The sequence below is a fragment of the Aegilops tauschii genome, chromosome 6 (genome assembly GCF_002575655.3).
Source record: "Aegilops tauschii subsp. strangulata cultivar AL8/78 chromosome 6, Aet v6.0, whole genome shotgun sequence".
Classification (NCBI taxonomy): Eukaryota; Viridiplantae; Streptophyta; class Magnoliopsida; order Poales; family Poaceae; genus Aegilops; species Aegilops tauschii.
In genome coordinates, this window is record NC_053040.3 from 485,451,375 (window position 1) to 485,523,463 (window position 72,089).

The 72,089-nt window shown below is 45.7% G+C and overlaps 2 protein-coding genes and 1 long non-coding RNA gene across 5 annotated transcripts; 2 read left to right on the plus strand and 1 right to left on the minus strand.

The window, feature by feature from the left end:
- Positions 1–5,404: 5,404 nt before the first annotated feature.
- LOC141026325 (uncharacterized) lies at positions 5,405–9,280 on the minus strand. Its single transcript, XR_012188263.1, has 2 exons — positions 7,768–9,280; positions 5,405–6,403 (listed from the first exon to the last, which is right to left on the minus strand). It is a non-coding gene; the product is annotated as an uncharacterized lncRNA (long non-coding RNA).
- Positions 9,281–22,956: 13,676 nt separating this feature from the next.
- Positions 22,957–27,316, plus strand: LOC109733941 (uncharacterized). 3 transcript variants are annotated; one of them, XM_073502630.1, is made up of 4 exons: positions 22,957–23,023; positions 23,113–23,270; positions 23,397–25,459; positions 26,500–27,316. In XM_073502630.1, exon 3 carries the CDS (start codon positions 23,411–23,413, stop codon positions 25,457–25,459), a length of 2,049 nt encoding a protein of 682 aa, XP_073358731.1. In that variant the 5' UTR covers positions 22,957–23,023; positions 23,113–23,270; positions 23,397–23,410; the 3' UTR covers positions 26,500–27,316. The 3 variants fall into 3 exon arrangements, with proteins under 3 accessions (XP_073358731.1, XP_073358730.1, XP_073358732.1); XM_073502631.1 differs by having other exon boundaries at positions 22,986–23,270; positions 23,397–25,258; positions 25,381–25,459; positions 26,528–26,806; XM_073502629.1 differs by having other exon boundaries at positions 22,968–23,270; positions 26,528–26,806.
- Positions 27,317–64,313: 36,997 nt separating this feature from the next.
- Positions 64,314–67,949, plus strand: LOC109732089 (protein FAR1-RELATED SEQUENCE 5). Its single transcript, XM_020291281.4, has 6 exons — positions 64,314–64,691; positions 64,766–64,897; positions 64,991–65,101; positions 65,213–65,263; positions 65,341–65,412; positions 65,504–67,949. The coding sequence occupies exons 1-6, from the start codon at positions 64,665–64,667 to the stop codon at positions 67,646–67,648; spliced, it is 2,538 nt and encodes an 845-aa protein (XP_020146870.1). The 5' UTR covers positions 64,314–64,664; the 3' UTR covers positions 67,649–67,949.
- Positions 67,950–72,089: the final 4,140 nt, after the last annotated feature.

The window sequence follows — 72,089 nt, forward strand, 5'->3', positions numbered from 1 at the left end:
CTATCATCTTCATGGAGCATGATCTGGCAAAGGCACGAAATATGAAGCTTTTGTTATGCCTATTCGAGCAGTTGTCGGGTTTAAAGATAAATTTTCGTAAAAGTGAATTGTTTTGCTTTGGGAGGGCCAAAGACGAACAAGAAGCTTATAAACAACTGTTTGGATGTGAACTGGGCTCGCTACCCTTTTCATACTTGGGCATACCTATTCACCATCGTAAGCTCTCTAACAAAGAATAGAAGTGTATTGAAGATCGTTTCGAAAAGAAACTAGGTTGCTTGAAGGGCAAGCTTATGTCTTACGGTGGTCGATTAGTTCTCATCAATTTGGTGCTCATGAGTATGCCAATGTTTCTCTTGTCTTTCTTTGAGGTACCTGCACGAAAAAGACTGGATTTCTTCGATCGCGGTTTTTCTGGCAGAGTGATGAGTTCAAACAAAAATACAGACTTGCAAAGTGGGATATCATTTGCATGCCTAAAGACCAAGGCGGTCTTGCCATTGAAAATTTAGAGGTGAAGAACAGATACCTTCTCAGCAAGTGGCTGTACAAGCTATCTGTAGAGGCTGATGCCACATGGGCTTAGATTCTGCGTAACGAGTACCTTCATTCGAAAACATTAGCCCAGGTGATGGTCAGACCAACTGATTCACCATTTTGGAAGGGGTTGATGAGAGTGAAATCAGCTTTCTTCCATAGGACAAAATTTATTGTAAATAATGGTACTTTTACGAGATTCTGGGAGGATACCTGGCTAGGGGAGACGCCTTTAGCCACCCAATATCCTTTGCTCTATAATATTGTTCAGCGTAGAGAGGTTTATGTTGCAACAATATTTCAATCCAATCCTCTAAATATACAATTCAGATGGGCTTTAGTGGGAAACCGTTGGGAAACTTGGCTCCATCTAGTGACAAGATTGATGGATGTCAACCTGTTTCAACAGCCGGATCAGATACTTGGAAACTAACAAGGAATGGGATTTTCTCGGTAAAATCCATGTATCTGGATATTATAAATCCTGGCTCTATTCCTTGATCTGTGCATATTTGGAAAGTCAAAGTGCCTTTGAAAATCAAAGTGTTCATGTGGTTTGTCCACAAACAAGTTATTCCCACTAAGGACAATCTGGCCAAACGTAACTGGAATGGATCTCGAAGATGTAACTTCTGTGATCATGATGAGTCTGTAAAACACCTATTTATTGAATGCCCTATGGCCAAAATACTATGGCGATCTGTTCATATTGTGTTTAACATTACTCCTCCAAATAGCATACACACGTTATTTGGGGCGTGGTTAAATGGAGTTGACACAGAAATAGCGAAACATATCCGCGTAGGAGTATGTGCGTTATTATGGGCTATTTGGAACTGCAGGAACAATTTGGTTTTTAACGGAACAACAAATATTCATTTTTTGCAGGTAATCTTCCGGGCCACTACGTTGATCCGTACGTGGTCGCTACTCACTCCGACGGATGCCAGGGAGCATATGGTTACTGGGTCTACCCGTTGGGAGATGGTAGCGCGGGCTATCTTCAACTGGTTTGGATGGCGGTCATGTAATAGGATAGGTGTTTAGTATCCTGTCTATCTTTATTCCGCCGGTTGTGGCTATCCCTTTTGCCTTGTTTTTTTAGCTCTTTGAGAGCCCCTTTGAATTCTGAGATTTGGAGACTTTGTTGAACTATTTGCTTATTAATAAATGGGCCATATGCATCTTTTGGATGCAGAGGCCGGGGGATAACCTCCTTTTCAAAAAAAAAATTATATAAATGCTACTATTCGTGATTTTATTTTTGCAGGCTATTCGGGATTTTGTAGGTGCAGTTTCATTTTATTCTTCGCTCAGAACGCGGCATACCTCATTTTGTCCCGAAACTTTAAACGTGAATATTATGTTTAGACTATGTTTGTCGCAAAAAAGTTTCAATTTTTTATTTTTTAAACTATTTTTGATTTTTTTGCTTAAATGAATGTGCATAGAGCTATAGATGCATGCCCCAAAAATCCACACCGTACTTGTCAGCCCATATATTCTCACATTGCTCTTAATAATAAGGGACCTTCAATGTTTGAAAAGCATTTCCCATAATATTGACAAACCTACTAAAATCAAAACCCATGACCTCCTCTGTCTCCACTAAATTACATTCTCTGGTTTATGTAACTTTATTTGATATTTGTTTGTACAATTAATAACATTTTCTGTTGTACGAAGATAGGAGCCTTGCCTTTAAGTGCGAGAAGTGTCACTTCATGAAAAAGGGTATTGTTTTGGATACAGGATTTCAACTAGAGGTATGGAAGTTGGTAGACCAACCATAAACTATTGAGAAAATAAAAGTTATTAGAAGTGTCCTTGACCACGCTGGTTTTATATAACATTCATTAAAGATTTATCTAAAATTACTAGACGCTTAACACATTATTTACAAAAGGATGTTCCTTCCTTTTTTTTATGACAGTTGTGTAGAAGACTTTGACATTTTGAAGAATACTCTAACTACTGCTCCTATAACTCAATGCTGATGAGAATTTCCCTTTGAAAATTAGATGCCTCTTTCCGACAAAAAGAAAAGAAAAGAAAATTAGATGTCCCTAAGACCCAAATGGATTTCCACAGGATTATCTACTACATTTATTTTGAATTAGTGACACAGAAATGTATCCAATTAATGCAAAATAAGTGTTGGAAGATTTGGTAACTCTCTGGAAATGAAATAATACTAGTTTTTTCCTGACGAATAATTCTAGTTTTGTGCTGCTGACTTGTGAGGATCCTGCAAGAACTAAAAAAGTATCCTAGTAGTAAATTTATGTATTAACGTTGATGAGGTGATATATATTGCAGAGGATTGATGATTAAACAAGCAAAGGAAAAAAGGGACACGACATGTAAGGAAGCGGTGGAGATCTCTCTTTATTCATATGTGCTCCCGATCGATGTTCAAAGTAAAGTACACGACCATGTCTACTAAGAACGCCGATTGAACAACAGAAATGTGATGCTACTGGCTAAGTGGGCCAAATTTTTGTTCTCTGAGTTCTCTTTCTCCATGAGATTCTTCTTGACTCCGTGAAAGAACGCTGTATCACACCTTAGGGGCTCATCAGAGGCCTCCCGTAACTTTGGATATATGAGTCCAGCATCTCGTCCTGCTCGGAGATCATCGATGGCGCCCACCGTGAACTCACCCATACGTTGGTAATATTGGATGCAAGTGTTGAGCTCTTGTATTAGGTCGCTCATGATATGCACCGTGGATGTCACACTGTGCACAGTTTGTTTAGCGGCGGCGATGAGCAGCCTGCGCTTGTCCGTGGTGGAGGCACCGGCTGGATCGGCCGAGAGCACGTTGACACAATGGTCGTAGGACACATTAGGAGCCTTCGAGCACGTTGTGTTGATGAGAGATGAGGTGGTGCTGGCTACGAGGAAAAGGAAAGAGAATCATGTCACTGCAGTATGCAAGTCGAAATTTATGCACCGAAGCGGAGCGTTGAAAAGGAAAGAGAATCATGCATTAAATTTAAAGATCATCCAAATATATACTCGGTATTAAAATTAATGGTCTTGCTTCTAGGTGCTCTGTATATTTTGAATACATTTATGCTGTAAATAAAAGCTCATTTAATAAATAGTGGGTGGAGATGTGCCTAGAAAGAGTACAGATTGTGTTTAAGAATACAGATATTTTGAACGATATTTTGAAGAAAATATTGCGTTTAAGAATACAGATTGTACATATCAAAAAGATTTGGATTATAAATCAACATGCAGCATTACACGGCCAGCCTGTCCATTAATGATACATGAGCAGCAAGACAGGACCCAGGATATGCATTATTTGTTGATCTCAGAATGGGGTCACTGATGCTGACCTTCCCCGTCTCGTCTCAACCCGGCCGTGATGTCTGTATCTGGTTGTGCTGTTTTGTACTGGGGCATGGCCTGCAGCATACATCGCACAACAGCAATGCTAGGAGATCGGTCACGAGGCCAATGGCACGGCCACCGGCCCAGGGCAACACCAAAGTGCGTGCTGAACATGACGGGCATGAACACCAACAACACCGGGTGCTTGGGGCGCATGAACATAACGTGAATTGATCAATGTTATAGTTCCAAGTTATCCATGTAGTTGAATCAACCCGTGGTTGGATGGTTAGGTGGACACTGGTATTCCTAACCCACCATGGTTCAAGTTATGGAAAAAAAATTCCTATGCGACCTGGTCATATATACTTCTAATCTGGAGACCCACTCTGTTGAGTGACACCTGGCAGTACGGATCTCAAAGTAGCAAGGCAGCTTCTTCTCTGAAAGTCTGAATCCCAGTTGTGAAATTCCTACTGCCACTAGTGTTAGCACCATGCCGGCCACGGGTACAGCCACACACCTCGACGCCGGCGCGGATTTCCCCCTGTTCACAACACTTCAGATGCTTCCGTGACGCGGCCGGTCGCTGCCAGTATCCTCCATGCCGGCGCAACTCCGTTGCTCGCCAGGGCCTTCGGGATGCAGGAACAACTGAACCTGGAGGGAACGCAAGTGTTCATGGTGGTTCTGTAGAACAATACCATCTCCGGCATCCTCAAGAAAAAGCACAAACCAGCCAGCGACCGGTCTTGCTAATCTCCGGTGATAAACCAACGGGCAACTTTCAGCTTGTCGCCCATCTCCGGTGAGATTCGCAGGCCCAAGACGCTCACACACACCACCTACGCCAGTATAGAAAAAAAAAATCATGTCGCGTCTTGCCGGTGCCAGGGGAAGCTCGCCGCCATGCGAATTCTGATCGACATGGGGATTTCGTAGTGGGGAAGAAGACGCTTTTTGTTGTTGCTTTGACATTCGTAAATCCACGTGTCAGCTCATCAATGGGGTCAATTGAGATGAACCATACGACCATGTTGTATATGATTTTCTTACTAGTCCTGGTGCTTGCATTTATTTTTGGATTTATTTTAAGATTTTTGGCGATACGCGTTCAGTGGAAGGAGATGTTTTCGTCGACTACGAGGCGCCTTTGATGACTTCGTTAATCTCAAAAAATGATATGCCGGTTCAGTCTCTTGGAGGTGCTCATAAGGGTAGGGTGTGCATGTGTGTGTTCATAACAATGAGTGTATGCACGTATCTATGAGCGCCTGTGTCTGTACTATGCTAAAAAAAGTTATCCATGTAGCTAACGAACGTAGCGACGCCACGGTTACAAAGAAATACCTAAAAAGCTGGATGACACACCCTTATTCTATCTCTTTTTCCTTGCTGGTTTATTTGTGTAGCTAATCATGCTAGAAGTTAGGGCACACGCTTCCGTGATCTTGACACACCCATATGCAACCTGCGTTGCGGAGATCTAGCTGACCCAAAAAGAAAAGATGATACCTGGTCGTAAGCGCAACCCTAAGTATGACTGGTATATAGAGGAATCAACTTATTACAATTTCATGTGACAAAATAGGTGTTACTAATGAGTCGCAGAAGCTGGGTTCTCACGCGCGCAGTTACAAATACAATAGACACACCAGGGTTCGCTACAATTATCATTGACTCCATGAGGCCATAATTGAAGTTTGCACACAGACTGTTAAGGATTTTTCCTCTTGTTTCTTCTGCAAATCTTCTTCTTTGCCGTTACTTATTCGTAACTGTAAGCGGACCTTTAAGCGACTGATTAGGAGGATCCCCGAAGCTTTAGGATTATACTAGAACACTTTTCCGTAATCTGATGGAACATCAGGTAGACAATGTTAAGGGCAAGGATGAAAACGACAGTCGCTAGTTGTAAGGGGCTACGGTTGCTGTTCCACGTGCCGGTGATAAAGCTAGATCCCAGGCAAACAAAACAAATCACTACAAGGCATGCGAAAGGAATAGTCATGATCTTCTTGCTATTCCTGTTCCAGGCGAGCGACGCGATGATCATCATGGACGTGAAGAAGGCGCATGTGTTGAAGTACTGAAAGTAGAAGTACCTCCTGCGAAATTTGTCTCGCATAATTGGGGTACCAGCGACGTGCCCGTTGCTGTCGTCCGCCCAGAAACCACCGGGTGGAGTAATCCCTGCGGTGAAGGTGACGGTGGCAACAAGTGACGTCAGGAGCAATAACCATGAACGGAAATGATGCCCCCTCTTCTCATAAGACTCGCTCCCGTCGCCATTGGCCGGCATCAAACTCTGAACGCCGTCTACGGCTACTGCCACCAGCCGGCCGTCACTGGAGGGGACAAACAGCACCGGCATGCCATTGGCTCCTTTTATTACCTTCAACAACTCATCAATCGATGTTTGCGGACCACGGTCGATAGAGATCTCTCGATGTCGAGGGTGCGACGAATCTCCAGCTACACCGGCTCGTCCCAACATTGTCATTTCTTCCGACATATTTCTCTGCGATGAACATCAACTCCATTAACTGGTGAATCTGTCTTTCTTGTGTAAAACACATGGTTAGAATGATTTTTTCTCTTAGCCCGGATAGAGCTTAAGTGTGAGATGTAAATCAACTTTTCTATATATTCTTGTAAATAACCCTTAACGTCTTTTTAGGGGACCTTAACGTTGTTGCTACATTCTCATATCTTATTCAAATAAAATGGGCCTGCCCCTCCTCCTGTCAACAAAAGAAAATGCTCTCAAATTATGGTCTTCCAAACTAAGATGCTGGTAGTTGACATTTCAGTTTCCTCCTTGTGTAGTGGTAGTTATAGTACTATCCATTGACCCTCGTAAAAAAATAAAAACCCGATATAGTATACATAAGTCTCTGCAACAAGGTTCCATAGAATAATGGCAGGATTTTTTAGATATATTTTTTGGGGATGATATTTGCGGTACAATTGTGTCCAATCAACCAAACAAAGTTCGAAAACAACCACCGGAGCATACAAATTCGGTTTTGTACTATAAACTAGGAAAATGATAACAAGGATATATTGATGTCGAATTGTACCTAAACTCAAAACATGACATGTATAACCCTCTATGGCACTGATTTAGTCACTTTCTGTTTGCTTACACACTTTTGTAATGGCTTTTCAATGTCTTTATATATCTATAAAGTTGATTGGCTCAACCGCTCTAGATAAAAAAAATAGAACCATCAGAAGCAGTATGCAGAAAGAGAGAGAGGGAGGTTAACTGCATACCTTGGGCAAACTATAGAGAAATAGAATGGCCGATGGTTTGGCAAACTATAGTCGTACGGAGTGTACCACTGCCGTGTGGCTTCACCAAGGACCCCATATATTGAGGAATTTTTGCCTCTTGACTGTAGCTCTATAAATTCAGCTAATTGCCCGTGCGTTAGAACGCGGCATATATTCGAGTGCTTCAACACCAATTGTATATGACATATACCTTACACCCATCATATTTCTCTATAGGGGAAGGCAAGATTTGTTTTTGATTTAGTTGAAGTTTTGATAAGATCTTACTCCCTCCGTTCCTAAATATAAGTCTTTTTAGTGATTTCAAATGGACAACCACATACGGATGTATATAGACATATTTTAGAGTACAGATTCACTCATTTTGCTCCGTATGTAGTCACTTATTGAAATCTCTAGAAAGACCTATATTTAGGAACGGAGGGAGTATTTTATCTGTGTATGGATAGGGAAAGGCTAAAAAATGGTTTGATCTAGTTTAGGTTTCCAAATTTATTTTTGCATTAATGGCTGCAAGGGATGAACTAAGCGACACACGAACTCCCCTTTAATAGTACAGATGCAATTAAAAAGCCTCGTGCATACCTCTTGGACTGGTCACCCTGCTTTAGCCAACGTAACTTAATGGGGCTACTGCTGCAGCTTAACAAGAAAAGATTAGCGTCTTGGAGAATGTAGAACTAGAGAAGGCATTGCAGGCCATATATATAAAATAAACTCGCGCATTTAAAAAGGAAGTATCTTAGCAATAATTTGCATACCAAGGAAAAAATTAGGAGGGGTTGTTTAGACTTCTTACATTGACTTAGGGCATCTCCAATAGTTGTAACATAGTTGTTAGTAAAATTTGCCACATAGGACAATTGATGATGTGGTATAAAATAAATGAGAAGAGAAAGTAAGGTTGTATGTAAATTAACCAACAACCCTTGCAATCAAGCACATTTATTCTTCGACCTCTTATTGGATAGCTTAGTCACAATCTATTGGTGTAGTTGTATGATAATTTATTGGTTAATGACATTGAAATGTAGAGTTGTTGGTATAAATGTCCTAAATATTTCTGAATGCATTATGGAGTGGTTTAGCACCATGAAACCTCGGCTCCCGCTCCGCCAACCAAAATCCAGCTCACGCTGGAGAGCTTATTTATCGTGTGGATCGGTGAATAGCCAGCAAACACACAGCCCCTCCTGTTCGCTCGTGTATGGGCAGCAATTATTTAGATTTTACACGTGGTTTTCCTTCCACCGGTTTGAGAATGTTCTAGAACCCAAACCGGGTTTTTTTTCTCTATATTTTTTTCTTTCACCTTTTCTCACTTTCCCTTTTCATCTTATCCTTTTATTTTCTTCCTTCTCAAAATTTTTTGTTTAAAATTTGGAACAATTTTTGAAATTCAGGAATAATTTTGAAATCGTAGAACTATTTAAAAAAATTGCAATCTTTTTCCTGAATTTCAGGAAGAATTTATAACTCGTGAACATTTTTGAAATTCTGGAAAAAAATGGATTCATGATTTTTTTAATTGGCAAATATTTTGTGAATTTCTTAAATTGGCAAGCATTTTTGGAAATTACTCAACTTTTTAGAAACGATGAAGATTTTTTCTAGTTCATCAAAAACTATTATAATCCTAGGACATCTTTCAAATTCACAAACATTTTGTGAGATTCAGAACATTTTTTGAAATGCGAAACATTTTTCAAATTCAGACATTTTTTCTAATTCATATACTTTTTTTATTCTAGGAACATTTTTTAAATTTATGAACATTTTTAAGATATTGGAACAATTTTAAAATTTAGGTATTTTTTGAAATCCAGAACAATTTTTAAAAAAGAAGAAAAAAGACAAAAAAGATAACACAAAAACCCAAATGAAACGAAAACAAGGGAACATCACTCCGTATATGGGCCCGGCCCAAAGGTAGCGCGGGGAATGAGGGGCTGCGTGATTGCTCCCTATTCCCCACGTAGGTCGAGGAATAGGAGGTCCCGCTCCCCGCAAGAACACTTGGATTGCAAAACCCGAGAGCAACTAATTAACGAGCGCTCCTTCGGGAGCCTCGCAACGATCAATGCCACTTGGCGCGCTCTAAGCCATTCGCCACGTGTCGTGCTCTGGGCGCTCCCTCCGGATTTTTTTTTTATTTTTCCGCACGCGTTTTCAGCTTTTTCAACAGTTTTTTCTTCGGTTTTTTTCGACATTTCGGTTTTCTATCGGTCTTCCTTAGCTTTTGGGTCAAAAAGAAATTTTCGGGAAAAAAATTCGCGTGAAAAAACGCGTTTTCATTTTTTTTTCTTTCACGAGAGTCACGGTTTTGCTTCCGCGAAAGGCACGGTTGTGCTTTCGCGAGAGTCACGGTTTTGCTTCCGCGAAAGGCACGGTTGTGCTTTCGCGAGAGTCACGGCCGTGCCTTTCGGAAACGAAAAAAACACGTTTTCTATTTTTTTCTTCCACGAGAGGCACGGTTTTGCTTCCGCGAGAGGCACGATTGTGCTTTCGCGAGAGTCATGGCCGTGCCTTTCGGAAACAAAAAAATGCGTTTTTTGTTTTTTTTTCCTTCTGCGAGAGGCACGTTTTGCTTCCGCAAGAGGCATAGTTGTGCTTTCGCGAGAGTCACGGCCGTGCCAAAAGAAAAAAAAATGCGTTTTCCGTTTTTTTTCTTCCGCGAGAGGCACGGTTGTGCTTTCGCGAGAGTCGCGCCCGTGCCTCTCGGAAACGAAAAAAAACGCGTTTTCTGTTTGTTTTTCTTTTCGCGAGATGCACGGTTTTGCTTCCGCGAGAGGCACGGTTGTGCTTTCACGAGAGTCACGGCCCTGCCTCTCGGAAACGAAAAAAAAAACGTGTTTTCTGTTTTTTTTCCTTTCGCGAGAGGCACGGGCGTGCCTCTTTCGGAAAGGGAAAAACCCATGCTCCTAGGTTGGTTTTTTCGTCCGATTTTTTTCGTAAAAAAAAAGTTCGTCAAAACTTATCAACATGGGATCTAATTTTGAAGCTCTTGACGCAAGGAATCCAGCGGTGAAAACGGTTCAAGATTTGGACTCACGATTTAAGAGATAAAACATTTTGAATAAATGGATCTACAAAAAAAAGGAAAACTCTCAGGTTGCGACAAGTGGCGCACATGCAGCGCGCCACTTGTCGCAACTTAGGGAGGTGGGAGTGATCTTTGTAAGGAGTACTCCTCAACTAGTGATTTCGGCAAAACCCTTCGGCTATCATGATGTGCTCCGATACTTAGCTGGGCTCATAGCCCAATAAGTGCGTATTTCGCCCATTTTCGGGGCATGGTTGATGTTTAGGAGCGTTGTTACACCACCAGCGCATCAGTAATCAAACTTCAACATTAACACTTTGTGTGTCTTGTTAAAACTTCGTAAACAGGCAATGTCCCTATATTCAATCGGTGTGGTATGCGTGCGTATGTCTGTTTTAGTTGGTGTTTTGCAAAAAGTAAAACCTAAAGGCACACAAAATTTGCTATGTATAACCCTCTATGGGGCGAGTTCTGTAAAAGAACTAGACAATTGCCCCTGCAATGCTGCAAAATTTATAGCAATAAATTTCTTAAGAATAAAATTATAATATAGTGAATAATGCACCTTCATATTCTCGCCATATATGAAGGATAGCATACCTAATGGAGTTTGGCTTCATGTTATAGTGGCTCGTAACCATCTAGACACGATTGAATGATTTGTTGCTAGAAAAGTATTAAAATAAAAAATTATGATGTGGAGGAGTTGTATTTATTTTTTGAAAAACAGAGCACACACGCATATACTCATATATACGCACACACATCATACCCCTAAAAATGCATGCGCCCACAGCTTATCCGTATGAGCATCTCAATGAGACTGAGCCGACAGATCTTGAGATTGACAAAATCAGCACAGGCATCTCGCTATCGACGGGAACATCAGCTCCCACCGAAAGCATATTTCACCCTTATGAGACACACTGGTGTCAAATCTGGGATTTGATCCCTAGTGGTTGGGGTATAACTACTCTCCTAACCATCCAACTACATGTTGATTCTTGGCTCGAGCTCGCATGTGTTTGATAATGTGGAGAGGTTGCATGTGTTGAAAAGTGTAATGTGGAGGCTTGCATGTGCTTGATGATTTGGTGATGCGGAGATTTTACATGTGTTTGATGGTGTGGAGAGAGAGAGAGAGAGAGAGAGAGAGAGAGAGAGAGAGAGTACCAGTTGCAGTTGGCAGGAGTTGTCAACACCGTCGAGCGAACGAAACGTGAAGGGGCTACCGTAAGTATACCTCTTCTGCTTCCGTTCAACAAGAAAGGTTGTCTATATATAGGACTGGAGAAGACAGTGCACGCCAGCTATGCCGCTACGGTATAGCACTACGAGAAGTAGTATTTTACTCCACCCATAAGCAAGTAGCTTACTATTTTATACCTTCAATCGTTGTCCATGGTTCCATGCATTAGGTAGCTCCAGAATTAACAAGGCAATATGAGCAAAGTAAAGGAATGATCCAACTACGGCGACATGTAAATTGAGATAAGTGGCAACGACTTAACTGCAAAATATACAAGTCATCGGCCAATCCACATTTTCTATCTACTTGATTGGATCCACGCTATCAATTTAATTGCTGACAATGTCCATCTCAAAAATAGAAATTAGTTGCTAACAATGTCAAGCAAACAAGACCGGGCAAAACAGCTTACATATTTGGGAGAACGAATCCAAAGCCATCAACAGGGGAGTACTGGTTCCCCCGCAACAACAACAACAACAACAACAACAACAACAAAAAATCATTAAGAATACACTAAAGTATATTATCGGCGTCTACTACAGGACAACGTCTCTGTTCTTGAAGTGATGTTGCTCGGTCCCAAGTCCCAACCAACACGTTAGACTCGGCATTACCACCGCCAGGACAGCTTCAACCAAGACACGACAGGCCTTCCATGCATACGTCGACGCTGTTGATGTGATAAAAAAATGCCGGATCATCGGTTTTCAACGGAAGAAATTTAACTCGTCACAACTTTATCTAAGGGCATATCCAACGCTGACCCTCAAAACCCTGCATCCGTCAGGACGGCGCGGTTCGTACGCGTTTTGCCATCCAACATATCCTGCATCCGTCCGTGGACCGGATAGACGTCCGTTGTACTGCAAAATGGAAGCTAACCGCGCGGGGAGAGGCTTTACGGGCGTCCAGACTGCTGGGATGTACGCACCCGTCCGACAACCCCGCCTACCCAAAACGCTCTACCGCGCTATCTCCCTTTCACGGTCAAAGTAGTCAGCCCTCTTCATGCCGGCTGAGAGCAGACGCGACCTCTTACTAGAGCCAACAATAAAGGGGTGCGCTGGCCGACCGCCCGAGCCGCTTCCCAGCGCACACACCTTCTCTCCCCATTCAAATGGCACCCGCATGCGAATGCACGCTAGGTGCCCGGACACCCCACCTGGAATCACTCCGGCGCTCCTCCCTCAATTCCATGGTTGCATCGCCTGCGTGGTCGGAGATGGGGAAGGCATGACTTTCTGGCGGGACCTGTGGTGAAGACAAGGTACGCTTGATTCCAGCTTCCGGACGCCTTTCTCGCACTCGGTCCGCCCCAATGCGAGTGTTGCCGCCACCCTCCAGTGCCTTGTAGATCAGCTCCAGCCTCGGCTTTCCTCCGCTGCTTGTGGCCGAGCTTGCTAATCTCAAAGATGAGATTCGCAGTGTGGTTCTTCACACTGGCGTCCCGGATGAGTGCTGCATGCGTGCGCCCCTCTGGTGCCAATTTCAAGCCGAGAGTCGTGTACCGCTTCGTCATGGCAACCCACTACATGGACGTTTTTGCGCCCACCATCTAGCGCAGCTACGCTCCAGGGAAGTGCAAGTTCTTCCTGTGGCTTTGTTATCGTCGGGGTCTCCCCTGTGCCGCCCTCCAGCTCCACAGACATCGAGAATGACGCCTATATTTTATGTGGCGAGGAGGAAACTTTTAAACACCTCTTGTTCGACTACGTGGACGCCCATGCCATCTGGGCTCTGGCCATTCCTGGTGCCCTGGCTGCCCCTGAGTTGAAGCTTTGTGCTCTTCTTGGATTGACAGCTTCCCCGAACTGCCTCGCATGTGCTCTATTGTCTGCATCAATGTTGGACCAATGTTCTCTGGGACATCTGGAAGAGCAGGAACGCCAAAGTCTTCCGGGATGAACGACACTCTCCCCTCAATTTGATCCGCAACATTACTGCCGAAGATGCTCTTACACTATTTGTAGGACGATCTTGGAATCGTGGGTGCAGTGTTTCGCTGTTTGCTCTAGATTATCCATATTGAAATGTATGCTGCCCCTTTCCTTTGTGCATTTTGTAAAACTCCCTGTTCCAGTGTTTAGTTGACGCCCCTTGGCGGTTAAATGAAAAATTCATGTGGGCTGGTTTTTTCTGCCACCCAGTCATGCTTCAAAGAAAAAAACTTCCACACACTTGCACACAGGCATATCCCACTTGAAATGCTCACGATCCACGTATGGACATAGCTTCGATATGTTCCTTTTTATAACTTACCACATATGCCATGTGATGTACTTATATAACTTCAGTGAAGACTTTGAGCTCTCGACCGGCGTTGGGTTGTCCCTGTTTGAGTTGATAGGTTGTTGCCGCATGTCCACTTGTAGTACGTCTGGCTACTTCTCAACTGGAACCAGGCAAAGACTGATCTGGCCATCTGGGGAACGTATGTTCCACGTCTAATTGATTTTTCGATTGGTTAACATTCAGATTTACAATCTTTGCAAAATAATAACAATAATTCATATTTAAAAACTGCACCAAGCAGTAGAAACAAACTAACGGGCAGCAGGCTGCCGCTGACATGAACAATTAACTTACAGGCAGCGCCCACACTGGGCAGGGGACACGCATGGGAATGATTAGATGAGCTAATTTAAATTGGTCCGATACAGTTACAAAACAAGGAAGCAGAAACAGCACAATGAGAAGGGAAAAGATAGCCAAACATGAACAGAAAATTAAGTACTGATGAACATGTATTGCACACTTAAACGTCGACGGTAGCAGCATCAGTGGTGTTGTCTGACCTGCCGACGATGCCGAGGTGGGTGACCAAAGCCCAGAGGAGGGTTATCAGCTCGCCGCCGCGGGCGATCGCCTCCATATGACCGTCAATGTTGTCCGATGGAGCGACATACAGGATCATGTCCGACCAAAACGCAGCGAGCGCCTTCCAAGCTACCTCCTCCCCTTCTTCAGCCAATTGCTCTGCAAGCCTCGCGCCATCCTTGAGCACCTCATGGTTACGCTCTGCACTTAGCAACTGAATCAACCTCCTCCGGTACTCAACTTCAGACATCGAATCATTGCCAATGAGTACACGCTTGGCATCTTTCTCGACGGCCTTGTACAGGCTCTTGCACCATTCATCATCTTCAGGTAGTAGCTCAGGATAGTGTGCCACCAGGTAGGCGCAATATTGCGATATATGATTTGCAGCAGAGATATGGTCAGTGTCTGATGGAGGTTGATGTGTTGGTAACCTTGCTCCAAGGATTGTGGTAGCAATGTGACACACAAGCATGATTTAAGCTGTACCTCTTTCCCCAAATGTCCAAATGATCTCGTCGTCGTCTTGCAGATGTAGGATCCTTTGGAAAGAGGGTACATCACCATTGATTTGCCCTCTCTCGTAGCCTTTTCTCAATGCACCGACAATAGCAGATTTGACTGCACTTGGTGTCTTCGTATTTTGGCCTGACAAAGGAATGAGATGCCGAAGAAGAGCCATTGGAGTTTTGCTTGGGTGGAGCACCAAAACTGAGGACTGGCCCATTTTGTCCTCCCAATTCCTTATCAACTTGCCTTTGCTCCGTAGCACACAACCAACACATCTCTGGATGGTAGCGGATTGTCGCCAGGAACCATGCTTCACATATTGACATATCAAGGCAACTTTAATCCAGTTAGAGCGAATGTAAAATGCAATGTCCCTCACCTCGGCAAGTATAACTAGTGCAGCAAGTATATACTTCCAAAAGATATTGAATCTGAATAAGAACCATTGCAGTCCACATCACAGATAATCTGCCCTATCCCAGATACTTTCCCCTGGGCAGCAATAAAAATTATGGCTAACAAGCAGTAACATATGCTTACTAGTGAAATGAAACCGCTCACGATTGGCAGCCAACTCTTTGAATATATGATTGGAAGTGATGAATAATAATAGTCATGGAGAAACGAGAGCTCATGTGCAATCAGCGCAAGTACTCTTTCACCATCATTATCCTCAAGCAAGATTTGTCGTAAGAAGTTACTGCCCTTGATGAAACCAACCTCAGTAATTGTGTACCTTGCAATTCGACACCGTAGCAGTTTAAATAATGCGAATGAAAAGCATAGTTCTTTCAGCTGTGGTGATTTTGATCTCAGAAGTGTGTCATTCAACTGCCAAACTTTGTCAAAGGTCACTAAGCCCTTGTTGTACATATCATCTCTTAATCTGTAGGACATCGACTTTAATTGGTAGCCACAAGGCTTCTCCTGTATCTGCATGGTGTGCTCTCCAGTAACTATAAGTGGAGGCATATGCTCACTTGCTAGCTGCTCCATGTATCCAACAATAAGACGAGCATTGCGTCCAAAGGCTAATGATTGTGTAGCTATGTACCATGCATAACACTTCAGAACTAATTTGGCAAATATAACACCAAACGGTCCAAGAAGAAATAATATCATCTGAGGTGGGGGACCACTTACAATGCAGATGTATACCCCTAGGTAGGAGGTCCACATTGCTTGAATAAGTAGCGTCATATTGGGAGGAATGCTTCGACCTTCTCTAGCATCGGCGGCAACTAGTGCAGTGGTATTTATACCAACATTCAGAACAAGAGCCGTCCATATAAGGACAAACATGATGTGTGCTCGTGCACGGCAATAAACTACTGTGGTCTCGATCAAAATGGTGGTTGACTTGTAATTGTCTAAATCACTGGAAGAGACAATATAAGAGACAATGGGCAGAAACAATGTGGTGGCAGCCAGGAAGAGGAAACGGATCAATGGAATGTGCCGGTAGCGATGGCCATAGGTGCCTATCCCGACCATGAACCCCATCAAGATGCCCATAACCACCATAAGAGCATTGACCCGAAAAATCTGCCCTCTTAGTCTTTCTCCTACCTTCTCAGTGAAGTAGCGCAATAGTTTCCTGGGGCAGTATTTGTAGATGGTCGGCATGCGAGGTATATATACCTGTATGTCAAATTTGTACATGATTAGTACGAGGTTGCTAAGACTTTTTCCGAGAAGGAGGATCAACCCCCGGCCTCGGCATCGATTGATGCACATAGACATAAATTATTGATTATTCAGCGACGCCAAGGAAAGCCAAGCATCAATGCGGAACAAATTGGCTTACACGAAAAGAAAAACCCGAGGCATCCAAATTGGCTTACACACGCTCCAATCCCCATCTGGGTTGCTACAGTAAAACCTATGTGCATCCCCATCCCATTCCCAACGAAACCGAGCCAAACGATCGCAAAGAATGTTGTCGGGAGTCTAAACACCAAACCACATGGACATGGGGGAAGCCGGATGGTACAGGACCTTGACGCGTCAGTCTCCGAGCATCGGCATTGGCATTGCTAGTAAGATTCTAAGAGGGGGAGGCTAGGAAGGTGGGGCTCACCTCGGGATCGCTAGGTTGAGGCAGGACTCCGGCGAGACGGCGGCGCGGCAGCGGGAGCACCCGGGCGGGCGGCGGGGCGGCGGAGACGAGAGAGCGGACGCTGGGGAGTGGGCAATAGCGCGTCTCTGTGTCGGAGAAAAACAAGTCAGTCAACGCAAAGAGCCACCAGCTCGCTCCTACAATGGGCCGGGCCTTGCGCATGGGCCCCGATTCTCAAGATACGGCCTTATTTTCGTGCACAGCTCAGTTATCCTAAAATCACTAGTTGAGAAGTACTCGTTGCAAAGATCACTCCAACTTCCCAGGTTGCGACAACTGATGCATATGCAGCGCGCCCGAGAGTTTTCTCTTTTTCCGTAGATCCGTTTATTCAAAAGAGAAAATATGCCTAGAGGCAATAATAAAGTTATTATTTATTTCCTTATTTCATGATAAATGTTTATTATTCATGCTATAATTGTATTAACCAGAAACATAATACATGTGTGAATACATAGACAAACAGAGTGTCACTAGTATGCCTCTACTTGACTAGCTCGTTGATCAAAGATGGTTGTGTTTCCTAACCATAGACAAAGAGTTGTCATTTGATTAACAGGATCACATCATTAGGAGAATGATGTGATTGACTTGACCCATTCCGTTAGCTTAGCACTTGATCGTTTAGTATGTTACTATTGCTTTCTTCATGACTTATACATGTTCCTATGACTATGAGATTATGCAACTTCCGTTTACCGGAGGAACACTTTGTGTGCAGCAAACGTCACAACGTAACTGGGTGATTATAAAGGTGCTCTACAGGTGTCTCCGAAGGTACTTGTTGGGTTGGCGTATTTCGAGATTAGGATTTGTCACTCTGATTGTCGGAGAGGTATCTCTGGGCCCACTCGGTAATGCACATCACTATAAGCCTTGCAAGCATTGCAACTAATGAGTTAGTTACGGGATGATGTATTACGGAACGAGTAAAGAGACTTGCCGGTAACGAGATTGAACTAGGTATTGAGATACCGACGATCGAATCTCGGGCAAGTACCATATCGATGACAAAGGGAACAACGTATGTTGTTATGCGGTTTGACCGATAAAGATCTTCGTAGAATATGTGGGAGCCAATATGAGCATCCAGGTTACGCTATTGGTTATTGACCGGAGACGTGTCTCGGTCATGTCTACATAGTTCTCGAACCCGTAGGGTCCGCACGCTTAAAGTTTCGATGACAGTTATATTATGAGTTTATGAGTTTTGATGTACCGAAGGTAGTTCGGAGTCCCAGATGAGATCGGCGACATGACAAGGAGTCTCGAAATGGTCGAGACGTAAATATCGATATATTGGACGACTATATTCGGACATCGGAAAGGTTCCGAGTGATTCGGGTATTTCTCGGAGTACCGGGGAGTTACGGGAATGCGGGAAAGAAGTATTGGGCATTAATGGGCCTTAGTGGGAAGGAGAGGCAGCAGCCAGGAGGTGGCGCGCGCCCCTCCCAAGCCCAGTCCGAATTGGACAAGGGGTTTGGGGCGCGGCCCCCCTCTCCCTTCCTTCTCCTCTTCCCCCCTTTCCCCCCTTCTCCTAGTTGGACTAGGAAATGAGGAAACCTACTCCAACTAGGAGTAGGAATCCTACTCCCTTGGCGCGCCCCTCCTAGGGCCGGGCTCCTCCTCCCTTGCTCCTTTATATACGGGGGTAGGGGGGCACCCCAGAGGGACAACAATTGATCTCTTGATCTCTTAGCCGTGTGCGGTGCCCCCCTCCATCATAATCCACCTCGATAATATCGTAGCGGTGCTTAGGCGAAGCCCTGCGTCGGTAGAACATCATCATCGTCACCACGCCGTCGTGCTGACGGAACTCTCCCTCAAAGCTCGGCTGGATCGGAGTTCGAGGGACGTCATCGAGCTGAACGTGTGCTGAACTCGGAGGTGCCATGCGTTCGGTACTTGATCGGTCGGATCGTGATGACGTACGACCACATCAACCGCGTTGTGCTAACGCTTCCGCTTTCGGTCTACGAGGGTACGTGGACAACACTCTCCCCTCTTCTTGCTATGCATCACCATGATCCTGTGTGTGCGTAGGAAATTTTTTGAAATTACTACGTTCCCCAACACGCTTCTTCGGGAGCCTCTCAACGATCACTTGGGGCACGTGTCGCGTTCTGGGCGCTTTATCCGGATTTTTTTCCCACGTGTTTTCGACTTTTTATATGGTTTTTTCTGGGTGTTTTTTTATCCTTTTGGTTTTTCACCAGTTTTTCTTAGCTTTTGGACAAAACAAAATGAAAATTTTATGCAAAAATGTATTTTTTTTCTTCTGTGAGAGGCATGGTTTTGCTTTCGCGAGAGGCATGACCATGCCTCTCAAAAATGAAAAAAAAAATGTGCTTTTGTTCTTTTTCTTCCGTGAGAGACGCAGTTTTGCTTTCGCGAGAGGCACGGTTATGCCTCTCGAAAACGATTTTTTTTTATTATTTTCCTTCCGCGAGAGGCATGATTTTACTTCCACAAGAGAAACGGCCGCACCTCTCAGAAACGAAAAAAACACATTTCTCCTTTTTTTCTCTTCCGTGAGAGGCACAACCGTGCCTCTCGGGAACGAAAAAATGTGTTTTTTATTTTTTTCTTCCGTGAGAGGCACGGTTTTGCTTCCGCGAGAGGCACGACTGTGCCTCTCGGAAATGGCTTTTTGAAAGAAAAAGGCGTGCTCCCCGTTCGGTTTTTTCGTCCGGGTTTTTGTCCGGATTTTTTCATGAAAAAAAAATTCGTCAAAACCTATGAACATTGGATCTACTTTTCAAGATCTCCACGGGATGAATCCCATGGTGAAAATGGTTCGAAATTTGAACGCACGGTTTAAGAGATAAAATATTTTGAATAAAACGGATGTACGAGAAAAGGAAAAACTTCTAGGTTGCGTCAAGTGGCGCACATGCAGCACGCCACTTGTCGCAACCTGATAATATGAAAGTGATCATTGAAAGGACCACTCCTTAATTAGTGATTTCGTACAAAATGCCTCAATTTAAACGACTCAAACCTTATTTTTGTTTTGGTTTGCTCCAAACATTACAAAAATGCTGACTAAGTTGGATAGCGAAGGAGAGATGCTTGTGGCTGATCCAGTGAGGAAGTCGCACCCGCAAAAAAAAGTAGTCGTCGGAGTCGGACGGAGGGCTCGCTACATCGCGACTCGGGACGAGCTGGTGCACTCAAACGGTAGAGGGGACAATCCTGCGTTGATGTATGGCAGCGCGGTGTCTCCCTCACATATCGCTGGACGCAGCGGTGGGCGGCTTCGTGCGGCCGCACGGGCTCATGACAGAGGAGGCTCGCTTCTCACAATATACTAATAATCCTACACCTACGAACGACATCAGAGTTCCCAGCAGATAGTGACTGACAATCCCCTCCTCTCCCCTGGGTCGCCCCCGCGCAGTGACCAGGGGGAACCCTAGCGCCGCCAAGCCCTCAACTCCCTCTCCCACCTCTCCTGCCCGCCGCCGCCGGGCAAATCCTGGTTGGCGTCGGCGGCGGCGGGACCTCGGTGGTGTTCGGTGGCGGTTGGCGGCGGGGCACGCCGGCGAGGACTCAGGGGGCGACGCGCTCGTGTCTTCCCCTGGTGGTTGCGTGGGGGGGCGTTCGGGGTGCTCCTTGGGTGTCTGGTGGTCGATCTGTTTCAGATCTGCCCGCTGGTGCCTCGGGCGGCGCGAGGATCTCAGGGCGGCGGCCTCGATCGGTGGTGCGCGATTCGGCCTGCCTGGCGGGCGGCACCTACAGGTGCAGATGGGGGGCCTTCCACGGCTGTGTGGGAGACGTGGAGGCGGCGGCGCTAAGGCGGTTCCTCGTTGGCCGACCGGAGTTCCATGGGAGGCATCGTCTCCGACTCGATCTACTCCGGTTCGTGCTGGCTACGGTAGCGACTACGGTCGACGGCAATACTGCCTGGACGGATTTGGCGGGTGGGCATGGATCCGGGGGAAACTCCAGATCGGCGTGGCGGCTACACCAAAGTCGACGCTCTCGGCGCCGATTCCCTTCCTGGAGGCTTCGGTGTGGATCATACGCCCCTCACCTCTACCATGAGCACAGGCGAAAGCCTCCGTTCCTCTGTTTCGGCGACGATGGCACTTTGGTGTCGTGTTTCTTCATGAAGGCGTCGGCGGGGGACTGCTCAGGGTGGTGGAGTTGCTGGTAGTTCGGAGTCGACGCGAGATGGCATGTAGGTGGAGCGGTGTGGCATCAACCGTATCGTCGACGGTGGATCTCGGCGGCATGGCGCAGTGGAGACTCGGCGTCTGATGCGCGGAGATGGACTCGCGCAGGAGCAGGAAGCCGTCGGGCATCATGGTGTCGTCGATAGCAGAGAGGCCTGGCAAGGTCGGTGCATCAGTTCTGCTCTGAGGATGGACCGATGGAAGATGAAGGTGACGGCCCTTGCAGCGTGCGGTGCTCACTGGGAGTGTGCCAGACCGATGTGGGGCCCAATCCAGGTAGAGACTTGGATGGGACACCCGGCTTTAGATGTTAGGCTTTGGTGTGATGTCTGTTTGGTATTAGGCCCAGACATTCGGCACACCTTCATCAAGGGGATAGAAGTAGCAACAACGTTGCTAAGATGGTGGCTTCAGACTTATTGATGTATCACCTTGTATGATCTTTGTAAATAATTAATAATATAGCTGCATGCATCATCCAGATGCAGAGGCTGGGGTACATCCTCCTTTTTCAAAAAAAGACAGACGGCATCAAGAGATGCTATGTGGAATATGGAAGGAGTTGTTGATTTTCAAACAAGCACAGACTGAAAATGGAAGCATGCAATGGCCATCCTCATTTTGTTTAGTAACTTTTTCGCAAGACAAAATCATCACTATTGGAATCAATATTTGTAGCATGTAGACCTCAAAAGTCAGAAAAAACGAGGCAAAATTGGATCTTGTCATTCTTGTGGTGTATTGATCTATTCATGAGTGTACAAAGTGGAGTTTCTATCGGATTTGCTTCTTTATGTAATGATATTTCCACTTCACAGCGAACACCCTAAAGTTCTCGTTTTCTTGCAAACAAGGCCAAATTTTGTCCCGGACATTTTCTTGTTCATTCATTCATTAACCCTCCAATTCAACAAGAATGGGGCTATCTTGTTCATCCCAAAACTTCATTCATGCACTCCAAGTCGATACCCTGGATGAAGCTTAACCCATTCCATACCATCATCCTCCCAAATCATTTCCACCACCACGACAAACAAAATAAGCTCATGGATGAATCTAACAGCTTCCAATACTCACTGCCATCCATCGTACCACTCCCGTCATTCTTTAGTCTGAATGGTCACAACTCGTCAAACAATCCTTCCTTGTGTTGAATACAAAAGGAGCTAAGAGCTTGCACCCAACAAAATAGCCACCCGTCAGGCAGCACTCCACACCACCAAGAATCTATCACACTCACCAGCAACCCAATTACGACCAAGCGGCACTACAAGCTCCATACATCCATCGGTCTTCTTGACCTTCGCAAGATTAAACTCCTAGGCGTGAAGGGTGAATAGTGCATTGAAGCAGTCTGAGATGTGGTCGGGGTTATGCCCATAGCTATCAGGTCTTGGTCGAGACGCGGTCTTTGATCTCTTGTCGTTGTAGTCGTGGTGTTGTGAACTAATTGCCGAAAGACGTTCTATCAGCCGCTTGGCTTTTCTTTTGTGATACTGATACACCTTTTCATGGTGTATCCTTGAAAATAGTGTCAAACAATGTTTCTCTGTCATGTACGTACATTGCTCGGACAGAGTAGAAACCAGTGTTTCTCTCTCCATGATCCTTTTTTTTTGTCCATGCTTCACACGATAATCTGTGCCAAATTTTAACCATAAATTTGACTAACAGAATATTCATGCATGTCATAAAAATTACATCATTAAAAACTTTATTCCAATACGAATCCAATGATATAATTTTTGTTAACATACACTAACATTTTATAAGTTAAATCTTTGTTCAAAGTTTAGCATAAATTACAAAGGTGACCAATAAACCAGCACGATAACACTGGGCAGAAACCGTGTGAGACGGGCCGCATGACCGTGGCTGGTTATGCTAACGCTTGAGAGGATAGAGCGAAAGGAAACATGGTATCCATTCATTCCTGGGCCCACTTTTGGACCAGATTCTGAAGGAAGAACTCTATTCTCATCTCACTTGTTCTTCCTGCTCACCCCAGCTCTCCTTGTATCAAGATTTGTATCTCCAATTTCACTCTGAAGTTGAGAGAAATCCTGTGATATGTCGGAAATTAAGTGGAGCGATTAGCGTGCGTCTTCATCAACCGACCTTGCATCTCAGAGTTTACTAGTAGTTCATCGAGCAGCCTTCACGGCGGTATGTTAATCACTACCAGTATATCCTAATCTCTCTAGCATGCAAATACAACAACAAACTGGTTGATCTAGCTAGGACTAGATGATTGCATGCGGGTATTAACCTACGTAGATAATTTGAGTGCAGGAGGATTATCTGGTATGGCTGGACTTTTCATGGGCGAGGAGAGCCAGGAGCGGATGAATCTACGGGTGACACGGGTCTTGGTGACTGTGAGCCACCTCGCGCATCTTACCCTGGCCCAATTATCCGGGATCCGTCGGCGTAGAGACTCCGGTGTGCGGATGTCTCTGGTGTGGGTGGCGTACCACGTGACCGAGATAATCACGCCAATCGCCCTCGGCAAGGTGTTTCTCGACACCGCGACCGCGGTTAGCGAGGAGCTGATGTTTCTCCTGCTGCACCTTGGTCGCCCGGACAACATCACCAGCTACGCCTTGGAGCACAATGAGCTGTCGCCGACCCAAAAGGCTGCTCTCGTCCTTGAAATCGGAGGAGCTATCTATGGCTCATACAAGCAAAGATTTATGCGCGGCGATGCGGCTCTACGCGCCACCTTCTTCATCATGCTCTTCTTGGGCTCCTATAAGTACGTGGAGAGGGCGGTTGCGCTACGGCGAGCTTGCTTTGACAACATTCGTCGCTCAGCCGGGAGAAAGAAGTTACGGCGCTTCACATTTGAGGACGAAGGCCGCAAGTGGGATAATGATGATGCCCTGCTTGATGCTCACGGCCTTCTCGGTGTCACCATGGGTGCCTTCGCTGACTATCAAGTCCACCGCAGGAGGTATGTCCCATCCTATTCTGGCTGGAAGGGTGTGAGCGAGGTGGTTGAGATGGAGGCGTCGCTCATGTACGACATGTTGTACACCAAGGCAAGTGTGATCCGCACTTGGGCCGGCTACATCATCCGTGTCCTCTCACCGCCGGCAACTGCCACGACGCTCTATCTCTTCCACAGTAAGGAGGGCAATGCCATGGAGAGTGCAGATCGGACGGTCACATACACCTTGCTTGTTGGTACCCTGGTGTTGGATGTGAGATGGCTGCTGAGAGCACTAGGGTCCACCTGGACATATGCGTTCTTGGTAGAGCAAGGGGAAGGAAAAGAATGGCTGCTTCCGGTTCGACGGACCTTCCCGGACAATTTGCCACGTCAAGCTGCAATGCAATCATGGTATTGCGTCCGTCGCCTCCTCGTCTCTCTGGATATGTCCCGTCTCTCACTGAGAAGCGGCCCGAGTGGCCATAGGTTGTTGTCCGGCGCGGGGCAACACAACTTGTTGCAAGAGTGTTGTACCTGTACTCCTCCTCGCCCTCCGGGCCAACTGGAGAAGCTGGTCTATTCTTTCTTCACTGGACTTGGGAAGAAGACTGATGATGTCAAGGATGAGTTGTTGGAAGCTGTGTGTACACAAGTACTGCTGGAATCTTGCACACTCGTCGGGATGCGTCCCATAAGGGAACTCGATGATTTTATGAGGTCTAATGCCAGTAACTATAGTTTTGAAAGCAACCTCATCGCCCTGCACGTCGCCACGGGTATTTTCCTCTTGTGCAAGCCGACTTCGATAAAAAGTGAAGCATCAGCCAAATACGAGAAGCAGATACGAGCAATATCAGATTACATGATGTTCCTCCTCGCTGAACGCCAGCACATGGTATTGAGACAGGGTGACGAGGGTGTCCACTACAAAAAGGCCCGCCTCGATTTGGAGATATGGAGTGAACGAGGAACCGACAATTCTCCAACAATAAGAGAGACCAAGCAGCTTGCCAACATCCTTCTAGACATGGATGCCACTGAGGGCAGCTGCGTGCTTGGAAGATCAAGTCATCTTTATGACAGAAACGATACTCTCGGGCTTGGTGCTTACTGGGCCTTCAACCTGTTAGATGAGCTAGAACCGGGAAATTATGGACGACATCCGATGCAGGGCCAATACATTCACAAACTTGAAGCTTTCATCCCGGCATTCACCGATGAGGTACAAACAAAAGTTAGAGAGCATAGGGACCGTGGGGAACAACCAGAACTCCTCGATTGTATGTTGCAGACCATTCTTGTTTCATGGGTACGTCTTCTCACCTTCACGTCCGACCAATGCAGCAGGGATTCCCATGCCAAGCAGCTCAGCTGCGGCGGTGAGCTCTTAACCATCGTCTGGCTGATGAACCGACAAAAGTAAGTAAATAGCATAAAACTACTACTTTACAGGCTGTGGTTCCAAAAAACCACCGAATTTATTTTTTTCGCTGATAACTATCAAGTCAGGGGTTGGCTGTTTCAAAAAACCCCAAATCCTCTTTGTTAAAAAATTAAACATGTTTATGACAGGTCGGGCCCGCCACTAAACGCACCGTTTGGTTGACCGTTTGTTTGACCGTTAACTTATATGTGGGGGCCACATGCCAGTGTCTGAAAAAGCAATCGGGTCCCTGGAAATTTTCTAAAAATGCAATCAGGTCCCTGGAAGTTTTCAAAAAAAGCAATCAGGTCCTCCGGCGCACCCGCCATGGCCGCGATGCCACCTCCTCCGGACCGACGCCGTGCATCGCCTGCAGCCGGCGAGCCACGCCCCTAGTGACCGGATCCACGCCGCCCCTTGCCTGTGGCCGCCGCCACGCCGCCCCTCGCCTGTGGTCGCCGCCCCGCGCGTGTGGTCGCCGCCACGCTCTGCCTCGCCTGCGACAACCCCCAGGTGCTCCCCATGGCGGGCGGCAGCACGGGACCTGAGCGGAGACCCATGGCTGGCGGCGCCCCAGGCAGCTCCCCATGGCGCGCGGCGGTGTGGCGACCTGAGGGGAGGGAGCGGCTCGCACGAGGTGGGCGCACGAGGGGAGTGAGCGGGTCGCCGGCGGGGTGGGCGTGACAGGGGAGGGGAAAGGGTCGCCGGCGGAGTGGGCACGCCGCCCCTCGCCTGTGGCCGCCGCCACGCCGCCCCTCGCGTGTGGTCGCCGACAGAGAGAGAGAGTACAGGAGGAAGAGGAGAGAAGGAAAGAGAAGAAGAAAAGAGAAGCTGACATGTGGGCCCCACATGTCAGTTAACGGTCAAACTAACGGTCAAACTAGAGCTTCGTTTAGGTGCGGGTCCCACCTTTCATAATCACGATCAACTGATAAGCACTCAGCGTTTTGGGTTTTTTGAAACAGCCGACCCCTCGTTTGGTAGTTATCTGAGAAAAATTAAAAACCGGTAGTTTTTTGGAACCATAGCCTGTAAAGTAGTAGTTTTATGCTATTTACTCGACAAAAGTACTTTTACAAGCCAATAAACTGACGAGCCCCCTCTGCTCTGCTCTGCTTTCTACACAAAAAAGTAGTAACTACTACTACTACTAGATGACCTAGTGTGGCCACTGGCACAAGTACTTGAGAAGATCGTTTTCGTTCATTATTAGTTCTATCTTTCCTATATGTCCAGGTATTGAAAATTTTATCTGCCTCAGGCAAGTAACCGCAGCTACTTGGTTACCTTATTCCTATGAAATGCACACAATCGGACATGCTCACGATGTTCTTTTGCCCTGTCATATTCACAAAACCTGACAAGCTCACACTGTTCTGGGTGATGGTAATATTGCCATGGGCAATCTTCCAAGATTGTATATGTTCTACATTTCTAGATCACCTTGCACCATGGGCAACTCCTGCGTTTCTGGTTCGGGATGTATGTGTATATTTATGCGTGTAATTCATAATAATCTTTGCCAATTTGTCATTTCCAAATTGTGTGTCAGTGATGCACGGGCAAAGGGTACTGAAGATCGAGACCAAGCGGCAACAGGTTCAGATACTGTTCACCATCCGGCAAGCGAGGAAGCAACGACAAGAACCAAGGCTTCGAGTGGGCCTGCGGCGCTGCCCACTCGAACCACGACGAAGCCCAGATGGAACGACGGCCCAGAATGGACTCGGTAGTTAAATACATCTCTGTAACGTTCGAATGGACTTGGCTTGGACTTGGACGGCGGCTCCGGCCGATTGTAATCCAGCTGTAGCAGCGAGGGAGGTTGGGAGGAAATATACGCTACCGAATTCCCCATTTCGCTATGAACCCTAGTTCCTCCTCGTAGATCGATCGCGACCCTTACACTTGGTATCAGATTCGACTGTCCTGGCGCTTCCCAACATCATCACGAGACGCGGTGGTGAGATCGACGGCGAGCGGCGGTGATGGAGAAGCTGTCGGAGGATGGGCGCGGCGTCTACGAGCTCCTCCAGGCGGATCTCACGGTCGACCTCGACAAGCGTTTCAAGGAACAAGGTGCGGATCTCCTCAAGGCCATGGAGAACCTGATCTCTATGAATACCACGACCCTCGACGGCTTGCTCTCCTCGCGGGTGGACGGGGTCCGCGACGAGCTGTTGATGGAGATGGAGCAAATCCGCGGCGACCAGTCGAAGGGGAGCCCTCTGCGACATGAAGATCCATCACCGTCCCGCGTGGCTGGGAATGGTCGCGGCGGTGCCCCGACTGATTCCCTCAGCTTCGACCACGACCACCGGGGGAAGGCGCATAATACTTATGTCCCTCCTCCGGTTAGAGGTGCGCGAGAGTCCAATTTACCGTTTCGTCAATCTCTGGGCCGTGAGTCGAATTCCTTTGATGCTGCTGATTCGTTTGCATTTGGTGCTCGTTTGGAATTGCCACGATTTGATGGAGCCAATCCGCATCTGTGGCAAACGCGTTGCGAAGATCAATTCCGGCTGTCGTGTACTCCTACTCATCGATGGATTTCTCTGGCTACGGCTCAATTCGAGGGTGCTGCTGCTCGTTGGTTGGAGTCGATGCAGCGTCGTCAACCACAGGCAAGTTGGTCTGAATTCTGTCAGAGTCTGCAGAACCGCTTTGGTCGTAATCAGCATCAGACACTGTTGCGTCAGTTGTTCCGGATAGCTCAGACCTCCTCTGTAGCTGATTATGTAGAGCGTTTCGCTGATTTATATGATCAACTGTCTGCGTATGAAGAGGCACCCAATTCGCTGCATTACACTACCAGATTCCTGGATGGACTCAAACCTGGTGTTCGTGTTCCTGTAGCTCTGCAGAAACCACGTGATCTCGATGCAGCGTATGATTTAGCCATGTTGCATGAGGAGTTGGGTGAAGGCATTACACCTCTTAATCATGTCTCTGCTGCTAAATCGGGGCCTAGGCCATTGCCACTGCCACCTTATAAGCATTGCAACTCTGAAGACAAACGTAGCTTGGAAGTTCAGAAACCAGTTCAGACTGAAGATAAATGGTCTGCTTTGAGAAATTTTCGTAAGTCCAAGGGCCTTTGTTTTGTTTGTGGTGAAAAATGGTCCAAAGATCATGTCTGCAAGTCCTTAGTTCAGTTGCATGTAGTTCAGGAGCTTATTGATCATATTCAGACAGAAGGAACAAACTCATCTGCTAGCACTGATCAGGATCAGGATCAGGATAGAATGTCTGTGTGTAGTATGCACTTGTCTGCTGCTGCTGTAGGGAAACAATCTAATGCACCAACACTACAGCTCTTGATTGAGATACATGGCATGGAACTGATTTTTCTGGTTGATTCAGGCAGTACACACTCCTTCATTGATAGTAACTTGCAACATCGACTGACTAATGTTCAGTCACCCCCTCCTGTGTCAGTGGTTGTAGCTGGTGGGGGCACACTACAATGTGACTCTGTGTTGAAACACTGTTCTTGGAGCTGTGGTCAAGCAGAGTTTGCTACTACTTTCAGACTGTTACCTTTGGCCAGTTATGATGGAATCATTGGTTTGGACTGGCTTGCTCAGCATAGTCCTATGCAAGTGGATTGGGTGCAGAAGTGGATGTCCTTCTCTTATTAGGGTACAGTAGTTACTTTGCAAGGATTGTTGCCTGAAGATGTTGTTGTTACAGTGTTCTCTATTTCCTTAATCAGACCTGCTGAAGAAAAAGTGAAACATCCAGAATTGCATGTGCTGTTGGATAAGCATGATGTAGTGTTTGAAACTCCTACCACACTACCACCCAGAAGACTCAAAGATCATACTATTCCACTGATTCCTGGAGCAAGACCAGTATCTGTGAGACCTTACAGGATTGCTCCACATCTCAAAGATCAGTTGGAGAAGACAAAACAAGGAACTGCTGGACTCAGGGATGATCAGACATAGCAACAGTGCCTTCTCTTCTTCTGTGTTGCTGGTCAAGAAAAAGGAAGAGGGCACTTGGAGAAGGTGATTGATTACAGACATCTCAATGCTATCACATTGAAAAGTAAATATACAGTTCCTGTTATAGATGAACTTCTGGATGAATTAGCAGGGGCTTGTTGGTTTTCCAAATTAGATTTGAAAGATGGCTATTATCAGATCCGATTAGCACCAGGAGAAGAATACAAAACAGACTTTCAGACTCATAATGGACATTATGAATTTAATGTAATGGGCATGGGGCTGTCAGGAGCACCAGGAACATTTCAGCGGACAATGAACTATGATCTTTCCCCTGTTTTGAGGAAATGTGCATTAGTATTCTTTGATGATATTTTGGTATTCAGTAAAACATTAAGGGAGCATTGGGAGCATTTAGATGAGGTGCTGTCTATTCTGCATAAGGAGCAGTGTGTAGGAGATATGCCCTAGAGGCAATAATAAATGATATTATTTATCTCCGAGTTCATAATTATGTTTATGTTCCATGCTATAACTGCAATGATTCTCGAGTCTACAATATCCACGAGGCTCGGAGGAAGACTCATATGCACGTGTGGAATAATAAACGGTAAGAAGTATTCCTAGTCTGGCCTCTAAGACTAGCTCAAGTGTTGCATGATGATTCTGTTTTCCTGGTCATGGGCATGTCTATGCCAGCAACTTTGAGGGCACAATGTTAAGAGAACATTTGTGTTGAATCGACCCGGATTGATGTTATGCTATGAGATTCATTCGTCACAAGTTTATTGGTACATAACACAGAGATGGTTAACGTTTGCATGATTCCTTAGACCATGAGAGTATCGAGTTTCTTCATGCTTGCTTCATGAACTTTGGGGTTTGTTAAACGTCATCCGTAAATGGGTGGCTATTACGGCGGCTTATGGGTTCATGGAAAAGTGTGTCAAGTAACTTGATAGCTCAAGATTGGGATTTGCTCCTCCGACGATGGAGAGATATCTCTGGGCCCTCTCGGTGTTACGGTATCCATCATCGTCTGGCCAGACACTTTGTGATTTGATCACGGGGATGCCGGAACACGATAATGAGAAAAGAGAACAATACCGGTAACGAGGTAACTAGCATAGTGAACAAGTTGTTGATCCACGGGAATGCCAACATGTCTCACCTCGGGTATTTGTAACATATCGCGAAGCAACAGGAATAGCACACGGCAACTGGAGGTTCACTCGAATATTTATTCGTGTGGGTATAGGGGTCAATATGGGTGTCCACGGCTCCGATGTTGATCATTGATCGGAAGGGGTTCCGGGTCATGTCTATACTTCACCGAACCTATAGGGTCACACGCTTAAGGGTCATCTATCTGCTGAATACTAGACAGGGAGTCTGAGAGAAAATCACCGAAAAAGTTTCGGACACCGAAAAGTTTCGGACAGCGGAATCGTACCGCAGAGAGAGGTCATCGGATAAGTTTCGATGATACCGAAAAGTTGTTTCGGGATACACCATTAAGTCAAATTGGTTTCGGCACATGCCTGATAATTCTTGGAGGATGCCAGAATCATTCTGGAAGCTTTTTGGAATTTTCTGAGATAAAAACCGGAAATGTTCCGGAGCTGCCGGAGCCACTTCAGATGCGTTTCGCAGATGAAAATCACTAAAACCGGAATTGTTTCGGAATGCGTTGAAAATCATTTTAGTGGGTACTGGAAATGTTCTTAGCCCACATAAATATTTTCAGTTTGATCAGACGCTGAAAAATGTCGTCGTGAATAGTGAAAATCAGCTTTATGGTTACTTTATGGAAAGCCACCTTTTGGGGCTTTGCTCCAAAAGATCTTGGGGATGACATGGATGGATAGGAGCCATTTTTTGGGCCCCTCATGGGGGTGTGGCCGGCCACATGGGGTATCCCCCCTTGGGGACCCTCTTGTTCCTTGGTTTCACTCCTAGGTCCTTGTGGAAGGACTTCATTCATGTGCATTTTGGGTTTTTTGTGAAACTACCCTACCCCCTTGGGATTTCCTATAAATAGAGGTGGAGGGGCAGCCCTCCACACTCATCCCTTGCTCTCATACACATGCCATGCATTATCTGGCTTCTTCTCTCCCTCCCACGAAAAGAGTTTCGTAGAGCCGTAAGGCTGTCTGGGTTCCGGCAGGAACTAGTTCTGGACGGCGAAGCCCTGCCGGATAGATGACACCGTATGTGTGCAACTCTGTAGAGAGATCGTAGTTTCGGTCTTAGTTCGTGAGTGCCTCCCGAAGGGCTGTCCGTGTGACCGTCCGAGTTTCGAAGGTCCTCCCGAAGGGCTGTCCGAGTGACCGTTCGAGTTTCGAAGGTCCTCCCGAAGGGCTGTCCGCGACACCGTCCGGGGGGCTGTTCGACCGCCTCCCGGAGGGCTGTCTGAGGAGCAGATGAGGGTATACATCCTCGCGGTTGGGAGGTTGTAAATCCTAGCTGCGGGGATCTGCACCGCCGATCGTCATCGACTCTACTTCCCGCTGCGCTACGAGTCGGTAACGAAAAAGATCAAACCATGTATGCAGTCTCCCTAGTGGTCCTGGGCTGGTGCGTAGGTCGGAAAATTTTTGTTTTCTGTCGCGTTCCCCTTCAGTGGCATCAAGAGCCGTGCTATGCGTAGATGCAGGTTTCGATCTAGAATACATGGAGATGTATGGGTATTGCATAATATAATTAGGTAGTAGATGAGATCTATCGCTGAAAATTATTTATGCGGGTGACAGATGAAATCTGTTACCCGAGGTTCTTGTTGCTTCCCTAGAATTTGCGTTTTCTCAATCTCGAGATAGCATGGTGGAATTTGACAAAGTTCTGGCAATCCGTGATCCTGATTGATCATGGAAGTGCTATCAGTTCTTTGGGTTCTGCCGTAGTCAAAAGAAAGATGAAATTCGCAGATGAAAGGGCATTGCAGATATGATCTGCACGGGGGTCATGCGTATGACGAAGTTTAGTATGGGGCTCGAGATTTAATTATCCCGTGTTTCATACACCCCGAGATGTTAATCTAGCAACTTGAATAATCATACTTGATGATAAAACGTTGGTCGCTGCGGTTTAAGTCAAAACCTTAGAAGCCACGTAAAATAAATTTTGCATAAACCAATTAGAGGCGTCTAACTTGGTTTTGCAGGATGTGCATATGATGTGGTATAGCAGTGCTCATACTAATTCGATTATGTATGAGATGACTATATGATGTAATTTGATTAACATGACCTGCGTGTCATGATTCGGCATGATGGTTGGAGCCATATGATTGCACTTTAATGACCTGCGTGTCAACCTTGTTTTAATGCATTATTTTGTTAGCTATAGAGATAGCAATATTATCTGGTGCATCGACAAGGTGGTGGCAACCTTCGCGAATGTGAACACCGACGCGAATGCCGAAGACGAAGAAATGAAAGACTTCTCCGTCAGAAAGGGCTATACCATATCATGCTATTATGAATTGCCTGAGATGTTTATCCCTTATGATGCACCCTTCTTGATTGCGCGGTAGTCGCTTTTATTAGGGTGATCTCTCACTTAAAATACCAAGTAGTTAGTGTTCTCCCAAGTGTAGCACCGTCACGGCACCTATCTTTTCGGGGTGCGCCGTGTCACACGGGTACGAACGATTAGAGAAGTGTGAGGCGGGTGAGTTGAGACCTCGCAGCGAGATCACTTGGTTGTCTTGACGTTCAGGCATGACCGTCATGAGCTCGGAACACACGCATCGAAAGATGAACAAGAGTCACATAGAGATGTGATTGGCAAGTTGGCCTACCGGTTGAGATTTTTCGTCATCAGTGGTGTTACACCAATGGCGAACAATTGAAATGTGGGTCTTGTATCACTCACAATCAATTTTGAGAGATATTGATTTGAGTGGGAGCGCACTGTTGAATTAACATGTTTAATTCTTAGTGCAATTAATTATGAACATTGTCTAAGTGTTATATGCAAAATAGTTGTAGAATAATGGCTCGCGTTTCCACCTTCCCTGTTAAAATTGAATAGCTGTTAAATATCTGGTTAAAACTTTACGATTGGTACTGTAATATGAGGATTGTCCCCAAAAGTGCCGAGAAGGACTTTGTCCTATCGCATGCTTTCTGTATCCTCCCGCTAATGCTATGGATCATGTGACTCTCGTCCTTTGATCCAAAAGCTAGAATTCTATTACGGTCAAGTGGAATATGTTTGCTTCCATGAAACCCAAACTTCGAAAGTTGGGATAGTTATATGATATTCATGGAACTGAAAATTATTTTCAGATACAAACAAAGCAATGTTTGTTTGCAAGTATTAGTAAAAGTGTTTACTATGCATTTGACTGTTGGGAAAGGGATCCAGAAGAACGCCTGTCATATAATGAAAGGTGAATAAAACAACAACTTAAAGAGAAAGGAAGTGTCCAAAGGGTGTTAGTATGACTTACACGCCTAGGAAGTCCGGGGGTAATGCCACTCTTAAGTTGGGTGCTTCTTCTGAGAGTAGGAGAAATACTAAAAGTTAAACTGCTAGAAGTATAAAGGCAAAAGGAAAGAAGACTGGAATATCCAGCTCATGTATGAATGTCATACAAGTTTTTGATGTATAGAAGGCTGGTCAAAGATATAGTTCTTGCGAATTATGGTTAAACATGTTAATCACTAATTCTTGGGTATTGTGAGTTCATCACAAAAATGCCCGCTCGATTGCATTCTGTTGCAACTCGATGTAAGAACTACTATGGCCTGAAAGACTAGCTAGAAATGAGGTTAAGGTATACACAGGGAACATAGTAAATGTTACTATACCTTCCATCGGTGTATTGCCGTCTGTATTTATTTTCATAATTCATTTAGAGTTTTACAAACTCTATCCCATTGCATAAGGCATCTTGCAAGAAGGTTGTTCATAAGAGAACTTTTTATGTTCGATGTTATGAATAACACAAGGGCCATACTTTCATTATGAATGAGATGTATGTTATGAATATTGATAATAATACAATACCTCTGGGTTTACTTTCATAATTCATTTTAGAGTTTCATACACTCTAGCCCATTGCACAATGTTTGTTGCAAAAGAGTTGTTCATAAAAACAACAATTGTTGTTAAGTATTATGAATAACATAAGGGCCATACTTCCATCATCGATGGGACGTATGTTATGAATATTGAGGGTAATATGATACATCCATAACACTGACGCTAAATGTCGCAAGACTAAAAGAATACCACACAAGTGTGGCACTACATTTGGTCACATTGGAGAAACCCGCATGGAAAATTCCATTATGATGGATTTTGAAGTCTTTTTGATTTTGAATCATCTGACACTTGCAACTTTCCTCCGAAAAGTGAAGTGACTAAAATACCGTTCACAGGCCATAAGGAACGAACAACAAACTTATTAGTGATCATACATTTGATGTGTGTAGTCTGATAAGTGTTGTTAGTGGTGGATTTATTTATCTTCAGAAATGACTCAAGTAGATATATGGATATTTACTTGATGAGACGTAAGTCTGGATCTTTTGAAATCATTCGAAAGGTTCTCAAAAATGAAGTAGAAGTTATTGTAACAAGAAAATTATGTTTCCGCAATTTGATTGCACAAAGGAATATTTGAGTTACATGTTTAGCGAATGTCTGATGAGTTGTGAAAGGGGTTTCATAAACTTGCACCTCCCGGAACACCACTGCAAGTGGAAAGTCCGTGGAGATGTAATCAAACCATTTATGACATGGTAAGGTCAAAGATGACATAAATAAATTTGCCATTATCCCTTTTAAAGTGATGCTTTAGAGACTGCGGCTTTTACACTGAAAAGAGCTACATCGGGTCTGTTGAAATGAAGCCATGGTATGGTACGCCCAACCATGTTATATCTTTTCTTAACATTTGGAATATGGGGCTTGTGTAAAAGGTTACAAACCTATTCCAAATCAGACAAGTGCTACTTTGTAGGTTATACCAAAATGTTGGGTATTCCTCCCTCACTATACCGAGGCAAATAGTTTTGCCGCGAAACGGTGTGCTTTTAAAGAGAATGGTTCTTTCTAAAAGGTGAGTGGGAGAATAGTGCAACTCGACGAGATAAACAGTATCTTCATCAGACCAAAGGAAAGAGACCTTGGAAGAAATTCCAGGGTTTCCTACTGCGACTGATACAGAAGTCTCTACAATAAAATGTATGAACTTCGGTCGAACTTGCAGCTAAACCACGTAGGCAAGGCTCGTGCAAACCTCTCAGGTGCGCAAACGAGATATTGTTGTTAGACAACATTATACCTACGATACACAAGGAAGCGTTGATGGGCCCTGACTCCGGAATTGGCTAAATGCCAATACAACCCGAGTTAGTTTCCATATAAGTGATTCAAGATTAAAACCTTGATACACCTTTCGGAAGACTTAGAGTCTAATGAATATTTATGGAACTTAAAACTGATACGGATAAAATGTTTTATCCATAAAGCTCGACTTGTTGAAATAATACGATGAGGTTGTTTTCATCGTAGCAATGCTTAAAGTCGGTTTGGGTTGAACTAGCAATTAATACATATTTCAATCATGAGATATGAAACATGGATGATAAAAGGATTTCCATCTGATGGAAATGAAAGCTAGGACTTGTATATGATACAGTCCAAAGTAATTTGTTGATCCAGAGGATGCTAGTAGGTATGCAAACTTCAAAGTTCCAGCAATGGACAGAAGAGAGCAAAATGGAGTTGGAATCTTCGTGTTTTGATGAAATGGTCAAAGGGGTTTTGACTTCATCAATGGGTAACGAAGATGCTTGTAATTCAAGAAAGTAAGTGGGAGCGTAATAATATTTCTAAAAACCTTATGTGCTTGGCACATTGGTAATTGGAAATAAATTTCTTGACACAAATTAGGACTTCATTTGAAAATAGTTTTTCGATGAAGTGCTTAGGCTAAATAGCCTCAATATTAGGCATGATGATCTATGGAGATAGATTTACCTAATGGGGCTAAGCAATCAATACATATTGACAAGATGCTAAAACCTTTTAGCATTTAAAATGCCAAGGAGTGATTCTTGCCAAAGTCACATGGAAAGAGTTTTTGCAAGACTCGGTGTCCCAAAACACTGATGAGTAAAATACATGATGTAGATTCCACACACTTTTGTGTTTGGATTAATCATGTATTCCATGGTATGTAAAACAACCAGATATGTCCGATACTCCCAAGGTGTTGCGAGTATGGATACCAAAGTGATCAAATTACTGATCATGGGACAACAGTGAAAGATGTCACAGAGTACTAGAGTAAGTACTGATGACATGGTTTTCTCGCAAGCAGAGATCATGAAGAGTTCGTTGTAAAATGTTACATCGATAGAGTCTTCATCTTTTCTCCATGCGATTTTCGATTTAAATTAAGGGTTTTGTGTAACACACAATGTGGTGGCACAGTTAGTTGGAATTTGTTCAAACTAGTTACTGTGGCGAATTCTATAACAAGGGCTAAGTATGTTGACGCTTTAGAAGCGACAAAGAAGATGTTGAATCATATAGTTCATTCATGAACTTAGTATAGTTCCAAGATGGCTTTTGACAATGGGACACTACTGCAGGTAGTTGCTCCATAACTCAGTCTGAGGAATCCAGGTTCGACCTGTGATTCACATACATACAAAGCCAAGTCCACACAAAATATGAATTTTGTGAAAACGTGAAAACGCGAGGACATGCAAAGATACACACGGAACTGAAGTCGTCAGATCCGTTGGACCAACACTACAGCTCTTGATTGAGATACATGGCATGGAACTGATTTTTCTGGTTGATTCAGGCAGTACACACTCCTTCATTGATAGTAACTTGCAACATCGACTGACTAATGTTCAGTCACCCCCTCCTGTGTCAGTGGTTGTAGCTGGTGGGGGCACACTACAATGTGACTCTGTGTTGAAACACTGTTCTTGGAGCTGTGGTCAAGCAGAGTTTGCTACTACTTTCAGACTGTTACCTTTGGCCAGTTATGATGGAATCATTGGTTTGGACTGGCTTGCTCAGCATAGTCCTATGCAAGTGGATTGGGTGCAGAAGTGGATGTCCTTCTCTTATTAGGGTACAGTAGTTACTTTGCAAGGATTGTTGCCTGAAGATGTTGTTGTTACAGTGTTCTCTATTTCCTTAATCAGACCTGCTGAAGAAAAAGTGAAACATCCAGAATTGCATGTGCTGTTGGATAAGCATGATGTAGTGTTTGAAACTCCTACCACACTACCACCCAGAAGACTCAAAGATCATACTATTCCACTGATTCCTGGAGCAAGACCAGTATCTGTGAGACCTTACAGGATTGCTCCACATCTCAAAGATCAGTTGGAGAAGACAAAACAAGGAACTGCTGGACTCAGGGATGATCAGACATAGCAACAGTGCCTTCTCTTCTTCTGTGTTGCTGGTCAAGAAAAAGGAAGAGGGCACTTGGAGAAGGTGATTGATTACAGACATCTCAATGCTATCACATTGAAAAGTAAATATCCAGTTCCTGTTATAGATGAACTTCTGGATGAATTAGCAGGGGCTTGTTGGTTTTCCAAATTAGATTTGAAAGATGGCTATTATCAGATCCGATTAGCACCAGGAGAAGAATACAAAACAGACTTTCAGACTCATAATGGACATTATGAATTTAATGTAATGGGCATGGGGCTGTCAGGAGCACCAGGAACATTTCAGCGGACAATGAACTATGATCTTTCCCCTGTTTTGAGGAAATGTGCATTAGTATTCTTTGATGATATTTTGGTATTCAGTAAAACATTAAGGGAGCATTGGGAGCATTTAGATGAGGTGCTGTCTATTCTGCATAAGGAGCAGTGTGTAGGAGATATGCCCTAGAGGCAATAATAAATGATATTATTTATCTCCGAGTTCATAATTATGTTTATGTTCCATGCTATAACTGCAATGATTCTCGAGTCTACAATATCCACGAGGCTCGGAGGAAGACTCATATGCACGTGTGGAATAATAAACGGTAAGAAGTATTCCTAGTCTGGCCTCTAAGACTAGCTCAAGTGTTGCATGATGATTCTGTTTTCCTGGTCATGGGCATGTCTATGCCAGCAACTTTGAGGGCACAATGTTAAGAGAACATTTGTGTTGAATCGACCCGGATTGATGTTATGCTATGAGATTCATTCGTCACAAGTTTATTGGTACATAACACAGAGATGGTTAACGTTTGCATGATTCCTTAGACCATGAGAGTATCGAGTTTCTTCATGCTTGCTTCATGAACTTTGGGGTTTGTTAAACGTCATCCGTAAATGGGTGGCTATTACGGCGGCTTATGGGTTCATGGAAAAGTGTGTCAAGTAACTTGATAGCTCAAGATTGGGATTTGCTCCTCCGACGATGGAGAGATATCTCTGGGCCCTCTCGGTGTTACGGTATCCATCATCGTCTGGCCAGACACTTTGTGATTTGATCACGGGGATGCCGGAACACGATAATGAGAAAAGAGAACAATACCGGTAACGAGGTAACTAGCATAGTGAACAAGTTGTTGATCCACGGGAATGCCAACATGTCTCACCTCGGGTATTTGTAACATATCGCGAAGCAACAGGAATAGCACACGGCAACTGGAGGTTCACTCGAATATTTATTCGTGTGGGTATAGGGGTCAATATGGGTGTCCACGGCTCCGATGTTGATCATTGATCGGAAGGGGTTCCGGGTCATGTCTATACTTCACCGAACCTATAGGGTCACACGCTTAAGGGTCATCTATCTGCTGAATACTAGACAGGGAGTCTGAGAGAAAATCACCGAAAAAGTTTCGGACACCGAAAAGTTTCGGACAGCGGAATCGTACCGCAGAGAGAGGTCATCGGATAAGTTTCGATGATACCGAAAAGTTGTTTCGGGATACACCATTAAGTCAAATTGGTTTCGGCACATGCCTGATAATTCTTGGAGGATGCCAGAATCATTCTGGAAGCTTTTTGGAATTTTCTGAGATAAAAACCGGAAATGTTCCGGAGCTGCCGGAGCCACTTCAGATGCGTTTCGCAGATGAAAATCACTAAAACCGGAATTGTTTCGGAATGCGTTGAAAATCATTTTAGTGGGTACTGGAAATGTTCTTAGCCCACATAAATATTTTCAGTTTGATCAGACGCTGAAAAATGTCGTCGTGAATAGTGAAAATCAGCTTTATGGTTACTTTATGGAAAGCCACCTTTTGGGGCTTTGCTCCAAAAGATCTTGGGGATGACATGGATGGATAGGAGCCATTTTTTGGGCCCCTCATGGGGGTGTGGCCGGCCACATGGGGTATCCCCCCTTGGGGACCCTCTTGTTCCTTGGTTTCACTCCTAGGTCCTTGTGGAAGGACTTCATTCATGTGCATTTTGGGTTTTTTGTGAAACTACCCTACCCCCTTGGGATTTCCTATAAATAGAGGTGGAGGGGCAGCCCTCCACACTCATCCCTTGCTCTCATACACATGCCATGCATTATCTGGCTTCTTCTCTCCCTCCCACGAAAAGAGTTTCGTAGAGCCGTAAGGCTGTCTGGGTTCCGGCAGGAACTAGTTCTGGACGGCGAAGCCCTGCCGGATAGATGACACCGTATGTGTGCAACTCTGTAGAGAGATCGTAGTTTCGGTCTTAGTTCGTGAGTGCCTCCCGAAGGGCTGTCCGTGTGACCGTCCGAGTTTCGAAGGTCCTCCCGAAGGGCTGTCCGAGTGACCGTTCGAGTTTCGAAGGTCCTCCCGAAGGGCTGTCCGCGACACCGTCCGGGGGGCTGTTCGACCGCCTCCCGGAGGGCTGTCTGAGGAGCAGATGAGGGTATACATCCTCGCGGTTGGGAGGTTGTAAATCCTAGCTGCGGGGATCTGCACCGCCGATCGTCATCGACTCTACTTCCCGCTGCGCTACGAGTCGGTAACGAAAAAGATCAAACCATGTATGCAGTCTCCCTAGTGGTCCTGGGCTGGTGCGTAGGTCGGAAAATTTTTGTTTTCTGTCGCGTTCCCCTTCACAGTGGAAGGTGAAATATGTCTAAATGTGATTTTGCTCAACCTAAGATAGCATACCTGGGGCATGTTATTTCAGCAGAGGGGGTTTCTACTGATACTGATAAAATAGTAGCTGTTCAACAATGGCCTACTCCACAGAATGTGAAGGAGGTGAGGGGTTTCCTTGGTTTGAGTGGTTATTACAGGAAGTTTATTAAGCACTATGGGATTATTGCAAGACCATTGACTGATTTGCTTAAGAAGGGAGTTCCTTTTGTGTGGACCAGCATAACAGATGAAGCTTTTGTAACACTCAAACAGGCACTAGTGTCTGCTCCTGTCCTGGCCTTACCAGATTTTACTAAACCCTTCATGATTGAGACTGATGCTTGTGAGTATGGTATTGGTGCAGTTCTCATGCAACAAGGTCACCCACTAGCATTTGTCAGCAAAACATTGGGACCCAAAAACAGAGCTCTCTCGGTATATGAAAAGGAATATCTGGCTATCTTATTAGCAGTGGATAAATGGAGGCCTTATCTGCAGGTACAACATTTCACTATCAAAACAGATCAAGGAAGCTTGGCTCATCTGCAAGATCAGAGACTGCATACAATATGGCAGTAGAAATGTCTTACTAAACTGCTGGGATTAAACTACCAAATTCAGTACAAACAAGGTGCAGATAATACAGCAGCTGATGCCTTGTCTAGAAGACCTCCAGATCAGTCCCAACTTTTCTTAATCTCCAGTAATCAACCTGCTTGGTTGCTTGAAATCATAGATAGTTATCAGCAAGATGAGAAAGCTCTAGCTATAATGCAGCAATTAGCTATACAGCCAGCATCTAAACCCCCCTACAGCCTGGTGAATGGATTACTGAAATATAAGCAGAGCATATGTGTGGGTCCTGTTCCTGCCTTGCATCAGAATTTTTTTGTTGCTTTCCATGATAGTCCCTTGGGTGGGCATTCAGGTTTTCCAGTTACATACAAACGAATTCATGCCCTATTTTCTTGGCATGGTATGAGGAAATTCATCTTGACTCAGGTGCAGTCCTGCTTGCTTTGTCAGAAAGCTAAACCTGAGAGAGTCCCTTATCCTGGATTGTTATCTCCATTGCCAGTGCCACACCAGGCTTGGGACACTATTTCTATGGATTTCATAAGTGGTCTTCCTCGGTCTTCTCAATTTAACTGCATTTTGGTGGTTATTGATAAGTTTTCCAAGTTTGGTCATTTTATTCCTTTGAGGCGTCCTTTTAATGCTCAGAAAGTGGCAGAGGTGTTTTTGGACAATGTATATAAATTGCATGGAATGCCAAAGTTTATTATCTCTGATAGAGATCCAATTTTCACTAGTCATTTCTGGAAACTGTTGGTTGCTAGAACTGGGACTCAGTTGAAAATGAGCACAACAAATCATCCTGAGACAGATGGGCAGACTGAGAGGGTTAACCAACAGGTGGTGTGTTATCTCGGGTGTTTCATTAGTGCTCAACCTCACAAATGGAGTAAGTGGTTGTCATTGTGTGAATTTTGGTATAATTCCAGCTGGCATTCTACTCTGGGGAAGTCTCCTTTGAAATATTGTATGGGTACACTCCAAGATATTTTGGTGTTACTGAGTCTAATACAATTGCACCAATGGAAATGCAAGAATGGTTGCAATCTCGTCAAGCAATTACAGAGACAGCAGCGCATGAAAAGTCAAGCTGACAAGAAAAGGTCTAAAAGAAGTTTTGCAATAGGAGATAAGGTATTCTTGAAGATGCAACCGTATGCTCAATTGTCGTTGTACTCCAGAGCGAACCATAAACTTGCTTTCAAGTTTTATGGGCCATTCCAAGTCTTGGAAAAGATAGGGGACAGAGCTTATAAGTTGGATCTTCCTACAACCAGCCATTTGCATCCTGTGTTTCATGTTTCGCAGTTGAAATGATTTTTGCCACGAGAAGCTGTTGTCAGTCACTCATTGCCTACACTTTAAGCTACACTTCAAGTTCCAATCCAGGTTTTGCAGCGAAAGGTGTGTCAGGTGGGTCACCATACTATCATCCGAGGACGGGTCCAGTGGTCCGATTCTTCACCAGCTGATGCCACTTGGGAAGATCTGGAGTTTCTCAAGCAACAATTCCCTCGTGCTCCGGCTTGGGGACAAGCCGGCTCTCAAGGAGGGAGGATTGTCAGCGACGCACGGGCAAAGGGTACTGAAGATCGAGACCAAGCGGCAACAGGTTCAGATATTGTTCACCATCCGGCAAGCGAGGAAGCAACGACAGGAACCAAGGCTTTGAGTGGGCCTGCGGCGCGGCCCACTCGAACCACGACGAAGCCCAGATGGAACGACGGCCCAGAATGGACTCGATAGTTAAATACATCTCTGTAACATTCGAATTGACTTGGCTTGGACTTGGACGGCGGCTCCGGCCGATTGTAATCCAGCTGTAGCAGTGAGGGAGGTTGGGAGGAAATATACGCTACCAAATTCCCCATTTCGCCATGAACCCTAGTTCCTCCTCGTAGATCGATCACGACCCTTACATTGTGCCAAAGAGAAGTCAGATAAAATTAATCTAGAATCATCTCTTTTCAAATCAAACCTTTTATAAACTGAAAGTAGCCTATATTTAGACCTGCAATTCAGATTTAACAACAGAACATGTTTATAGCACCTACACCGTTTCCTTTTCACAGTTCTGCACTTTTGATAGATGGTGATCTTGTGAAAATTTCACCAACTGCTACCGATGTCTCGTATCAAGAAAGAAATACAGTGAAGATTTTGCAATTAACATATAACAAGGGATTTCAGTGAAGCTTCAAAGTTATCATATCATCAAACTTTCAAATAAATTATAAATACCACTGCTTGCACATATTGATCTGTTGATATATTAAGATACAGCCTACATGGGTAAGATATCGGACCCCCTCCCCCCTCCGCGAAGGTAGTTGAACCCCGCTTAACGTGGATGCGCCACTCCGATGTCAGGACTGGACTATGATCCAATTCTCCACGACCCTAACACTGTTGGGGATCGTAGCAGAATTTTAAAATTTTCCTACGCTCACCAAGATCCATCTATGGAGTATACTACCAACGAGGGGAAAGGAGTGCATCTACATACCCTTGTAGATCGCGAGCGGAAGCGTTCCAATGAACGAGGTTGACGGAGTCGTACTCGCCGTGATTCGAATCACCGATGACCGAGTGCCGAACGGACGGCGCCTCCGCGTTCAACACACGTACGATGCAGCGACGTCTCCTCCTTCTTGATCCAGCAAGGGGGAAGGAGAGGTTGATGGAGATCCAGCAGCACGACGGCGTGGTGGTGGATGTAGCGGGATCTCGGCAGGGCTTCGTCGAGCTTCTGCGAGAGGGAGAGGTGTAGCAGGGGAGGAGGGAGGCGCCCAAGGCTATTGTGTTGCTGCCCTCCCTCCCCCCCCTTTATATAGGCCCCCTGGGAGGGGGGCGCTGGCCAAGACCCATCTGGAGGGGGGGCGGCGGCCAGGGGGGAGACTTGCCCTCCAAGGCAAGTGGGGCGCCCCCCCCCCCACCCTAGGGTTTCCAACCCTAGGCGCAGGGGGAGGCCCATGGGGCCGCCCCAGCCCACTAAGGGCTGGTTCCCTTCCCACTTCAGCCCATGGGGCCCTCCGGGATAGGTGGCCCCACCCGGTGGACCCCCGGGACCCTTCCGGTGGTCCCGGTACAATACCGGTGACCCCCGAAACTTTCCCGGTGGCCGAAACTTGACTTCCTATATATAATTCTTCACCTCCGGACCATTCCGGAACTCCTCGTGACGTCCGGGATCTCATCCGGGACTCCGAACAACTTTCGGGTTTCCGCATACTCATATCTCTACAACCCTAGCGTCACCGAACCTTAAGTGTGTAGACCCTACGGGTTCGGGAGACATGCAGACATGACCGAGACGCCTCTCCGGTCAATAACCAACAGCGGGATCTGGATACCCATGTTGGCTCCCACATGTTCCACGATGATCTCATCGGATGAACCACGATGTCGAGGATTCAATCAATCCCGTATGCAATTCCCCTTGTCAATCGGTATGTTACTTGCCCGAGATTCGATCGTCGGTATCCCAATACCTTGTTCAATCTCGTTACCGGCAGATCTCTTTACTCGTACCGTAATGCATGATCCCGTGACTAACTCCTTAGTCACATTGAGCTCATTATGATGATGCACTACCGAGTGGGCCCAGAGATACCTCTCCGTCACACGGAGTGACAAATCCCAGTCTTGATCCGTGCCAACCCAACAGACACTTTCGGAGATACCCGTAGCGTACCTTTATAGTCACCCAGTTACGTTGTGACGTTTGGCACACCCAAAGCACTCCTACGGTATCCGGGAGTTGCACGATCTCATGGTCTAAGGAATAGATACTTGACATTGGAAAAGCTCTAGCAAACGAAACTACACGATCTTTTATGCTATGCTTAGGATTGGGTCTTGTCCATCACATCATTCTCCTAATGATGTGATCCCGTTATCAATGACATCCAATGTCCATAGTCAGGAAACCATGACTATTGGTTGATCAACGAGCTAGTCAACTAGAGGCTTACTAGGGACACGTTGTGGTCTATGTATTCACACATGTATTACGATTTTCGGATAACACAATTATAGCATGAACAATAGACAATTATCATGAACAAAGAAATATAATAATAACCATTTATTATTGCCACTAGGGCATATTTCCAACAGTCTCCCACTTGCACTAGAGTCAATAATCTAGTTACATTGTGATGAATCGAACACCCATTGCGTCCTGGTGTTGATCATGTTTTGCTCTAGGGAGAGGTTTAGTCAACGGATCTGATACATTCAGGTCCGTATGTACTTTACAAATATCTATGTCTCCATTTTGAACACTTTCACGAATGGAGTTGAAGCGACGCTTGATATGCCTGGTCTTCCTGTGAAACCTGGGCTCATTCGCAAGGGCAATAGCTCCAGTGTTGTCACAGAAGAGAGTCATCGGGCCCGACGCATTGGGAATCACCCCTAGGTCGGTAATGAACTCCTTCATCCAGACTGCTTCCTGTGCTGCCTCCGAGGCTGCCATGTACTCCGCTTCACATGTAGATCCCGCCACGACGCTTTGCTTGCAACTGCACCAGCTTACTGCTCCTCCATTCAAAATATACACGTACCCGGTTTGTGACTTCGAGTCATCCAGATCTGTGTCGAAGCTAGCGTCGACGTAACCCTTTACGACGAGCTCTTCGTCACCTCCATAAACGAGAAACATATCCTTAGTCCTCTTCAGGTACTTCAGGATATTCTTGACCGCTGTCCAGTGTTCCATGCCGGGATTACTTTGGTACCTTCCTACCAAACTCACGGCAAGGTTTACATCAGGTCTGGTACACAGCATGGCATACATAATAGACCCTATGGCGGAGGCATAGGGGATGACACTCATCTTTTCTCTATCTTCTGCCGTGGTCGGGCATTGAGCCGTGCTCAATTGCACACCTTGCAATACAGGCAAGAACCCCTTCTTGGACTGATCCATATTGAACTTCTTCAATATCTTGTCAAGGTATGTACTCTGTGAAAGACCAATGAGGCGTCTTGATCTATCTCTATAGATCTTGATGCCTAATATATAAGCAGCTTCTCCAAGGTCCTTCATTGAAAAACACTTATTCAAATAGGCCTTTATACTTTCCAAGAATTCTATATCATTTCCCATCAATAGTATGTCATCCACATATAATATGAGAAATGCTACAGAGCTCCCACTCACTTTCTTGTAAACACAGGCTTCTCCATAAGTCTGTGTAAACCCAAACGCTTTGATCATCTCATCAAAGCGAATGTTCCAACTCCGAGATGCTTGCACCAGCCCATAGATTGAGCGCTGGAGCTTGCATACTTTGTTAGCATTCTTAGGATCGACAAAACCTTCCGGCTGCATCATATACAACTCTTCCTTAAGGAAGCCGTTAAGGAATGCCGTTTTGACGTCCATCTGCCATATCTCATAATCATAGTATGCGGCAATTGCTAACATGATTCGGACGGACTTCAGCTTCGCTACGGGTGAGAAAGTCTCATCGTAGTCAACCCCTTGAACTTGTCGATAACCCTTAGCGACAAGTCGAGCCTTATAGATGGTCACATTACCATCCGCGTCCGTCTTCTTCTTAAAGATCCATTTGTTTTCTATGGCTCACCGATCATCGGGCAAGTCAGTCAAAGTCCATACTTCATTTTCATACATGGATCCTATCTCGGATTTCATGGCTTCTAGCCATTTGTCGGAATCCGGGCCCGCCATCGCTTCTTCATAGTTCGAAGGTTCACCGTTGTCTAACAACATGATTTCCAGGACAGGGTTACCGTACCACTCTGGTGCGGAACGTGTCCTTGTGGACCTACGAAGTTCAGTAGTAACTTGATCCGAAGCTTCATGATCATCATCATTAACTTCCTCCCCAGTCGGTGTAGGCACCAGAGGAACATCTTCCCGCGCTGCGCTACTTTCCGGTTTGGAAGGGGTGACTATCACCTCATCAAGTTCCACTTTCCTCCCACTCAATTCTTTCGAGAGAAACTCTTTCTCCAGAAAGGACCCGTTTTTGGCAACGAAGATCTTGCCTTCGGATCTGAGGTAGAAGGTATACCCAATAGTTTCCTTAGGGTATCCTATGAAAACGCATTTTTTCGACTTGGGTTCGAGCTTTTCAGGTTGAAGTTTCTTGACATAAGCATCGCATCCCCAAACTTTTAGAAATGACAGCTTAGGTTTCTTCCCAAACCATAATTCATACGGTGTCGTCTCAACGGATTTCGACGGAGCCCTATTTAAAGTGAATGCGGCAGTCTCTAAAGCATAGCCCCAAAACGAGAGCGGTAGATCGGTAAGAGACATCATAGATCGCACCATATCCAATAGAGTGCGATTACGACGTTCGGACACACCGTTTCGCTGAGGTGTTCCAGGCGGCGTGAGTTGTGAAACGATTCCACATTTCCTTAAGTGCGCACCAAATTCGTGACTTAAATATTCTCCACCATGATCTGATCGTAAGAACTTTATTTTTCTGTCACGTTGATTCTCAACCTCACTCTGAAATTCCTTGAACTTTTCAAAGGTTTCAGACTTGTGTTTCATTAGGTAGACATACCCATATCTACTTAAGTCATCAGTGAGAGTGAGAACATAACGATATCCTCCGCGAGCCTCAACACTCATTGGACCGCACACATCGGTATGCATGATTTCCAATAAGTTGGTTGCTCGCTCCATTGTTCCGGAGAACGGAGTCTTGGTCATCTTACCCATGAGGCATGGTTCGCACGTGTCAAATGATTCGTAATCAAGAGACTCCAAAAGTCCATCTGCATGGAGCTTCTTCATGCGTTTGACACCAATGTGACCAAGGTGGCAGGGCCACAAGTATGTGGGACTATCGTTATCAACTTTACATCTTTTGGTATTCACACTATGAATATGTGTAACATCACGTTCGAGATTCATCAAGAATAAACCATTGACCAGCGGGGCATGACCATAAAACATATCTTTCAAATAAATAGAACAACCATTATTCTCGGATTTAAATGAGTAGCCATCTCGAATTAAACGAGATCCAGATACAATGTTCATGCTCAAAGCTGGCACTAAATAACAATTATTGAGGTATAAAACTAATCACGTAGGTAGATGCAGAGGTAGCGTGCCGACGGCGATCACATCGACCTTGGAACCATTCCCGATGCGCATCGTCACCTCATCCTTTGCCAGTCTCCGTTTATTCCGCAGTTCCTGTTTTGAGTTACAAATATGAGCAACCGCACCGGTATCAAATACTCAGGAGCTACTACGAGTACTGGTAAGGTACACATCAATTACATGTATATCACATATACCTTTGGTGTTGCCGGCCTTCTTGTCCGCTAAGTATTTGGGGCAGTTCCGCTTCCAGTGACCACTTCCCTTGCAATAAAAGCACTCAGTCTCAGGCTTGGGTCCATTCTTCGACTTCTTCCCAGTAACTGGCTTACCGGGCGCGGCAACTCCCTTGCCGTCCTTCTTGAAGTTCTTCTTACCCTTGCCCTTCTTGAACTTAGTGGTTTTATTCACCATCAACACTTGATGTTCTTTTCTGATCTCCACCTCCGCTGATTTCAGCATTGAATATACCTCGGGAATGGTTTTTTCCATCCCCTGCATATTGAAGTTCATCACAAAGCTCTTGTAGCTTGGTGGAAGCGACTGAAGGATTCTGTCAATGACCGCGTCATCCGGGAGATTAACTCCCAGCTGAGACAAGCGGTTATGCAACCCAGACATTCTGAGTATGTGCTCACTAACAGAACTATTTTCCTCCATTTTACAGCTGAAGAACTTGTCGGAGACTTCATATCTCTCGACCCGGGCATGAGCTTGGAAAACCATTTTCAGCTCCTCGAACATCTCATATGCTCCATGTTTCTCAAAACGCTTTTGAAGACCCGGTTCTAAGCTGTAAAGCATGCCGCACTGAACGAGGGAGTAATCATCAGCACGCTGCTGCCAAGCGTTCATAACGTCTTGGTTCTCTGGGATTGGTGCTTCACCTAGCGGTGCTTCTAAGACATAATCTTTCTTGGCAGCTATGAGGATGATCCTCAGATTCCGGACCCAGTCCGTATAGTTACTGCCATCATCTTTCAGCTTGGTTTTCTCTAGGAACGCGTTGAAGTTGAGGACAACGTGGGCCATTTGATCTACAAGACATAGTGTAAAGATTTTAGACTAAGTTCATGATAATTAAGTTCATCTAATCAAATTACTCAATGAACTCCCACTCAGATAGACATCCCTCTAGTCATCTAAGTGAAACATGATCCGAGTTAACTAGGCCGTGTCCGATCATCACGTGAGACGGACTAGTCAAGATCGGTGAACATCTCCATGTTGATCGTATCTTCTATATGACTCATGCTCGACCTTTCGGTCCTCCGTGTTCCGAGGCCATGTCTGTACATGCTAGGCTCGTCAAGTCAACCTAAGTGTATTGCGTGTGTTCCGAGGCCATGTCTGTACATGCTAGGCTCATCAACACCCGTTGTATGCGAACGTTAGAATCTATCACACCCGATCATCACGTGGTGCTTCGAAACAACGAGCCTTCGCAACGGTGCACAGTTAGGGGGAACACTTTCTTGAAATTATTATAAGGGATCATCTTACTTACTACCGTCGTTCTAAGCAAATAAGATGCAAAACATGATAAACATCACATGCAATCAAATAGTGACATGATATGGCCAATATCATTATGCTCCTTTGATCTCCATCTTCGGGGCACCATGATCATCTTCGTCACCGGCATGACACCATGATCTCCATCATCATGATCTCCATCATTGTGTCTTCATGAAGTTGTCACGCCAACGATTACTTCTACTTCTATGGCTAACGCGTTTAGCAACAAAGTAAAGTAATTTACATGGCGTTATTCAATGACATGCAGGTCATATAAAAAATAATAAAGACAACTCCTATGGCTCCTACCGGTTGTCATACTCATCGACATGCAAGTCGTGACTCCTATTACAAGAATATGATCAATCTCATACATCACATATATCATTCATCACATCTTCTGGCCATATCACATCACATAGCACTTGCTGCAAAAACAAGTTAGACGTCCTCTAATTGTTGTTGCAAGTTTTTACGTGGCTTGTATACGTTTCTAGCAAGAACGTTTCTTACCTACGTAAAACCACAACGTGATTTGCCAATTTCTATTTACCCTTCATAAGGACCCTTTTCATCGAATCCGTTCCGACTAAAGTAGGAGAGACAGACACCCGCTAGCCACCTTATGCAACTAGTGCATGTCAGTCGGTGGAACCTGTCTCACGTAAGCGTACGTGTAAGGTCGGTCCGGGCCGCTTCATCCCACAATACCGCCGAAACAAGATAAGACTAGTAGCGGCAAGAATAATTGGCAACATCAACGCCCACAACTGCTTTGTGTTCTACTCGTGCATAGTAACTACGCATAGGCCTGGCTCATGATGCCACTGTTGGGGATCGTAGCAGAATTTTAAAATTTTCCTACGCTCACCAAGATCCATCTATGGAGTATACTAGCAACAAGGGGAAAGGAGTGCATCTACATACCCTTGTAGATCGCGAGCGGAAGCGTTCCAATGAACGAGGTTGACGGAGTCGTACTCGCCGTGATTCGAATCACCGATGACCGAGTGCCGAACGGACGGCACCTCCGCGTTCAACACACGTACGGTGCAGCGACGTCTCCTCCTTCTTGATCCAGCAAGGGGGAAGGAGAGGTTGATGGAGATCCAGCAGCACGACGGCGTGGTGGTGGATGTAGCGGGATCTCGGCAGGGCTTCGCCGAGCTTCTGCGAGAGGGAGAGGTGTAGCAGGGGAGGAGGGAGGCGCCCAAGGCTGTTGTGTTGCTGCCCTCCCTCCCCCCTTTATATAGGCCCCCTGGGAGGGGGGCGCCGGCCAAGACCCATCTGGAGGGGGGGCGGCGGCCAGGGGGGAGACTTGCCCTCCAAGGCAAGTGGGGCGCCCCCCCCCCCCCACCCTAGGGTTTCCAACCCTAGGCGCAGGGGGAGGCCCATGGGGCCGCCCCAGCCCACTAAGGGCTGGTTCCCTTGCCACTTCAGCCCATGGGGCCCTCCGGGATAGGTGGCCCCACCCGGTGGACCCCCGGGACCCTTCCGGTGGTCCCGGTACAATACCAGTGACCCCCGAAACTTTCCCGGTGGCCGAAACTTGACTTCCTATATATAATTCTTCACCTCCGGACCATTCCGGAACTCCTCGTGACGTCCGAGATCTCATCCGGGACTCCGAACAACTTTCGGGTTTCCGCATACTCATATCTCTACAACCCTAGCGTCACCGAACCTTAAGTGTGTAGACCCTACGGGTTCGGGAGACATGCAGACATGACCGAGACGCCTCTCCGGTCAATAACCAACAGCGGGATCTGGATACCCATGTTGGCTCCCACATGTTCCACGATGATCTCATCGGATGAACCACGATGTCGAGGATTCAATCAATCCCGTATGCAATTCCCTTTGTCAATCGGTATGTTACTTGCCCGAGATTCGATCGTCGGTATCCCAATACCTTGTTCAATCTCGTTACCGGCAAGTCTCTTTACTCGTACCGTAATGCATGATCCCGTGACTAACTCCTTAGTCACATTGAGCTCATTATGATGATGCACTACCGAGTGGGCCCAGAGATACCTCTCCGTCACACGGAGTGACAAATCCCAGTCTCGATCCGTGCCAACCCAACAGACACTTTCGGAGATACCCGTAGCGTACCTTTATAGTCACCCAGTTACGTTGTGACGTTTGGCACACCCAAAGCACTCCTACGGTATCCGGGAGTTGCACGATCTCATGGTCTAAGGAATAGATACTTGACATTGGAAAAGCTCTAGCAAACGAAACTACACGATCTTTTATGCTATGCTTAGGATTGGGTCTTGTCCATCACATCATTCTCCTAATGATGTGATCCCGTTATCAATGACATCCAATGTCCATAGTCAGGAAACCATGACTATCGGTTGATCAACGAGCTAGTCAACTAGAGGCTTACTAGGGACACGTTGTGGTCTATGTATTCACACATGTATTACGATTTCCGGATAACACAATTATAGCATGAACAATAGACAATTATCATGAACAAAGAAATATAATAATAACCATTTATTATTGCCTCTAGGGCATATTTCCAACAAACACAGCGCAGATTTCATGTCGTACCCGCCGGCGCCACATTAGAACATGTCGAATTACAAAGTGGTGAGGGAAAATTACGCTATAATTCCAAGGAAGTTTTCAGGGTATTTATGAGCCAGGGGCGCACAGTAGACTTAGGGCGCTTGGGTGGGGCGTGTGGGCCCTGTGGGCCTCCTCACTCCTTCTTTTGGCGCACAGCCTCTTTTGATGGAAAACCAGTTCCTATTCATTTTCCAGATCTTTTTACTCATGGAAACAATCCAATTTCTAAGCCAAAGACAAGAAATATCAACCGGCTCTCTCGCACTTTGCTTATATGTTATTCCAAATAAATTATAAAACAATGTATATTCAATAAAATTATGTCACGACAACTTTAAAATATATAGATATATTTTAGGACATATTTCAGTTTGCTAGCTACGGAGAATTGGTTAAAGAAAATAGGCTATCAATTTTTTGAAGATTCAACACGTATTATTAAAAAATGTTCACCAATTTTAAAAAGTTTATTAATATTATAATATGATTGCGAATTTCAAAAACAGTTCAGAATTTTAAATATACATGAGAACTTTAAAAATTGTCCATGTTTTTAAGTACTCACTAACTTTCAAAAATTGTTCATAAATTAAAAAAACATGTATTAGAAGTTAAGAATATTATACATGTATTTTTGAAAATATATAGATAGTAAAATATATTCATGTATTAGAAGTTAAAAATGAAAAGGAAGTAAACAAGAAAGATAAAAGACAGAAAAATGAAATGAAAGGAACTATTTAAAAAGGAAAAGTGTTCGATTCAACCGGCTGATTTCACAGCTCGCTCAGCCGCTCGCTATGCTCGCCACGTGTCCATTGGGCCCGCCCACCCGCCTGCGAACCACCCCATCCTTATCTCCAGTGGCACACGCGTAACCACCCATTCCTTATCTCTTCTCTCCAGACCCCCTTCGTCTCGATCGCTCCTCTTTCATGCTGCTCCTCGCTAACTCCTCGCCATGGCCATGCTTTTCCTTTTCTCTGCCGCTACTGATGTTGTTGTGAGAGATACCCGCCTGCGGTGCCTGGGGGCACCGTGCTGCATATGGACAGCTACTCGCCGGTTGCTGCCGGGGGGTGTGTGTGTGTCAACCATGCTGCAATGCAGGCTCGATGCGGCGAGCACCGCCTGGAGATGCAATGGAATGCGTGGTGTTGGGATGGTGACCATGGAGAGTGGCCGACGGGGGCGTTGCAACTTCGGCGATGTTGTGTTGAAGCTGTTAGGAGCAACACCGGGCGTTGGAGCTCCATTGGTGCTGCAATGGAGCTTCGCTAGACGCGTCGTTGCTGCAATGCAGCTTCGCCGGACGCATCGGTGCTGCTTTGGAGCTCCGCCTAGGTTGCAATGGAGCTTTGCTGGACACCGTCGGTGTTGCGTTGGAGCTTCGATGGACGACGGCGGTGCGCCATGAGAGATGCAGTGGAGCTTTTGCCGGGGTACATCAACGCTATGTTGTAGACGTCGCGCGCTTATTACTGTCATGGCATTGATGTGATCCGATGGCCACCAGCCCACATTGATCGGGCGACTGCCTAACCGGATGATTTCTCTAAGGTATAATGCGACTCACTCGTAGCACTAGCCATTTAAAAATGAAAGAAAAGGAAATGGTAAAATAAAAAGTAATACAACTAAAAAATCGGAAGAAAATGGTGAAAACAGGTAGAGAAGGCCCGATGACGATAAGAAAACGAAAACAAGATCGAGCGAAGCTAGAGACTAAAAACCGGTCTTGAGATACCCAAGTCGGGCCGGCCCATTTGCGTTCTCAGGCGCATCATAGCATCAACTCTTTGCTACAGGCGAACAATAGGATACTCCGCTCCTCTCTCCCATAGCCCTATTCTCCGGAGCCGGCGCAGGATACCTACCACTCCTCCTCCCCGTCGCTCCAACAACAGCGGGGGCTGTTGGAAATATGCCCTAGAGGCAATAATAAAATGGTTATTATTACATTTCCTTGTTCATGATAATTGTCTATTGTTCATGCTATAATTGTATTAACTGGAAACCGTAATACATGTGTGAATACATAGACCACAACATGTCCCTAGTAAGCCTCTAGTTGACTAGCTCGTTGATCAATAGATGGTTATGGTTTCCTGACCATGAACATTGGATGTCATTGATAACGGGATCACATCATTAGGAGAATGATGTGATGGAAAAGACCAAATCCTAAGCATAGCACAAGATCGTGTAGTTCGTTTGCTAAGAGCTTTTCTTAATGTCAAGTATCGTTTCCTTAGACCATGAGATTGTGCAACTCCCGGATACCGTAGGAATGCTTTGGGTGTACCAAACGTCACAACGTAACTGGGTGACTATAAAGGTGCACTACAGGTATCTCCGAAAGTGTCTGTTGGGTTGGCACGAATCGAGACTGGGATTTGTCACTCCATATGACGGAGAGGTATCTCTGGGCCCACTCGGTAATGCATCATCATAATGAGCTCAATGTGACTAAGGAGTTAGTCACGGGATCATGCGTTACAGAACGAGTAAAGAGACTTGCCGGTAACGAGATTGAACAAGGTATTGGGATACCGACGATCGAATCTCGGGCAAGTAACATACCGATAGACAAAGGGAATTGTATACGGGATTGATTGAATCCCCGACATCGTGGTTCATCCGATGAGATCATCGTGGAACATGTGGGAGCCAATATGGGTATCCAGATCCTGCTATTGGTTATTGGCCGGAGAGGTGTCTCGGTCATGTCTACATGTCTCCCGAACCCGTAGGGTCTACACACTTAAGGTTCGGTGACGCTAGGGTTATAGAGATATTAGTATGCGGTAACCCGAAAGTTGTTCGGAGTCCCGGATGAGATCCCGGACGTCACGAGGAGTTCCGGAATGGTCCGGAGGTAAAGATTTATATATGGGAAGTCTTGTTTTGGTCGCCGGAAAAGTTTCGCGCATTATCGGTATTGTACCGGGAGTGCCGAAAGGGGTCCGGGGGTCCACCAAGGGGGTCCACCTGCCCCGGGGGGGCACATGGGCTGTAGGGGTGTGCGCCTTGGCCTATATGGGCCAAGGGCACCAGCCCCAAGAGGCCCATGCGCCAAGAGATAAGGGAAAGGGACAGTCCTAAAGGGGGAAGGCACCTCCTAGGTGCCTTGGGGAGGATGGACTCCTCCCTGGCCGCACCCTTCCTTGGAGGAAGGGCCAAGGCTGCGCCCCCCTCTCCCTTGGCCCTATATATAGTGGGGGGAGGGAGGGCAGCCACACCTAAGCCCTGGCGCCTCCCTCTCCCTCCCGTGACACATCTCCCTCCTCCCGCAGCACTTGGCGAAGCCCTGTTGGAATCCCGCTACTTCCACCACCACGCCGTCGTGCTGCTGGATCTCCATCAACCTCTCCTTCCCCCTTGCTGGATCAAGAAGGAGGAGACGTCGCTGCTCCGTACGTGTGTTGAACGCGGAGGTGCCGTCCGTTCGGCGTTAGGATCATCGGTGATTTGGATCACGACGAGTACGACTCCATCAACCCCGTTCTCTTGAACGCTTCCGCTCACGATCTTCAAGGGTATGAAGATGCACTCCCTCTCTCTCGTTGCTAGCATCTCCTAGATTGATCTTGGTGACACGTAGAAAATTTTGAATTATTGCTACGTTACCCAACAGTGGCATCATGAGCCAGGTCTATGCGTAGATTCTATGCACGAGTAGAACACAAAGTAGTTGTGGGCGATGATTTGTTCAATTTGCTTACCGTTACTAGTCTTATCTTGATTCGACGGCATTGTGGGATGAAGCGGCCCGGACCGACCTTACACGTACTCTTACGTGAGACAGGTTCCACCGACTGACATGCACTTGATGCATAAGGTGGCTAGCGGGTGTCTGTCTCTCCCACTTTAGTTGGATCGGATTCGATGAAAAGGGTCCTTATGAAGGGTAAATAGCAATTGGCATATCACCGTTGTGGCTTTTGCGTAGGTAAGAAACGTTCTTGCTAGAAACCCATAGCAGCCACGTAAAACATGCAACAACAATTAGAGGACGTCTAACTTGTTTTTGCAGGGTATGCTATGTGATGTGATATGGCCAAAAGGATGTGATGAATTATATATGTGATGTATGAGATTGATCATGTTCTTGTAATAGGAATCACGACTTGCATGTCGATGAGTATGACAACCGGCAGGAGCCATAGGAGTTGTCTTAATTTATTATGACCTGCGTGTCAATGAAAACGCCATGTAATTACTTTACTTTATTGCTAACCGTTAGCCATAGTAGTAGAAGTAATAGTTGGCGAGACAACTTCATGAAGACACGATGATGGAGATCATGGTGTCATGCCGGTGACGAAGGTGATCATGCCGCGCCTCGAAGATGGAGATCAAAAGGCGCAAGATGATATTGGCCATATCATGTCACTTTATGATTTGCATGTGATGTTTGTCATGTTTACATCTTATTTGCTTAGAACGACGGTAGCATAAATAAGATGATCCCTCACTAAAATTTCAAGAGATGTGTTCCCCCTAACTGTGCACCGTTGCGAAGGTTCGTTGTTTCGAAGCACCACGTGATGATCGGGTGTGATAGATTCTAACGTTCACATACAACGGGTGTTGACGAGTCTAGCATGTACAGACATGGCCTCGCAACACAAGCAAAACACTTAGGTTGACTTGACGAGCCTAGCATGTACAGACATGGCCTCGGAACACAAGAGACCGAAAGGTCGAACATGAGTCGTATAGTAGATACGATCAACATGGAGATGTTCACCGATGATGACTAGTCCGTCTCACGTGATGATCGGACACGGCCTAGTCGATTCGGATCATGTATCACTTAGATGACTAGAGGGATGTCTATCTAAGTGGGAGTTCATTAAATAATTAGATGAACTTAGTTATCATGAACATAGTCAAAAGGTCTTTGCAAATTATGTCATAGCTTACGCTTTAGTTCTACTAAGATATGTTCCTAGAGAAAATTTAGTTGAAAGTTGATAGTAGCAATTATGCGGACTGGGTCCGTAAACTGAGGATTGTCCTCATTGCTGCACAGAAGGCTTATGTCATTAATGCACCGCTCGGTGTGCTGAACCTCGAGCGTCGTTTCTGGATGTTGTGAACATCTGACATACACGTTTTGATGACTACGTGATAGTTCAGTGCGTAATGTTAAAACGGTATAGAATTGAGGCACCGAAGACGTTTTTGAAATGCCGCAGAACATATGAGATGTTCCAAAGACTGAAATTGGGATTTCAGACTAGTGCCCATGTCAAGAGGTATGAGACCTCTGACAAGTTTCTTAAGCCTACATACTAAGGGAGAAAAGCTCAATCGTTGAGCATGTGCTCAGATTATCTGAGTACTACAATCGCTTGAATCGAGTGGGAGTTAATCTTCCAGATGAGATAGTGATGGTTCTCCAAAGTCACTGCCACCAAGCTACTAGAGCTTCGTGATGAACTATAACAAATCAGGGATAGACATGATGATCCTTGAGCTATTCGCGATGTTTGACACCACGAAAGTAGAAATCAAGTAGGAGCATCAATTTTTGATGGTTAGTAAAACCACTAGTTTCAAGAAGGGCAAGGGAAAGAAGGGATACTTCATGAAACGGCAAATCAATTGCTGCTCCAGCGAAGAAACCCAAGGTTGAACCCAAACCCGAGACTAAGTGCTTCTGTAATGAGGGGAACGGTCACTGAAGCAGAACTACCCTAGATACTTGGTAGATGAGAAGGCAGGCAAGGTCAACAGAAGTATATTGGATATACATTATATTAATGTGTACTTTACTAGTACTCCTAGTAGCACCAGGGTATTAGATACCGGTTCGGTTGCTAAGTGTTGGTAACTCGAAATAAAAGGCTACGGAGACTAGCTAAAGGTGAGATGACGATATGTGTTGGAAGTGTTTCCAAGGTTGATGTGATCAAACATCGCACGCTCCCTCTACCATCGAGATTGGTGTTAAACCTAAATAATCGTTATTTGGTGTTTGCGTTGAGCATAGACATGATTGGATTATGTTTATCGCAATACGGTAATTCATTTAAGGAGAATAATGGTTACTCTGTTTGAGTAATACCTTCAATGGTCTTGCACCTAAATTGAATGGTTCATTGAATCTCGATCGTAGTGATACACATGTTCATACCAAAAGATATAAGATAGTAATGATGGTACCACATACTTGTGGCACTGCCACTTGAGTCATATTGGTATAAAACGCATGAAGAAGCTCCATGTTGATGGATCTTTGGACTCACTCGTTTTTTTGAAAAGATTGAGACATGCGAACCATGTCTATTGGTAGATATGCATGAAGAAACTCCATACAGATGGATCGTTTGGACTCACTTGATTTTGAATCACTTGAGACATGCAAATCATAACACATGGGCAAGATGACTGAAAGGCCTTGTTTTCAGTAAGATGGAACAAGAAAGCAACTTGTTGGAAGTAATACATTTTGATGTGTGCAGTCCAATGAGTGCTGAGGCATGCAGTGGATATCGTTATGTTCTTACTTCATAGATGATTTGAGTAGATGCTGAGAATATTTACTTGATGAAACACAAGTCATAATTATTGAAAGGTTCAAGTAATTTCAGAGTGAAGTTGAAGATCGTCGTGACAAGAGGATAAAAATGTCTATGATATGATCATAGAGATGAATATCTGAGTTACGAGTTTGGCACACAATTAAGAAATTGTGGAAATTGTTTCACGACTAATACCGCCTGGAACACCATAGTGTGATGGTGTGTCCGAACATCATAACTGCACCCTATTGGATATAGTGCATACCATGATGTCTCTTATCGAATTACCACTATCGTTTATGGGTTAGGCATTAGAGACAACCGCATTCACTTTAAATAGGGCACCACGTAATTCCGTTGAGACGACACCGTATGAACTATGGTTTAGAGAAACCTAAGCTGTCGTTTCTTAAAAGTTTGGGGCTGCGACGCTTATGTGAAAAAGTTTCAGTCTGATAAGCTTAAACCCAAAGTGGATAAATGCATCTTCATGGAATACCCAAAACAGTTGGGTATACCTCCTATTTCAGATCTGGAAGCAAAAGTGATTGTTTCTAGAAACGGGTCCTTTCGCGAGGAAAAGTTTCTCTCGAAAGAATTGAGTGGGAGGATGGTGGAGACTTGATGAGGTTATTGAACCGTCACTTCAACTAGTGTGTAGCAGGGCACAGGAAGTTGTTCCTGTGGCACCTATACCAATTGAAGTGGAAGCTTATGATAGTGATCATGAAACTTCGGATCAAGTCACTACCAAACCTCATAGGACGACAAGGATGCGTACTACTTCAGAGTGGTACGTAATCATGTCTTAGAAGTCATGTTGCTAAACAACAATGAACCTACGAGCTATGGAGAAGCGATGGTGGGCCCGGATTCCGACGAATGGCTTGAGGCCATAAAATCCGAGAGGATCCATGTATGAAAACAAAGTATAGACTTTGAAAAGAACTACTTGATGGTCGTAAGGCTGTTGGGTACAGATGGATTTTAAAGGGAAGACAGACAATGATGGTAAGTGTCACCATTAAGAAAGCTCGACTTGTCGTCAAGATGTTTTCCGGCAAGTTCAAGGAGTTGACTGCGATGAGACTTTCTCACTCGTAGCGATGCTAAGAGTCTGTTGGAATTATATTAGCAGTTACTGCATTATTTATGAAATCTTGCAGATAGGATGTCAAAACATTGTTTCCTCGACGATTTTCTTGAGGAAAGGTTGTATGTGATACAACCAGAAGATTTTGTCAATCTTGAAAGATGCTAACAAGTATGCAAAGCTCCAGCAATCCTTCTAAGGACTGGAGTAAGCATCTCGGAGTTGGAATGTATGCTTTGATGAGATGATCAAAGATTTTGGGTTTATACAAAGTTTAAGAGAAATTTGTATTTCCAAAGAAGTGAGTGGGAGCACTATAGAATTTTTGATGAGTATATGTTAACATATTGTTGATCAGAAATGATGTAGAATTTCTGGAAAGCATCCAGGGTTATTTGAAAAGTGTTTTTAATGGAAAACCTGGATTAAACTACTTGAACATTGAGCATCAAGATCTATAAGGATAGATCAAAAACGCTTAATAGTACTTTCAAATGAATACATACCGTGACAAGATTTTGAAGGAGTTCAAAATAGATCAGCAAAGAAGGAGTTCTTGGCTGTGTTACAAGGTGTGAGTATTGAGTAAGACTCAAGACCTGACCATGGCAGAAGAGAGAGAAAGGACGAAGGTCATCCGCTATGCTTTAGACGTAGGCTCTACAGTATGCTATGCTGTGTACCGCACCTGAAGTGTGCCTTGCCATGAGTTAGTCAAGGGGTACAATAGTGATCCGGGAATGGATCACATGACAGCGGTCGAACTTATCCTTAGTATCTAGTGGACTAAGGAATTTTCTCGATTATGGAGGTGGTAAAAGAGTTCGTCGTAAAGGGTTACGTCGATGCAAACTTTGACACTAATCCGGATGACTCTGAGTAGTAAACCGGATTCGTATAGTAGCAGTTATTTGGAATAGCTCCAAGTAGCGCGTGGTAGGTACATCTACAAGATGACATAGAGATTTGTAAAGCACACACGGATCTGGAAGGTTCAGACCCGTTGACTAAAAACCTCTCTCACAAGCGAGATATGAACAAACCCCTTGGGTGTTGGATTCATTACAATCACATGGTGATGTGAACTAGATTATTGACTCTAGTAAACTCTTGGGTATTAATCACATGGCGATGTGAACTAGATTATTGACTCTAGTGCAAGTGGGAGACTGTTGGAAATATGCCCTCGAGGCAATAATAAAATGGTTATTATTACATTTCCTTGTTCATGATAATTGTCTATTGTTCATGCTATAATTGTATTAACCGGAAACCGTAATACATGTGTGAATACATAGACCACAACATGTCCCTAGTAAGCCTCTAGTTGACTAGCTCGTTGATCAATAGATGGTTATGGTTTCCTGACCATGGACATTGGATGTCATTGATAACGGGATCACATCATTAGGAGAATGATGTGATGGACAAGACCCAATCCTAAGCATAGCATAAGATCGTGTAGTTCGTTTGCTAAGAGCTTTTCTTAATGTCAAGTATCGTTTCCTTAGACCATGAGATTGTGCAACTCCCGGATACCGTAGGAATGCTTTGGGTGTACCAAACGTCACAACGTAACTGGGTGACTATAAAGGTGCACTACAGGTATCTCCGAAAGTGTCTGTTGGGTTGGCACGAATCGAGACTGGGATTTGTCACTCCGTATGACGGAGAGGTATCTCTGGGCCCACTCGGTAATGCATCATCATAATGAGCTCAATGTGACTAAGGAGTTAGTCACGGGATCATGCGTTACGGAACGAGTAAAGAGACTTGCCGGTAACGAGATTGAACAAGGTATTGGGATACCGACGATCGAATCTCGGGCAAGTAACATACCGATAGACAAAGGGAATTGTATACGGGATTGATTGAATCCCCGACATCGTGGTTCATCCGATGAGATCATCGTGGAACATGTGGGAGCCAATATGGGTATCCAGATCCCGCTATTGGTTATTGGCCGGAGAGGTGTCTCGGTCATGTCTACATGTCTCCCGAACCCGTAGGGTCTACACACTTAAGGTTCGGTGACGCTAGGGTTATAGAGATATTAGTATGCGGTAACCCGAAAGTTGTTCGGAGTCCCGGATGAGATCCCGGACGTCACGAGGAGTTCCGGAATGGTCCGGAGGTAAAGATTTATATATGGGAAGTCTTGTTTTGGTCGCCGGAAAAGTTTCGCGCATTATCGGTATTGTACCGGGAGTGCCGAAAGGGGTCCGGGGGTCCACCAAGGGGGTCCACCTGCCCCGGGGGGCCACATGGGCTGTAGGGGTGTGCGCCTTGGCCTATATGGGCCAAGGGCACCAGCCCCAAGAGGCCCATGCGCCAAGAGATAAGGGAAAGGGGGAGTCCTAAAGGGGGAAGGCACCTCCTAGGTGCCTTGGGGAGGATGGACTCCTCCCTGGCCGCACCCTTCCTTGGAGGAAGGGCCAAGGCTGCCCCCCTCTCCCTTGGCCCTATATATAGTGGGGGGAGGGAGGGCAGCCACACCTAAGCCCTGGCGACTCCCTCTCCCTCCCGTGACACATCTCCCTCCTCCCGCAGCACTTGGCGAAGCCCTGTTGGAATCCCGCTACTTCCACCACCACGCCGTCGTGCTGCTGGATCTCCATCAACCTCTCCTTCCCCCTTGCTGGATCAAGAAGGAGGAGACGTCGCTGCTCCGTACGTGTGTTGAACGCGGAGGTGCCGTCCGTTCGGCGCTAGGATCATCGGTGATTTGGATCACGACGAGTACGACTCCATCAACCCCGTTCTCTTGAACGCTTCCGCTTGCGATCTTCAAGGGTATGAAGATGCACTCCCTCTCTCTCGTTGCTAGCATCTCCTAGATTGATCTTGGTGACACGTAGAAAATTTTGAATTATTGCTACGTTACCCAACAGGGGCGGCATCGGCATCCACCGTATCCTCCCTCCCCGGCCAGATCCAGCCTCCACCTCCTCTCCCCACCGTCACCGGAGGCTCGTCTGTGGAGTGGGGCGGTCCTGGTAACAAGCAGCCACTGACTTGGCACAAGGTCGGTGTTAAGAACCAGCTCGCAGCAACAATAATGCACCTTTGCAACATCAAGGAGTCGAGCCTAACAAAAACTGATGGCGGTTAATCAGCAGCATTCGTTCATCTGGTTTTCTTTCTTCTTCTCGCCATTTCTGATGGCTGTTTTATTCCAAAAAAAATCTAATGGCGGTTCATTGTGGTGATGGTCTGTTGGGCCTTGTTCAACGCGCCGGCGGGGGCGACCCGGTCGCGCTGGACATGGGGAGCATGGGGAAAGGGCAGATGTGGGTGAACGGACACCACATCGGCCGGTACTGGTCGTACAAGGCCCCCTCCGGCGGCTGCGGCCGATCCAGTTACGTGGGGACAAGTGCCGCTCCAACTGCAGCCAACTCTCCCAGAGATGCTATAATTCGAAGGAAGTTTTCTGGGTATTTATGAGCTAGGGGCGTACCCCCTACGACGCTTGGGGTGGGGCGTGTGGCTCTGTGGGCCTCCTCGCTCCGTCTTTTGGCGCAGACCAAAGAATTCCCCATGTTTTCGAGATTTTTTGACTTTTGGAAACTATATAACTTTCCTAAATCAAAGACAAGAAAACATCAACTAGCTCTTTGGTGTTGCGTTTATATGTTATTCCAAACAGATGGTAACACAATGTATATTCAATAAAATTATGTCATGATAACTTAAAAATTTGTAGATATATATTAGGACGTACTTCAGTTTGCTAGTTACAGAAAACTAGTTAAATAAAATAGGATATCAGTTTTTTGAGAGAATTAAGATGTATTATTGCCAAAACAAATGTTCACCAATTTTTAAAGGTTAGTGAACATTAAAATATGTTGACAAATTTTTAAAATATTCATGATAGAATAAAAGTATGCATGTTTTTAAGTATTCACTAACTTCAAAAAGTATCATAGATTAAAAATAGATAAATTTGAAAAATGGAAAAAATGAAGGGGCAATTTAGGAAATTATAGAATAAAACTAATAAAAACAAAAAATCTAAAGAGAATGGTGAAAACCGGTAGAGAAGACCCAAAGATGATAAAAGAATGAAAACAAGATCGTGCCAAGGTAGTGACTAAGGGCTCCTTTGATTCAAAGGATTTCCATAGGAATTTGGGAGGATTAGAATCCTTTGTAATTTTTCCTATGTTGGTTGTTTGATTCATAGGATTGAATCCTATAGATTGTTTTCTAAGGATTTCTTTGTACTACTTACCATAGGATTTATTGCGTTCACTCAAATCTCTTTGAAAGAACCCTTTAATTTTCGTATGATGCAATCAACAAACACAAAATTCTGTAGGACTGAGGTGAGCATGACATTCTAATCCTATGTTTTTTTATTCCGTGTTTTGAGAATGCTACTAATCAAAGAGGCCGTACAAACCGCTCGTTGGCTTGGGCTACCCAAGTCGGGCCGGCCCATGTGCGCGCGCTCAGGCGCGTCGTAGCGTCAACCCTTTGCTACAGGCGACCAATAGCGAAACTCCGCTCCTCTCTCCCATAACCCTATTCTCCGCAGCCGGCGCAGGATACCTACCTACCTCTCCTCCTCCCCGTCGCTCCAGCAACGGCGGCCGCCGCCGCCGCCGTCGCCGCCGTATCCTCCCTCCCCGCCCAGATCCAGCTGCCACCTCCCCTCCCCACCCTCGCCCCACGGGATCCAGGCCCAACCCCTCGCCTCCCCGCTCCTCCGCCCATTCGAATCCGGATCTAGACTCACACTCCACTTCCGCCGGAGCGCGCTCGCGGCGACGGACACCGGCGATGGAGGAGTATCTAGCTGCTTACACGGTAATGCCCCGCCAAAACCCACCATACATGTTCCGCCGCGCAGGGTTTATGCGTGACAAATCGCTTCGTTTCAGGCGAAAGAAGATCCCGCAACTCCGGCGCAGCCGGCTGTTCAGACGGCCAGTGCGCTGCCGGCGCGGGCAGCAGGTGGCCACGCGCAGCAGGTGCCAGCAGCCGCTGCTGCTCCTCCGACCAGTTCCAGAGTGGTAAGATTACTGGAGCCCTTTGTTGAGGAGAGACTTGGCATTATGCGTGGTGTGTAGATTTGAGTGAAAGTGTGCTCTTTGGAACTGTTGCAGGTTGCGAAGTCCCCCGGGAGCTCCTCGAACAAGAGAGTGATATACATTGTGGCTGGGGATGATGGCTCCCATGTGCCGATCCTGCGCAAAGTGCAGGTGTATGGAGAAGAGGTACTTGAACACATCTTTTATCCCCTCATCTGTGCATCTATCAGTAGATAACATAGAAGAAAACAGGCAGACACATTGAATTACTGCGTCTCACACATATCTGTATCACAGGGTAGTAAGGGATATGAGAAGACACCAGCACCTGCGTGCAACGTCGTTAAGGTACCTGGAGTCACTGCTTTGCCTTCCCTTCTTAGAAATTACTTAATGCCTGGTGTTAACTTGGATTGAAATGACAGCAAGCACGTCTGGATGCTGGCAAACAACCGGTGAGACGACCAAGGATACAACTGCTCAGCAACAACCGTGAGGTATGGAAGCCAAACAAAATATAGCAAGTACTGGTATTTTGGACATTTCAATATACTCAGGGAATAATATAAACTATGCGCTTGCCTGCAGGAACGATCAGCAGAGCTCATGGATGACAATGCAGAAGCGGCAATTGCATTGCAAGTTAAACTGGAGAGAAGCGCCAGCTATGTGGACCGTTCACTGCAGCTGCAGACTACTGAAGAACATGATGTTATGGAAATCGATGACATTTCTAGCGACGATACAGGCAGTGAAAGTGATTCAGACAGCAGCTCTGGGAGTGAGTCAGAAAAGGAGGAAGGGAGGTTCTTCTATCCTGCCCCTGAGGCACTGGGCACTGTTAAAGCACCGCAAGTTGGAATGAAATTCCCAACCCTCGAAGATGCACACGAGTACTACAACACATATGCTCTCCAGACTGGTTTCGTGGTGGTCAGGGGAAGAAACTACAAGAGACAGAGGTTTCAGCTAGACTGCAACAGGAATCGCAAGGTAAAGCTAGTTGAGGACCTGAACCTGAAGAGGAAGAGGAAGAAGAATGTCATAGAGAAGACAAATTGCCAGGCAAAGATCATCGTGAAGCTTATCAAGGGAGAGTGGGTGATCGCAGCAGTTCAGAATGAACATAACCATCCGTTATCTCCGAGCCGTTCGTTCACAAGATTCTTAACGAGCCAAAAACACATGTCACCTGAAGAGAGGTCATTCTCAAGAGTTCTTCAGCAAAGCAGGGTGCCTCCCGGAGAAATTCTCAAGATTTTAAGAAGAATGAGTGCCTTTTTTCGGGAATTGCCATCAAAGGAAAAACAGGCACTGATCTTGCAGTCTGCCGAACAATGGAGGAAAGCAAACTTAGATGTTGAAAAAACACTGAACCACTTCGAGGAACTGCAGCTCCAGGACCCATGTTTTTTCTATACCGTGCAAAAGGATGAAGACGGCATGCTTAGGAGCATTTTCTGGACTGATGCAAGGTCGAGGATGGATTATGAAATCTTTGGTGATTTCGTATCGTTTGATACCACCTTCAGCACAAATAGACACAACATGCCTTTTGTTCCTATCACTGGGATGAATAACCGTGGGAGAACAATCGTGTTAGGATGTGCCTTGCTGCAAGATCGGAAAGCTGAAACCTACAAATGGATGCTCCAGACGTTTCTGCAAGAGATGGGAGGAGGTCAAATGCCAAAATCAGTCATAACAAGCCAGGACGAAGCCATGTCGAAAGCAATAGCCGAGGTCATGCCACAAGCAAGGCACAGGTTCTGCAGATGGAATGGTAAAGCCCAGGAAAAGATGGCAGCCTTTGTGGCAGCAAGAGGCAACATGAAAGCAGAGCTGGACATCTTAGTTGACAATTCGCTGACAGAGACGGAGTTCGAACAAGGATGGAGTGCACTCATTCAGAGACATGATGCAAGTGAAAACGAGTACCTACAGTTGCTGTGGGAGATGAGGAAAATCTGGGCTCCTGTTTATTTCATGCAAGATTTCTTCCCTTTTGTCGTTTCAGCCAGAGGCAGCCAGGGGGCATTCTCACTGTTCAAAGAGAACGTGCTTCCCAAGGACAAGATAGAGAATCTGATTGAAAAGTACGAGGAGATGCAAGATAAGATCAAAAAAACGGACGAGGAAGATGCACTGGAAGCGGCAACCGAGCCTTCGTGTTTCTCACTGCAGCCAATAGAAAGGCACGCATCACGTGTCTACACAAGGCAGATCTTCCTGAAGGTCCAGAAGGAGCTGCTCCACTCCACAGCGTTCAAGGTGCAGGAGATTGAAAGGGGCGCCCTGTACAGGCTGGACAAGGCCTCCAACTACGAGAACCCGGAGTACGACCGAGACTCCTTCGAGGTGTCGGTCGAGTCCGGCGTCACCGACACATACACGTGCCAGTGCGCCAAGTTCGCCAGGGACGGGATCCTCTGCTGCCACGTGTTCAGGCTCTTCACGCAGTTTGGCATCGACGAGATACCCGAGAAATACATCGTGGCCCGGTGGACCGACGGTTTCAGGGAGGAGCAGCTGGAGCGTCGTGAGGAGGGGCGGTTGGTGGCGGCGGCGCGGCGCGAGGAGGATGCGGCGAGGTACGCGGCGCTGATGAGCAAGGCGGCCGGGATCGGGAGGGAGATCTGCGGCGACGGGGCCAAGTGCGACGCGTTCATGCTGGAGCTGGACAGGATCCGGGAGAAAATGGCGACGATGGTGATGGCGAACGATCACGTTTAGACGGTAAGTGCTGAGCTTTGGGCTACAGTGGACATGTTCAGCAGCAGAAGCCTCTTAGGCACTCGGGTTGGGGAGTTGTTGATCTTGCTCGTGTGCACAATGTAGAGTACTAGCTGGTAAGGCTTGTTTTTCCTGTGTAACTTGAGAGACGAGTGCTACGTTAGTCTATTGTTGCGTTCATGATTCATGCATTGTTAACTGTCAAGGATTTGCCGTCGTGATTCTGTTATGTTAGTACCTGCACGCAGTTCATGGGATGTATCCTGGTTGTGCTAAAATGTATCCATGCATTAACTTGTTACGGATTCGCCGTCGTGATTCTGTTATGTTGGTACCTGAGCATGCAGTTCATGTGGTGTATTCTTGTTGTGCTAAACATGCTGCCTGAAACTGTTGGGTAAAACCAAGTGCATCTTATTTTACCTGCCGTGTGTTTGAATTGCACTCTGATGTTGACGGGCAGATGTTTGCAGTCGCGTGCTTGTCGTAGATTGCGCTCTGCTTGTTGAGCGTTTCGCACTGACACTGATGAACAGTTTTAATCAGCTGTCCCATTCCTTTCCTCCGCGGCGTTTACACAAACAAAACCTGGAGCACCGCCACTCGTAGTTATAGTGCTCCGTTCTCAAATACTCCCTCCGTTCCTAAATATAAGTCTTTTTAGAGATTTCAAATGGTCACCACATACGGATGTATATAGACATATTTTAGAGTGTAGATTCACTCATTTTGTTCCGTATGTGGTCACCATTTGAAACCTCTACAAAGACTTATATTTAGGAACGGAGGGAGTATTTTCTAGTCAATATTACTCCCTCTGTAAACTAATATAAGAGCGTTCAGATATTTAGTGATCTGAACGCTCTTATATTAGTTTATAGAGGGAGTACCTTGTTTACTGAAACTCGGTTCTATTGTTTTTTATACTGTTATTTTCCAGTGTGTTGTTGCGTTGCAAATGATTACGATATAATTGAGCCCTGCTTCTCAGAACATAACATCACCACATTCTGCCCCAGAGCTCTCGCCCAGCAATGCCTCGGCGCTGAGGCTATCAGAGCTCAGAGGTAGCTTTGGTTGTTCCACTCCGGCAAGCAATTACAGCGAAATGGAGGATGGTTTCGGCAGCCTCGGTGCACCTCCTTTGGGCAGTCCAGGTAGTGCCGGCCTCGGTTGTGCATCACCTCGGAGCAGTGCCGGCTTCGGCGGTGCGGCAAGGTACAAGGAGGAGATGAAGAGCGGAGGTGTGGTGTGGTTCTCGCCCGGCGCCTGGCCACGTTTAAATAGTGGGCGGATGCGAGGTGTCAATTAGAGAGGTGTTTAATTCCGGGCAGCACAAGAACGGACATGTGGCGCTTGGGGCGCCGGAATAGGTTCCTTGGGACACACTGCTTTAATAAAGGTAGGCGGGCAGGCGAATGTCATTTCAATGTGGAGAGAAGGCGTGCGCAACAGGCATGCAATCGGCGCCGCTTCAATACCGGTTCCAGTGAGTGAGTGGTCGCGTCCGCTTAGGTTGCAGGCGATTGTTGGAGATGGCCTTAGATATCACTTCACATCATGCAACTCGTAGAGAAATTTCGAAGGCATTCTTGCGTCTACCATCTTCCTTCGTATATCTCAATAGCTAGTAATTTTTGTGCGACCACCAACAATGCGGAGGTCTAGCTGACAAAGACGGCCGCTCCCGATTAGCTCACGTTGAGAAACCAAAACAGTTAAGCTACAACATCACTTACTTTGCTCTCTGTGAGCCATCCGGTCTGAGGCAAACTGTTCAGATTAGGTGCTACAGTAAATATTTACAGCGCACTGCTGCAGGAGAAAACGGTCCACGCTGGCAAAATGAGGCGAACGGTTCAGATTAGAAGCTAAATCTAGGCTGTCTGTTTGTTATCTGACGGTTCGCAGAGGCAAAATGAGGTGACTGTTGTGCAAGTTCAGCCAATCTGAACCCACAAAAGAGATGATGGAGTATTCTTGACATGAATCAAATTACAACTTGACGTTTACAAATAGGAGTCTTGAATAGCAAAACCAGTTCTCACACACGTTTACAAATCGAAATCAGGCCAATTGTTTCCCCTGTGACGGCATAAATTTGAAGGCAGGCTGCTGTAAGGACTTCTCTTCTTGTTTCTTCTGTAAAATCTTCTTCCTTACTGTACTAATTTATCCATAGCAGTAAGCCAACCTATTAAGGATTTATTGCATTGGATCCACTGCGGCTTTGCATCAATTTCAGACTCCAAGCCAGGACGAACATGTAATCAATGTTGAGTAGAAACACACCAATGGGGTAAGTCAGTCCACCAGGCGATCCGTCCCACGTTCCGGAGATATAGCTACACCCCAAGCTCAGAAAACAAACAACTACAGTGCATTTGAAAATATTACTCTGCAAGTCAGTGGGCCGTAGGTTATTTATGTTTCTGGCGAGCATTCCAATGGTCATCAAGGACGTGAAGAAAGCGGTCGTGTTGCTGTAGTAAAAGGCCAAGTACCTCCAGTAAAATTTGCTGCGCATAACTGACATACCAGCGACGTACCCGTTGGCTTTGTCGTCGGTGGCCCAGAAACCACCGGGTGGGGTGAGCCCTGCGGTGAAGGTGACAGTGGCAACCAGTGACATCAGGAGCAGCAACCAGGATCGGAAAGCTTCGTGCTTCTTTTCAGCAGAACCGTCGTTGCCGCGACTGGGAGGCACCAGACTCTGAAGGCCATCCACGGCTACTGCTGCCAGGCGCCCGTCATGCCATTGGCTCCTTTTATTACTTTCAGCAGCTCATCTGGACATGTGCGGACCATGGTCGATAGTGATCTCTTGCTGCTGAAGCTGCGGAGAATGTACAGGGGCCATGCCGTCTCCTGGCGATATTGCCACTCCCTCAGCTTCTTCTGGCAGCCGTGAATTTCCAAGCAGCACGTCTTCTCCTGTGGATATCACCACGCTGCCAGCTTCTTTCGACATATTCTCTGCATGACCCATAATGCGATAACAAACATCAGCTCGGTCAGGAACTCCGGCATCTTGTCAAAACACAAGATTACTGTGACAAATTCGTTCAAACAAGAAGGGAAAAACTTAGACAGTTTCAGTTAACCCACTTGCCTCTTGGTTGCAAGACGTAAATCCACTTTTGCCCATATACATGTACTCCCTCCGTAAACTAATATAAGATCGTTTAGATTACTATTTTAGTGATCTAAACACTCTTATATTAGTTTACAGAGGGAGTACTAAATAACATCTCGTTTTTTTGTCTCTATCCTAGCTAGGACGATAGCTCGGAAATGAACCATCTTTTTTGCATTTCCATCGTTTTAGGCAATTACGCATCTACTTCCTGGGCTCGCATTTCAGTACAAGTGTGTCCAAAATCAACTAAAAAAAGTTTGGAAGCAAGCACGCCTATTCCGTTTCGTGCCACATATATACTATATATTTGTGAAGAATAATAGCAAGAAGACATCAACGAATGAAACTAATTAACGGCACAACACGCTAGAGGTATATATATAGAGGTGGACAAGGGCAGTGCGCGTCATGCAGTGCACTCCTGAACCCACTATGCACGGTCTTTTAAACAACAACCTAAAGTTCGGTAGATCTATTGCGAGAATAATTGTCATGCTGTATTCTGGGATGTGTGTTGTAACAAACTCTCCTCTCCTTATTTAATATATGAGGCAAATTTTTGGCCTCCGTTTCAAAAAAAAAAAAGTTTGTTAGATCTAAACACGGTATCCGTACATTGCAGACTTAATAGTACAGCAGGAAGTGTGATCACCACTGATGGTTTTAATAAGGCAGCAGGAAGCACATAGGCAACTGCCTGAGTATAATTTTTTACTAAATGGCCCCTGGAGGTCCTTATTTCGTGCACTGACCCCCCTAAAAACTTATTTCGTCGCCTGAAATAAGGACCTTCAGGGGTCATTTAGTAAAAAATATACACTGCATGATCATCACTGACTAACGGCTCCTCTGAATCTGCTGCAATGTCCGAGTGCCCTAACGCAGTTCATCGCATATTCTGCCTTTTGTGCGGTTTCATCAGACACGTAAATTCCCCCGTGATGCATGACGGCAATCCGTTTCGCTGTTGCAGCTGCTGTGCAAGACCACGCTCGAGCGTGTCACAAATGATTAAGAAGATGCGCTGCGGTTTTTACTGTGACGGCATGCTTAGGAATTCATACGTGTCGCTAATGAAGCTCGCGCCCAAGCTCCCAAAACAACATAAGACAAGGTGTGGGAAACCTATAGTACTGTATTTCTTATGTCAGGGACCTCCTTGTGGCGTATGCTTCTGGCGAGCATTCCCATGATGATCAAGGAGCAGAGGAAGGCAGACTTGTTGCTGCACAGTTAATGGTCACGGACAAAAATGTATGTAAATGTACCTCAAGTACAAATTGTAGGGCTAATTTGTGTCAT

Bases quoted from the DNA above. Each gene is read 5' to 3' on its own strand.
- LOC109733941 (XM_073502630.1), top strand. From the start codon at position 23,411: ATGGCTGGACTTTTCATGGGCGAGGAGAGCCAGGAGCGGATGAATCTA.
- LOC109732089 (XM_020291281.4), top strand. From the start codon at position 64,665: ATGGAGGAGTATCTAGCTGCTTACACG. The intron at 64,692-64,765 runs GTAATGCCCCGC...GCTTCGTTTCAG, and splicing joins AGTATCTAGCTGCTTACACG to GCGAAAGAAGATCCCGCAAC. The intron at 65,264-65,340 runs GTACCTGGAGTC...TTGAAATGACAG, and splicing joins CTGCGTGCAACGTCGTTAAG to CAAGCACGTCTGGATGCTGG.